Source organism: Rhinoderma darwinii, chromosome 1 (genome assembly GCF_050947455.1).
Source record: "Rhinoderma darwinii isolate aRhiDar2 chromosome 1, aRhiDar2.hap1, whole genome shotgun sequence".
Classification (NCBI taxonomy): Eukaryota; Metazoa; Chordata; class Amphibia; order Anura; family Rhinodermatidae; genus Rhinoderma; species Rhinoderma darwinii.
In genome coordinates this window covers 617,487,462-617,559,550 of record NC_134687.1, presented here as the reverse complement: position 1 = coordinate 617,559,550, position 72,089 = coordinate 617,487,462, and the positions used below count along the sequence as shown (strand labels likewise).

The window sequence follows — 72,089 nt, the reverse complement described above, 5'->3', positions numbered from 1 at the left end:
CTCCCTCTGCGGGATGCAGTACTGTCTGGGTGGTAATGGACCGATTTTCGAAAATCGGGAACAGGCAGCCATATCCTCACCAATTGACTCCCTAGACCTATCCATTTTTACAATACACAACACATCGAATGATTTATCCACCAATACAGTTATTAATATGGAATCTGATAACAACATGGAATCCGATAATAGTACACTTGTCAATGAACGAGCATTTGTTCTGGATCTACCTTTATCCCCAAGTACCATGACCACGATTGATAATACAAAAGTTGGTTCCACTATGTCCGTTCCATTTCTAACCCCTGCTATATGTACCGCAATTCCAGAGGAAACAGCCTCTTCCTCTGATGTAGAAAATATTGCTTCATTAGGAAATGCTTCTTCCTCTTTTTTAGAAATTACCCCAGTCTCCAATCCCCTACAATTGACCATAAACGATTTTTTCCGCCCAAAAAAACGAAAAAACGTTATAGAGGAACCCGGGGAGGCAAAAAGAAAAAGAGAATACCACTAACTTCCCCGATACCATATATGTCCATTTTTAACCTCTCTGACCACATTTTAAATACAACAGAAATATCTCTTCTTAACAAAGGCCTCTCTTTCTGTCCAACCACTGGAACAAATGGTTTTAATTTATTTATTGACCTACACCGTTTCACTAGAAAGCTCACTCTCCAAAGACACTTCCAACTGACAACCCATAAAGCTGATAACACCAAAAATAACGTCGACACAGTTATTGAGGTGGATTCACAGAATGAAACACCGGTAATTTTTAAACATACTAATCTAAAACCCCCATCGAAATTTTATCCCATAGCCAACCAGGGTAATTTCATCAACACCTTTCATCACTTAGTTTGTAGAGATTTGGAAAATCTCGAACAACACAAATTTCCGTATAAAAATAACCTCACCTCGAATGAAAAACGAGCCCTGAAAAACCTCAAAGAAAACAATTTAATTGTAATAAGATCTGCTGACAAAGGTGGAGGGACAGTGATCCAGAACACACTTGACTATTATTCTGAAGCACTAAAAATCCTATCTGACACTAATTATTATAACAACCTTGACTTTAACCCCATTGAAGACATTACTAAACGTCTAAAAGTGTTGATAGACCAAGCATTCACAGATAAAATCCTAAACAAAAATGAAAAGAACTACCTCACACCTAAAAATATCAATCTACCATTCTACTATCACCTACCCAAAATCCACAAAGACCCCAAAAATCCCCCAGGCAGACCAATTATTTCTGGAATGCAATCACCCACCTGTCACTTGTCCCACTACCTAGACCTGTGCTTTCAAAAATATGTAGTAACTTTACCAAGTTATCTAAAAGACTCTACTCAGCTTATTAGTGAACTCCGCCTGATACCCTCTAAAAACAATTTACTCATCACCCTAGATGTAAGTGCTCTGTACAGCAACATTGAACACTCTCTAGGTCTCAAAAACCTTAGAAACACCCTGGAAAGGGACATTGACCTTCAACCACCTCAAATCCATTTTTTCTGTAAAAGTATGGAATTCATCCTTAAAAACAACGTATTCTCCTTTGACGAAACTATATATCACCAGGTGAAGGGCACGGCAATGGGTACTAGGGTAGCACCAAGCTACGCCAACATTTTTATGGGCGCTTTCGAAGATCATTTTATTTGGAAACACCCCTGGGCAATGGATCACATTTTATTATACAAAAGATACATAGACGACCTCTTTATCATATGGAATGGTGACCAAACAAGTGCCAAAAAAAAAAAAAAAAAAAATTTTTGTCACTCCCTTAACGATAATAATTGGGGTATCACATTCACATCCAACATACAAGAAAAAGAGATAGATTTTCTAGATTTATCAATAATTGCATCAGGGAATAATTTCATCACACGTACCCATTTTAAAAAAGTGGATACTAATAGCTACCTGAATTTTAACAGTGGACACCACCCAAAATGGCTCAAGAACATCCCTTATAGCCAATACAAGAGAATAAGAAAAAACTGTACACTTAAAACAGATTTCAAGAAACAGAGTCGAATATTATACAAACGCTTTAAGGAGAAAGGCTATCCAAAGACACTTTTAACTGATGCCTATAAAAAAACTGAAATTCTCAACCAGGAGGACTGTCTTCCACAACCATCTACTAGTGACCAAATAACCACACAAGAACATAGCAAAACAACTATGAACTTTGGTTTTAACTTCATTACACAATACAATACATCATACAAAAGAATAGGAGACATTCTCAACAAACACTGGCATGTACTCCAAACTGATCCCTTTCTTCAGAAAATTCTACCAGCAAAAGCTATAACTACTTTCAGAAGAGCGAGAACTATTAAAAACATCCTAGCCCCAAGTAGAGTGAACCTCTCAGGAATAAAAGACAATTCTAAACGGAAAATACAACAACAGAATCAATCATCTGAAATAGGCAGCTTTAAATGCGGAACAACTAGGTGCCTGTGCTGTCAATCGATTACTGATAAAACACACACTTTCCGGTCTCAACAAACAGGAAAAGTATTTAACATCAATGAAAACTTAAACTGTCAGTCAAAATTCGTGATTTATCTCATAAACTGTAAATGTGGAGTTCAATACGTGGGAAGAACAATCCAACCCTTACATTGTCGATTAAACAAACATAGATCCAACTGCAAAAAGAAATTTTTACTCCACAGTATATCCAGACATTGCACACTAGCACATGATAGTGATTTTAACTGCTTCACCATCACCCCGATCGATCACATTAAGGAAAACCAAAGAGACCGTTATAATATTCTTTGCAGAAGAGAAATCTTCTGGATGTATAAACTCAAGACATTAAAACCAACAGGTCTCAATGAAGTAACAGAGACCATTATGTAACTCCGTTTTCACAACCCTAAGAGCAACATATATAGGAATCATCCTATATATATATATACAAACGAATATACCAACATTTGTGCGCTATAATACAGGCAATTCTCTCACCCGTGGCTGCTGTGTATTCTTGTTCCGATCAATCTTCCTCGAACCGCACGGCTCCCTTCTCTGAGTCGGCAGCAGCGCTCTCTGCATGAATGACTCATACCCAGGAGCGTCAAATCACCATGACAACGATACACACCACTGACAGCTCTGAAAGAACGATACTCTAAAATATAAGCACCAAACATTTGAAGTACATATAAACAAAAAATAAACACCCCCATTGAATAAATACACATTTCAAAGATGCTCCATCTCTAATAGGCTTTTGTATATATTTCTACATATATTTCTACATGTTTCTAAATCACTTTTTCCATGATTATATATGAGATGCTTATTCTATCTTTTTGCACTAATTTTGAATATTAATGTAAAACGGGTCTGCTCTCTGATAGGGAACAACTTACACACTTCATTACCGCACTTTGCTAATATGACTCATACCTAGGAGCGTCATATCACCAGGACGATGATACACACCACTGACAGTTTGGAATAAACGATGTTTTAAATTGAAAATACAAAACAATAATAAAAAACTTCATACTACAACTAACGAATAAACACACTGCGGAGACATTCCACTTGAAATGCATCTATGATCTTTTTATACATACTTTTATACATATTGTCATTAATGTTTTTTAATCATTGTTTTATTTAATATTATTATTTTTATATTATTATCATTCTGTAAAAAAATGCTTATTCATATTTTTGAACCTACGATCCTTGTTTTGTATCTTTGTCTATACCTTTAATATGAATGAAAAACTGTTTTGTTTCTAAATGAATAATTTTTATTTTTATACCTCACTGCCGTACCTTGCTTACACAATTGACCTTTGACCTTTGACCTGTAACTTAACCCGGTACTGATTCCTAGGCCAGCTATAAATGCACAGTCATCATGAATAGACCTAACACTTGTACCTAACCTGACGAAGAGGCCGGTACGGCCTTGAAACACATTGTTGTTGTTGTTGTACAAATAAAAGCCATTTCCAGTACAGCTGCGCCCTCGGATATTCCATTTTTTATCTCCCTATCTCCTGGCCCTGCAAGTTGGGGACATTCCTCCAGGGAGGACCTTTGTGCGCCTGGCTGACAGAAGGAGAATCCTCCGCTGGAGACACTGCTCTAGACTGACAGGTCACGCGTGGTCCTGTTAAACCCGAGAGCTGATTGCCCATCATTTCTAGTGGCCCACACTGCCCAAAGACATTATGGACTGCTCAGTGTGTGCAGCTAACAAGGTCGCTCACTCCAGACCTGCTGCTCTGCTTCAGCCATTGCAGGTGCCCGATGCTCCCTGGCAGCATATAGCTATGGACTTTGTTATGGACATGCCTCCCTCTGCGGGATGCAGTACTGTCTGGGTGGTAATGGACCGATTTTCGAAGATTACCCACTTCGTTCCGCTGACCGGACTTCCGTCTGCTCCTCAACTGGCCAACCTTTTCATCCAACACATCTTCCACCTGCACGGCTTGCTGCGGCATATTGTGTCTGATCGGGGGGTTCAGTTCACCTCGAAGTTCTGGAGAGCCCTCTGCTGAATCCTCGGTGTGAAGTTGGACTTTTCCTCAGCCTACCATCCTCAGTCCAATGGTCAGGTTGAGAGGATTAATGAGATCTTGGAGAACTACCTACGACACTTCATCTCCAAGGAGCATGATGACTGGGTGCAGCTGCTTCCGTAGGCTGAGTTCTCATATAAGAATCACACCAGCGAGTCCACAAGGAATACACCGTTCTTCATTGTCTACGGCCAACACCCACAAATTTCTCTCCCGGTGCCCGATACATCCGAGATAGCAGTGGCTGACTCTGTTTTTAGAGACTTGCTGCAGATCTGGCAGCAGACTCGATCCTCCATCCTACTGGCAGTCGACCGCATGAAACGGAGGGCTGACACAAGGAGAAGAGAACCTCCTCAATTTCTCCCTGGCACGAAGGTCTGGCTGTCCTCTAGGAATATCCGACTATGGATGCCATCATACAAATTTGCTCAGACCCTTCGAGATTCTACAGCAGATCAACCCTGTCGCCTACAAGCTTCAGCTGCCTCCTACCCTCAAGATCCCCAACTCCTTCCATGTCTCCCTCCTGAAGCCGGTGGTTCTAAACTGCTATACCAAGACTCCTAGCCTTGCGGTTGCCTCCAGCGGTCCTTCAGACACCTTTGAGGTTAAGGAGATCTTGGACATTAAAAAAAGTAAGAGGAAGAACCTTTTATTTAGTAGATTGGAAGGGGCTTGGTCCAGAAGAGAGGTCCTGGGAGCCAGAAGAGAATCTCAATGCTCCTACCCTCATTAAGAGGTTTCTCTCTCGTTCTCGTCCCAAGAGGAGGGGGCGTAAGAGGGGGGATACTGTAACGTCCGTGGTCGCTGACCACAAACTTCTTTCATCCAGTCGACGCCCCTTCTCTCCAGAGATGTCTGCACATATGGCCGTCCTGTTCCACAGTGACCACCAGGGTGCGCTCGCGAGCTCAGTCCAGACTTAAGAAGCCAAAGCGCACATAGGTGGGAGATTGAGCTGATTGCTCCCAAAGCACCCTGTGCTATAAGATGGGCCCAGCCCCTTCCTCCCATGCCTGAGCGCTGTTGTCATACCCAAAGTTTGTCTATGAAAATGGTCTCCTAGTGTTCCCCGTACCTGTATCCTATATCCCGTGTTATCCTGGTCAAGTGCCGTGCTGAGCTGTAGTCATGCTGTGCTGTATTCCAAGCCTGTCCTGCTACTCCACACCTGACATCTACCTGCTGCCTAGTCCCAGCTGAGCCTGCATTGCTACTGTCCGAGCTGCCACAGGTACACTATATGAACTTTAGACTGTGACCTGCGCCCTGTTGGCCAGCTGCCATACCGTCAAGCCGGTACGGCCCAGTGGGTCCACAAATCCAAAGTGACAGTACGCTCAGGCCATGGACCCCGCTGGTCGATCCAAGACCAAGATTGCCTGCCTGAGCCTCTCACCTATCTCCAGACGGCCCAATGGCTGAATCCTCATCAGGCCAGGTGGTCGCTGTTCTTTACCAGGTTCCCGTTTGAGCTCCATTATTGCCCAGCAGACTAGAATGTGAGGGCCGATGCCTTGTCCAGGTCTTTCAAGACAGAGGATACCATGGAGATTCCACAGAATATTATTGACCCGTCTTGCATTGTCTCTGTCAACCCCCTGCAAGTTGGGGACATTCCTCCAGGGAGGACCTTTGTGCGCCTGGCTGACAGAAGGAGAATCCTCCGCTGGAGACACTGCTCTAGACTGACAGGTCACGCGTGGTCCTGTTAAACCCGAGAGCTGATTGCCCATCATTTCTAGTGGCCCACACTGCCCAAAGACATTATGGACTGCTCAGTGTGTGCAGCTAACAAGGTCGCTCACTCCAGACCTGCTGCTCTGCTTCAGCCATTGCAGGTGCCCGATGCTCCCTGGCAGCATATAGCTATGGACTTTGTTATGGACATGCCTCCCTCTGCGGGATGCAGTACTGTCTGGGTGGTAATGGACCGATTTTCGAAGATTACCCACTTCGTTCCGCTGACCGGACTTCCGTCTGCTCCTCAACTGGCCAACCTTTTCATCCAACACATCTTCCACCTGCACGGCTTGCTGCGGCATATTGTGTCTGATCGGGGGGTTCAGTTCACCTCGAAGTTCTGGAGAGCCCTCTGCTGAATCCTCGGTGTGAAGTTGGACTTTTCCTCAGCCTACCATCCTCAGTCCAATGGTCAGGTTGAGAGGATTAATGAGATCTTGGAGAACTACCTACGACACTTCATCTCCAAGGAGCATGATGACTGGGTGCAGCTGCTTCCGTAGGCTGAGTTCTCATATAAGAATCACACCAGCGAGTCCACAAGGAATACACCGTTCTTCATTGTCTACGGCCAACACCCACAAATTTCTCTCCCGGTGCCCGATACATCCGAGATAGCAGTGGCTGACTCTGTTTTTAGAGACTTGCTGCAGATCTGGCAGCAGACTCGATCCTCCATCCTACTGGCAGTCGACCGCATGAAACGGAGGGCTGACACAAGGAGAAGAGAACCTCCTCAATTTCTCCCTGGCACGAAGGTCTGGCTGTCCTCTAGGAATATCCGACTATGGATGCCATCATACAAATTTGCTCAGACCCTTCGAGATTCTACAGCAGATCAACCCTGTCGCCTACAAGCTTCAGCTGCCTCCTACCCTCAAGATCCCCAACTCCTTCCATGTCTCCCTCCTGAAGCCGGTGGTTCTAAACTGCTATACCAAGACTCCTAGCCTTGCGGTTGCCTCCAGCGGTCCTTCAGACACCTTTGAGGTTAAGGAGATCTTGGACATTAAAAAAAGTAAGAGGAAGAACCTTTTATTTAGTAGATTGGAAGGGGCTTGGTCCAGAAGAGAGGTCCTGGGAGCCAGAAGAGAATCTCAATGCTCCTACCCTCATTAAGAGGTTTCTCTCTCGTTCTCGTCCCAAGAGGAGGGGGCGTAAGAGGGGGGATACTGTAACGTCCGTGGTCGCTGACCACAAACTTCTTTCATCCAGTCGACGCCCCTTCTCTCCAGAGATGTCTGCACATATGGCCGTCCTGTTCCACAGTGACCACCAGGGTGCGCTCGCGAGCTCAGTCCAGACTTAAGAAGCCAAAGCGCACATAGGTGGGAGATTGAGCTGATTGCTCCCAAAGCACCCTGTGCTATAAGATGGGCCCAGCCCCTTCCTCCCATGCCTGAGCGCTGTTGTCATACCCAAAGTTTGTCTATGAAAATGGTCTCCTAGTGTTCCCCGTACCTGTATCCTATATCCCGTGTTATCCTGGTCAAGTGCCGTGCTGAGCTGTAGTCATGCTGTGCTGTATTCCAAGCCTGTCCTGCTACTCCACACCTGACATCTACCTGCTGCCTAGTCCCAGCTGAGCCTGCATTGCTACTGTCCGAGCTGCCACAGGTACACTATACGAACTATAGACTGTGACCTGCGCCCTGTTGGCCAGCTGCCATACCGTCAAGGTACTACGGCCCAGTGGGTCCACGAACCCAGCGTGACAACTGGTGTTTTCTTATGTGGAAGAGGAGCTTTTGAGCAACTTGATGTACCAGGGCCATGATGAGACTGCTACCTCTGCTCGCCCTATAGTTACGCATGCCATTCAAAAGCGTGCACAATATGCTAGTTATGGCTCCTTTTGCACAAATCACTCATGAAGGGAATGGTAGGTATAATAGCGGTGTGTGTATATAGCAAATACTCATATTGCACTTCCCTGGTATGATAGTAATACAAATAATGTTTTCGTTAAATTAAATAAATGCTCCTTCAAATGAGTGTCCTTCTGGCAGATGATGGGCCAGTATCAATCGGTATACCTTTTTTTTACCGCGCAGGATACTTTTTCTAAACAATGGGAGCCTATTGGCGAATTATGCCACTGCGGCCTTCCATTGCAGATATATGTCAATCCTCCTGACATACACCTCCGATGGAAAGGCAAAAAATTAGATGTAAATAGAGCCCCACCTGTACCTATTACCTATATTCACCCCAAATTTTAACTAACCGCTGCCTGTTTGACCCCTCTGTACCTCAATGGGATTTCTACCTCTACATTTATCAACCATGACAAGTTTCCTCACTACTTAGAAGTTTGTGCCCCCCGTACATCATATGGATTTCTAACTATTCGCGTGCTTGTCCTCCACTAGTCTTGCAACTATGACTCTGTTTTCCCTCTGGCTCTGTATCTGTTTTTACGGTTTTGTCCCTGCTTGATGGTTACGAGACTGTCCGCTGCTATAGGCAACCACTTACTCCATCCCCTCAATGGTTTCTGTATGGAGTAGCCAGAAAATTTACTACTTGACAACCAACACTCGATGAAGACCTGGGGCCTACACCCTAAATAAAGCCACTGGAATGGGTATGCTATAGGTGAAATGTACAGTCCAGCCTTGTATTGCCCGTCTTCCCAAGGCTGGGAGCCCTGTGTGAGTAGTTTACACTTTTGTTTTGGAGCCTTCTCAACAGGCACCAGACAGCCCAAACCCTGGACTGCCCTAAAAGATGGAGAGGAACCTTCTTATCTTTTTCCATACTAGCAACCCAGTACTTTCCAGGTTCTCTTACTAGCTGCACCAGAGGCATAGCTAGAGGTTTAGCATGGGGGGGGGGCATATTTGGGTGGGCCCCAACCCAGTGCCCCCCTAACGCATGTTTACAACTGAAGAGGGTCTATAGGGGGCTATATGTAGAGCGCTATCTACAGGGAGGGCTATATGTAGAACTCTATCTACAGGGGGCTATATGTGGGGCACTATCTACAGGGGGCTCTATAGGGGCACTATCTACACTGTGTGTGTGTGTGTGTGTGTGTGTGTGTGTGTGTGTGTGTGTGTGTGTTTGTGTGTGTGTGTGTGTGTGTGTGTGTGTGTGGGACACAGTGTATGGTGCTATTATAATCGGGACACAGTGTATTGTGCTATCATAATTAGAGGTTCAGTGTATGGCGCTATTATATTTAGGGGCGTAGTGTGTGTCACCATGAGAATTTTATCTTCGTTTATAGGTGCATAAATGTTTGAAAAGTGAGAAGCTGAAGACATCTGAGCGGCAAACTGCAGAAATGCGCTGAGGCCGGGAGAAGTCCTCATCGAGGTCTGGATTGGATGGAGAAGAAAAGAGAAAAAGAACAACTAGAATATAAAAATACATCACTGGTGAGTCACTTAATGTAAATGTTTATTCTGCCTCTAATCAGTACTGTAGTCACTGCATGATCTGCAGCAAGATGATAAGTGGTATGATTTTTTTTTTTTGTGTGAAACAGCAACTCCCAGCATATCTTTACCATTGTTCTGGTCATGCTACCAGCCATCACCCTATATATAACCCCCAACATCTCTGTATATAACACCCATCATCCCTGTATATTCCAGCCATCATCCCTGTATATAACCCCTATCATCTCTGTATATACCAGCGTTGCTAGTAGTTACAGGTAAGATGGGAGTTGATGGGGGTTGTAAACAGGGATGATGGGGTTATATACTGGGATGATGAGGGTTATATAAGGGGATGATGGCTGGCATACACAGGGATGATGGGGGTTAATGCAGGGATGATGGCTGGACTACCCATCATCCCTGTATATAACTACAATAATCCCTATATATAACAACCATAATCCCTGTATATAAACCCCATCATCCCTGTATATACCAGCCAGGCTACCCCTGCCGTATAGGTTTGTACGGAGTAAAACTACTGCTCCCAGCATGACCAGAACAATGGTAAAGATATGCTGGGAGTTGCTGTTTCACACACAAAAAAAAAATCATACCACTTATCATCTTGCTGCAGATCATGCAGTGACTACAGTACTGATTAGAGGCAGAATAAACATTTACATTAAGTGACTCACCAGTGATGTCTTTTTATATTCTAGTTGTTCTTTTTCTCTTTTCTTCTCCATCCAATCCAGACCTCGATGAGGACTTCACCCGGCCTCAGCCCATTTCTGCAGTTTGCCGCTCAGATGTCTTCAGCTTCTCACTTTTCAAACATTTATGCACCTATAAACGAAGATAAAATTCTCATGGTGCCACACACTACGCCCCTAAATATAATAGCGCCATACAATGCACCTCTAATTATGATAGCACAATACACTGTGTCCCCGATTATAATAGCACCATACACTGTGCCCTACACACACACACACACACACACACACACACACACACACACACACACACAGTGCTCACTGTAGATAGTGCCCCTATAGAGCCCCCTGTAGATAGTGCCCCACATATAGCCCCCTGTAGATAGAGCTCTACATATAGCCCTCCCTGTAGATAGCGCTCTACATATAGCCCCCTATAGATAGTGCCCCATATATAGCACCCCCTTTATATAGTGTCCCACATATAGCCCCCCTGTATATCGTGCCCCACATACAGCCCCCCTGTAGATAATGCCACTCACACTTTTAAGTGAAAAAAAAACCTTTACATACTCACATTGATCCCGTCCTGTGTCAATTCAGGTCTGCTCTATTCTGAGCAGGTCTGCTGGGGCTGAACGACGTCATCGAGCAGCTCACGCCGTTGAAGGGCGACTGATTGGCAGGGCAGAATGACTTGCCCTGCCAATCAGCGCCTTTCCACAATGAAAGCGGCATGATTGGCGAGCAGAATGACTTGCTCCATCAATCAGCGTCTTTCAACAACGGAAGCAGCATGATGACTTGCCCCGCCAATCAGTGCCTTTCAACAATGAAAGCGCTAGCGTCGTTGAAAGGCGCTGATTGGTGGGGCAAATTATTCTGCCCTGCCAATCAGCGTCACTGTTAGGCACTGAATGATCGGGCACGGAACGTGCACGGCATTCAGCGCTTATGCGTGTAATTGTATCTGCGTCGTATAGACGGAGGTACAAATAGTGCAGAAGGAGGAGGCGGCGGCTGGTTTCAGTTGCGCCGCTGTCCCCTCAGAAAGGCAGCAGGCCGCAGTGTGTTCTTGTGGCCATGGCAGGGGTTGTCGTGGTGGGCCCCACCATCTCAGTGGGCCCGGGGGCCACCGCCCAACCGCTAGCTACGCTATGCTATGCTATATGCTACTGAGCTGCACTTCTACCTATCCTTCCCCCCTATCAAGGCCGTAGGTCCGATCACTTTGATCCAACCACCAGGGTCAAAGTTCCTGCATTGTGGTACCGTCTCGCTTAAATCATGGAGATGTGCTGCCAACAAAGATAATATTTAACTTTTTTAAAACTAAACGATCAGCTGATGATCGCTGCCCTGTTTAGATTTTATTTCTTTAGGTATATGCCAGTGGCTACAAGTGCAACGTTTCGGTCGTGAGACCTTCGTCGGGCACTGAGCCGTACTGGGGACTGATTCAGTGTTACTTAGGGCGCTGCTATAATCGAATATGACGGCTTACCGCTCTATAGGGCTCTATGTTGAATACTACAAAGGTGTGCCGAATACAATTCTTCTGACCTGTAACTGGGTTGGGACCCTATCTCGAGCACCTGAAGAAACTGGTGCTGTCTGAACAAAACCACACGCTGCCCTGTTTACACAGGACCATTATCTGCAACAAGTGTTCTATGAATGCTTGTCTGCCCGATAATCGCCCAGTGTAAAAACCCCTTAACCCCTTGTGCGCTGATAATTGTTAGCACATATCGTCACTTTACTCACAATAATCTGTATGAGTCCTGGAACCGGTGCATCATTACATATAACCTCATTGGATTTGGTATACATATACGTATTAACAGTTACAAAATTACTTTCAGCAGCTGCACTCTTGGAATTTAAGAAAGTCACGTGTCTCAGCATTTATAGGCTCAGACTGGCCGGCCAAGGAAATTTTATATTACATCAGTGGCTGATGTATACACTATATCAGTATCCACATCAATGACTTCCCTCGCCTCCTTGGAACGAGTGCGTGCTACCTGGGACTCAGTATCTATAAACCTAGAATGACCTACAGGGGGCAACATTTCTACAGGTTCTGCAGTCACCCCTATTGTCCTATACACATTTTTACCCCAATGATTATGTTTGGTAGTTTTTTTTACTTCTCGTTAGCATTGATAACCCCAACGTCTATGGAAAATTTTTCTGATATATCTGGTTCATTGGTGACCAAAGCCACATCTACCAGCGCACACACCTCAATGGCTCTTCCAAAATCCAGGAACTCAGGTGTGTCACCTGGGGCTACATTCCCACTGGGACGATGCTCAAAATCCAATGGCCGACCACTGCTGGCCGATGCAACTGGCTCTGAGGTGACATCAATCAACACATTCGTAGCACACTACAGTAGTGTTGATCACCACTCAACTCACACGTTACATTATGGAGACCACAACCACTATTTTTCATCATTTACATTTTTGTCACCCATAGGTGAAGACGACAGCTAGTTGTTTTTAGCAACCACATTATTTTCACACAAAACTGGCATGGCAACATTTTATACTTGCAGGTTTTGTCGCAAATATACAAATATTGTAATATAAATATTGATGTCTACAAATGAGTGACAGATACTTATTTCCTATTCCCAATGAAAGGAGGTGCGCAGGACTAGAAAAATATAGCAGCTTTCTTGCAAAAACAGCGTCCACACCTGTCCACAGGGTATATGTGGTATTGCAGCTCAGCCCGATTTACTTCAATGGAGGTAAGCTGCAACACCAGACGCACCACACGGAGTGGTGTGGCGCTGTTTTTGGTAAAAAGCAGTTATGAAGTTAAGTGCTGATATCTGGGTGCACTCATAAATGTTTCATTCATGGCTACAGGACCATGGCACCCACTGGGGATGAGCAGATTCACCCCATGACACTTGCTTTATCCACACAGAGGAGCCGATGGTGTGTGCAGCAGCTGACACAGTGTTAACTAACAAAGTTAAATAACTTATAAAGAGTCACGTAGCTTATCCCGGGGCGTATGACTATGTTCAGCAATACATTGCTGCAGCGAGTAATATCTACGAGTGATAAAAACGGAGAAATATTTGCAGAATAGAAAAGCTAGAAATAGAAAAAACATATTTCGGGCTCATGCATACGCCCATATTACAGCTCAGTTTTGTACAGAGACGTAATAATGCTCCCATTATAATGCATGGGTCTTCTACTGAACCTCTGTATCTCTCCGATCTTATGCAACGCCATACAGAGATTCAGTACAAATCCAACAGAAGCAGTAGTATAAGAAAGAATTGCTTCTAGGGGAGAATATCTCCGTACATACTGCACTCTATGGAGCCTGTATGGCAGCACACAAAGGCTGTATGGCTGTAGTGTGAATGGGGCTTAAAGTTGTGTTCACACCTACGTTGTGGCTTCTGTTTTTAAAAGAACCTCAATGCTCTGCCGGATCAGTCCTACAACGGATGTCACTAGCTCCACAGTTTCACACAAGCGTAATACGGGAGCATTTCTGCACCCGTATTATAGACAAAAATCCCGGCAGACATGCGTACATATTATACTCATGGCCCAAAATCAAAGACCTCACCAATTTGATCTTCTCACATGAACTTAAAACTGAACAGAAGATCATAAAGAAAACCATCACTTAGAGTTTGGCTGAATGTCCTCAAACTTTCCACAACATTTCAGAATATCATATTCCTTAAAGGAGTATATGAGATTAGAAAAGAAGTCAATTTTTTTTTTCTAGAAACAGTGCCACTCATGTTCATAGGCTGTGTCTGGTATTGCATCTCATTTGAATGAATGGTGGTGAGCTGCAATACCAGAAACAACTACAAAAGTGAAACTCTTTCTGAATTATATATAATCTTATAAAACTTCTTTAAAGTGTACATATCCTTTCTGGTGACTTTTCAGAATAAGCAGTCATATGTGTCTACATGAGGAATAACACTATTTCTGGCCATTATATGACTTGTATCCTGCATTTTTTAGAAGTTTTCCCCTTTGCAGGCTCTATCTCTAATCCTCAGTTTTCTTGAGCTAGTGGGTGGAGCATAACTGCTATCATGTCTTCTATACACTGCACACATAAAAGAAAATAATTCTGATCTCCTATCGCTATCTATATATAAGTTGCAGCAGCATGGATGACATTATACAGCAGTAATGAGCAGTGTAGCTGTGAATACAGCCCTTGGGTGAGAAATAACACTTCATAGAAGCAGCAGCAGCATAGAGGACATAATACAGCAGTAACGAGCAGTGTAGCTGTGAATCCAGCACTGTGGTGATATATAACGCTTACTAGACGCTGCAGCAGCGTCTCTGCCTCTCTCTCACTTGCTCCCGCTTTCCTTCTCTCTCTCCCCTCTCCATAGACTTCTGATCCCTCAGTGAGCTGATAGTCCGTCTCTTCTTTAGGAGACAGAAAATGCAGTAAATTTAGGGTGAGTAGGGGAGGGGGCCTGATAAGTGAAGAAAGAGGCATTTTTCTCTAAGACATATTATAAAGTTTATTATAGTCGCTTATACAGTTCATTTATGCACAGTTTGTTGAAAAGTTAGTGTCCATTTAAAGTTTCTGACAAGGTTTAGCTGCACATTTGGTAGATGTGTGCCCCTCTGAGGCATTTCCCTGAATATTAAATCTGTTTACAGCGAATCTTCTAAATTACAGAGATTATTAGAAGTATTTTGTTACTTGATTTTCTCCTTCACTTCTGGCATACTGCTGTCTTATTGCTCTCACTTATTTTGCAGTAAGTCTGCTTCCTTTCAGACTCTTGACAGCTCAGACATCGATGTCTTCTGATGTGATTTCCCTGCTGGCTCTTACACAAAGCTGTGAACTAAAGGGAAAGAAATGTAAAAGTGCCAGGCGATCCTTTCTCTCCAGAAAATGCCCACTGCTCGTAGAAAGCCACTCGCCAGGATACATAGGTTTTTATAAAATCTCAAATCAAATTGGATATTTCTGAGAAAAGGAAGGTTGATCAGGTTCTGTTGTCCTTTGCTCGTGTATAAAATGTTACAGCAAATATATAAGCTGTAAGAAAAAAATACCCAGAATGCCAAAATGAGAAAAAAAAGAAAAAAGTGACATTTTTTGCTACACTAGCCAAGTCGGGAATGATAAATGTGGTATCCAGCCCAAATGCCTTTGTCTTCAAAGCAATAGTGTAGGAAACTTGCGTCATTACATAATTAAATATGTCCAAATATATCAGGGGCAGACTGAGATTTGTCCCGGCGCTTGAGAAATATGGACCCATTACCACCCATAATACAAATAATTAAGTGTTATTAATTATAAAAATAAAAACAGTCCCCATATTCTAAATCCCCAAATGCATATATTCTCTGAAAGTAGACATCAGCACTTTAAAGTTCATGATTGTGATTAAAAGACCTGGTTGTTGGAGGGAAAACATAAGGGCATCTTAAAAAACGTACTCTCCTTCCTACCCAGCCCGCCCACAAGATAGTGGCCACACAACAGAAAACCAGCTATAGATCGTCTTCTTTTCTCACCCCACCTCCCTCAGCAATCATAGATACGGTTAGACATTATGGTACCTGTCAGTCCACATGCACATATCTTTAAAAAAACAACTCACCAGAACAGTAACAACAGCAATAGGTTAAACTCCCCAAAAGCTGTAAACACCCCTGAACTCCATATATTTCCTAATAGCAGACAACGCTACAATGGCAGTTGTTTTAATCTGCTGTTCACACTAATGTCCACTAGAGATGAGCGAACCGGTTAGGCAAGAGTCAAATTCAATCCGAATTTCCCAAAAGCTTTGTATTCGCCGAAATGTTTGGGGTCTGCGGCGCATGAATTGTCAAAATGTCGGCTGTCAGCGAGCGCCGGCCACCATTTTGCAGATTAGGGGAAAATAGAGGGGAGAAAAGGAGATTAAAAAAAAAAATATCATACTCACCCCCTACCCTCGTCTTCCGTATCAATGTTTCCCTGCCGGCCTCATGAGATGATGTTGTGTTGTCCCATGTGATCGCTGCAGCCTGCTGGTAGCCGCCATTATGACAATTTATGCACCACAAACCCCAACATTTTTTAATTTTAGCAAATGCGAAACGTTTGGGAAATTTGGACCAAATTTGACTCATGCCAAATCGGTTTATGAAATATATATTCGATAGAATCGGCCGCAAATTGAATTTCCACCTTTATGTGACAGATAGGATTTTTTTTTCCATTAAAAATAAAGCATTAAGGACCTGTTCACATCAGTGTTGCTTTCCGTTGAGGGGTTCCGTCGGAGCTGTCCGTGAGGGGAACCCCTCTACAGAAAGGAAAACGGAAACCATTGAGCTCAATGGTGACGGAAACTTTCCGTTTGTCACCGTTGTGACAGGGTTCCGTTGTTTTTGATCAAATTAATAGCACAGTCGACTAAAGGGGTTTAATATTTATTCCCTAGTGGTCTAGGGTGAAATAGGGGTTACTAAGGGATACCTAGTAATCTAGGGTTTAAGAGAGAAAATGTTGAACATGCTGTCCTATCTGAAGGACCCAAGCCCAGAGTGAGCAAGAATTTATATTAATAAAATACAGGTTATCCAGAGCCTTTTCCCACATACCTATATATCAATCTGCTCAGCTCCTCAAAAATGATGTCCACGGATTGGACTGCATGAAAGACGTGACAGGTTACCTTAAATATTTTATTCCATAATAGTCAGGGTTAGTATAGGGGATTAATACCTAGTTGTCTAGGGTATAAGAGTGGTTAACATTTTACTCCCTAGTAGTGTAGTGTAAAAAAGGGGGTTAATACCTAGAATCTAGGGCAGGGATAATATACTGGCAGACCACAGACCGAATCCGGATCGTGGACACCAGCTGTGCGCACCCCTGCTGACAGCCAGTAGGAAGTGAAAAGGAATGTCCCTCCTCTGCTGCAGAACAGGAGGGGAACTGTGTGGCACAGTCTACAAGGGGCTCTGTGTGGCACTCTACAGAGGTCATAGCGTGTGGCACTAACTTCAGGGGCACGACCCGTGACACTCTTTAGGGGGGTGCAGCATGTGGCACTCCCCGGAGTGGGAACAGGGTGTGGCACTTTGTAGGGGAGCAGTTTGGTGCTTAATTTTCATGGGACACAGTCTATGGCCCTGGGGGGCACAGCTTGTGGCAGTATGTTATGAGGCACTCTGTGTATGTATGGTAATCAATACAAATCTTCCATTATAAAAATCACAGTAACTGCAGAAAGGGATGGCAAACACAGGACAGTGTACGGTTACCCCACCCCCTCTTTTCTCTGGGTCTGAGCAATAAGGTTCTTAGTTCTGCTGTATTACCTTATTGGTTTTATTGTTACTGATTCTGCCTGAACTTTGACCATGTCTTGTCTGCCACCTGCCCTGACCTTCTGCCCCTCTTCCAATCCAAACAAACTCTGTCTGCTTTGACCTCCGTCTCATCTTACAGTGAGTGACCATTCACTGCCTGCCGTGACAAATCCTGAAAACATTATATTCACTACTGCGGGAATAATACTGTAAGGGTATGTTCACACGCAGTAGCAAAATACGTCTGAAATTACGGAGCTGTTTTCAGGCAAAAACAGCTCCTGAATTTAAGAAGTTTTTGCAAGTACTCGCATTTTTCGCGGCGTCTTTTACGGACGTTATTGGAGCTGTTTTTCAATGGAGTGAATGAAAAACGGCTCCATAAACGTCCCAAGAAGTGACATGGCAGCGACGCGTAAAATTACACCTCGTCTGAACAGAACATCATAAAACCCATTGCAAGCAATGGGCAGATGTTTGCCGACGTAATGGAGCCGTAAAACGCCCGAATTACGTTTGAAAATAGGCCGTGTGAATATACCCTAAAGTTGGTTGTCAACCAGCTTTCTAAATAGCAAATATAAAAAAGCTGAGTGAAATGTCTAACAACTTGACAGTTGAGGACAAGACAAAGGGGCAGATCTATGAAGACTGGGGTATCATACGCCAGTCTAAAAAAAACGTTTGTTGGAGTGAATGGCACCAAATTTATTAAAAGTCACATTTTGGACTGACATTTTTAACAATTTTTTTGGCTTTAGTATAAATAAATCTGTTGCAAAGGTGGAGACCTCCCCCACTCCCAATAAACCCTGCCCACATTTCTTAGAACTTTTCAAGGCAGACGAGTGTTGAGATATTACATGAAAAATGAAGCAACTTTGCAGTAAGTCTTAAGCCTCATGCACACGACCGTAGTGGTGTGCATGGCCTTCATTTTTGGCTCGGACGGCCAAGGGTGACGCTCCGCGGCCTTCCGAGCTGAAAATCACGGCCGTGCACACCACTACGGTCATGTGCATGAGGCCATATTAAAAAAAAATCCTATGGCTTTGTTTCTATAGCACCTATGCAGACCTATGTGTCTCTATGGTAACAGACTACAAACAAACCAAGTGAAGTGTGATTCTGCAGTCATGATCAATTCCATTTGTCCCTTACTTTCTGCTACTTTACATTTGTAAGGTTAGAAAGTAGAAGTCAGATGGAAAAGAATTTGATTGGACTCACACAACACTGTTTGTTGTCTTTTACCATGGACACACATAGGTCTGCATAGGACCTGGAAAAAAAATACAATGGTAAAGTTCCTGGTGGCGCAGTTTAATAAAGGTTAACAGTAACATCCCTGGTAGTCTAGGGTAGTAAAGAGGTTAATTAAAAAAACAATGCCATGGTCTATGGTGGTGAAAAGGTTGAATTTTGCATGCTTGTGGCCAGTCATTACTGCTTTATCTAGGGTACAGCACCGTCCAGAAGCTGAACATGGCTGGTCAGTGTCTCGCTTAATCGTCCTGGATTAATCAGAGGTCAGAGCAGCAAACAAGAAATAGAGATCTACTGTAAGTGGTATTGGTGGGGTAATTCCGTGCTCAGCTGACTCCATATAAAGCCATATAAAGAGAAGTTGGTTAAAAGGAATAGCCTTTGTAGGTTTAGGATAGCATATATTTTATGTGATGCAGATATATATAACAGGAGAATATGACATTCATATAAAATGCTGAGTGGCTAGTGGCAGTATAAATTATTGAGGGTCCGGTCTGGGGTGTGTGGTATACATTATGTTACTAATGCTATAACATTGGATTGGGAAATATTGTAAGTTTATTACTTCCAACTCAGCCCTCTCAGGAAACCCCTTTGCCGACCCAAACAGTGGCGGTTTAAGTAGACCATAGGCCTTGGGCTGTTACACAAACTTGGGCCCCCCTTCCCCACCGCCGCTCTGCCGTGTCTATAGTGAACACCACCTTTCTGTGAGAGCATTGACAAATGGGTGTTATGATTCCTCTTGTCAAAGGGCTGTGTGCCTACATGCTGACAGTCTCTAACTATCGCTGACAGTATCACATTGTGTAGGGACACATCCTCTTGACAATGGGAATGGTAACACGCATTTGTCTACTAGTCCTATGTACACATAGACTTTATGTGGAATACAAGGATTTCCTACATTAGACATGTCAGGAGAGGGGACAGATCCTCTATAGATCCAGTGACTCACAAGTGATGTCTTCTCTGATGGGAGTCATTCTCTTTTCTTCTGCATCTGACACAGACAGTTATGGTGACTTCTCCCGATGAGACATCTTTGCTCCTCGCTTCTGCAGCCATTTCCAGTATTTATGGAAACACAAATTCAGACACCAAGGCCCAGGCCCATACATTAAAGGGGTTGTCCGGGACTGTTTTTTTCTTACTGATGACCTATCCATGTGCCCAGAAAACCCCTTTTACTCAGACTAATAAATTCGGACCACAGACCAGATCCTAGAATACATACAGACCCCAGACCTTGTAAACAATTGCAGTCCCCAGACCAGACCCCCCCCTAAACAAATGCAGACTCCAGAACAAGCGCCCCAAATACAGACCCCAGAACAAGCACCTTAAATAAATACAGACCCCAGAACAAGCCCCTTATATACAGACCTCGGACCAGACCCCTAAATACATACCCCAGACCTGAGCCTCTCAACTAATAATGACCCCAGACCTGACTCACTAAACTAATACAGACCCCAGCCCAGACCCCCTAAATTAATACACACCCCAGACCCCTAAATACAGACCCCTAAATAAAGACCCCTAAACTATTACAGACCCAAGATAAGGCCCCCAAAATACAGACCCTAGACCCCATAAACTAATACAGACTCCAGACCAGACCCCTAAATACAGACCCCCAAACCTCCTAAACATACAGTCCTCCTACAGACCCTTTAAACTAATACAAACCCCCAGACCAGACCCGCTAAATATACAGACTCCCAAAACAGATCCCCTAATTAGAGACCCCAGACCCCTTAACTAATATAAACCCCAGACCAGAACCCCTAAATATACAGATGGCAGACCAGACCCCCTAAATACAGACCACAGACTCCTTAAACTAATACAAACCCCAGACCAGACCCCTAAATACAGACCCCAGAATAGATCCCCTAAATAGACGGCAGACCAGACCCCCTAAATACAGACCCCAGACCCCTTAAACTAATACAGACCTCCAGACCCTCTAAATACAGACCCTTAAACTAATACAAACCCCAGACCAGACCCCCTAAATACAGATCCCAGAACAGACCCCAAAAATATACATACCCCAGACCAGACCCCCTAAATCCAGAACCCATAAATACAGACCCCAGAACAGACCCCTAAATACAGACCCCTTAAACAAATCCATCCCCTTATACTTGCATAGCAGCTCACAGTCTTCTTCTATGGAGTCTTGCTGCTGTTCTACAACCTGAGGTCATGTGACCAGCAGGTCTCTAAACAGTCACAAGAACTGCAGACATAAGGTCATGTGTCCTTATGTCTGCAGGTCCTTTTGCAGGACATACACAATGCCGTTGTCATGTCCATGGCCGCGGGCTGTCAGGCTCACTCACCTCCTGATGCCCGCAGCCATGGAACTGTGAGTATTGGCCCCCATCTACTCCTCAGGAGACGCCAGCGCTCACTTCCGCTTCTCCCTGCCGGGTCCCGCAGGGTGCACCTGAAATTAGCCCATGAGCCCTGGACTATAAGAGGAGCCCAGCCCCTTCCTGCCTTGCCTGATGCTTGTTGTCGTACCCTAGTCTGTCTAAGCAAATGGTCTCCTAAGTTTTTTCCAGTTCCCAGTGTTTCCCGTTCCTGCAACCTGTAACCTGTATCCCGTGCTATCCTGGTCAAGTACCGTGTTGAGCTGAAGTCGTGCTGTGCTGTATACCATGCCTGTCCTGCTACACCATGCCTGGCGCCTGCCTGCTGCCTAGTCCTAGCCGAGCCTGTCTTGCTACTGTCTGAGCTACCACAGGTATACTATACGAACTATAGACTGTGACCTGTGTCCTTTTGGACAGCTGCCATACCGTCAAGGCGGTACGGCCCAGTGGGTCCTCGTACCCAACGTGACAGTAGGCTCGGGCCTTGGACCCTGCTGGTCAATCCAAGACTATGATGACATCACAAGAGATGCGGGCGGATATGCTAGACCTCCGGTCTCAACAGGACCAACTCCTCCAGACCTTGAACATTATTGCACGTCGGGTGGAGGTGCAAGCTGCCGATCCTCCTACTACACCTCCTGGCAGTACTGATCCTCTGACTACAGATCCTGTCAGTGCTGATCCCCGATTTTCCTTGCCACTTCCTGACCGCTATGATGGAGACACAAGGACCTGCCTTGGATTTTTGAACCAGTGCCAGATCCACTTTAGCCTGTATGCAAGGGCATTTTCGTCTGATGGCGCAAGCGTCACTTTAATCGTCTCTCTCCTCACTGGCAGGGCCCTTGCATGGGCGAACCCTATCTGGGAGAGACAAGGACCAGAGATCCGTGACTTCCAGGGGTTCCTACAGACATTTCGCATGGTGTTTGAGGAGCCTGGACGAGTCTTGTCTGCAGCCGCCTCCTTGCTGGACCTACGCCAGGGAGACACCTCTGTGGGCGGGTATACCATCCACTTCCGGACCCTGACGGGAGAACTGTTGTGGAACAATGAGGCCCTGGTGGCTACATTCTGGCAGGGACTGTCTTTTGAGATTAAGGATGAGCTTGCCGCCCGGGATCTACCATCTACCCTGGATGACCTCATCCGTCTGGCCGCCCGGATTGATATAAGGATCCGAGAATGGCTCCAAGAAGCTCGTCGGGAGAGAGGACTCCCTAGTCCGTTTCCTACTTTGCAGCAACCCCTGCTGTCCTCTGATGCTGATCCTCCTAAAGAGTCTGTGAGGATGGACCAGTTTAAGCTGGCTACCTAGGAGAGACAATGCAGACGCACCTCGGGACTCTGTCTATATTGCGGCCTCGGAGGCCATCTTGTGCGTCTGTGTCCCCAAAAGCCCCAGAGCCTAGGGTTGGTGGGAGAGACAACCTTGGGTAATGAAGGACTCTCGTCTAAATTATCCATTCCCGTGACCATAGTGTCAGACGAGAACATGCATGGGGTTTCTGCGTATCTGGACTCTGGATCCGCTGCTAATTTTGTTCATAGAGACTTGGTGGATCTTCTCCAATTGTCCACTACCCCGCTGGAGAGGACATTGATGGTTGCATCTGTAAATGGACTACCTCTGCCAGACCCAATTATAGCTGTGACCAAACCACTGAGGCTTAAAGTGGGAGCCCTCCACTCTGAGCTCCTCTCGTTCTTTGTCCTGGCTAAAGCCATCAATCCTGTTCTGCTGGGCCTGCCCTGAATCCGACTACATGCCCCAGTCCTGGACTGGAACTCTGGAGAAGTTCTCCAGTGGGGCCCCGAGTGTCTCGACCGGTGCCTGGTACAGATTTGTTTGGCTCAGCCTCCTCTGCCTCGGTCCTTGGTCGGATTGCCCGGTCATTTTTCTGCATTTTCGGATGTCTTCAGCAAGAAAGAGGCGGAGAAGCTGCCCCCACACCCGGCGTATGTCTGTCCTATCGACCTGGAAGACTGCATTTAACACCCGAGACGGACACTATGAATATCTGATAATGCCCATCGGCCGGTGTAATGCTCCTGCGGTCTTCCAGGGGTTTGTTAATGACATCTTCCGTGACCTCCTCTATGTTTGTGTTTTGGTCTATCTTGATGACATCTTGATTTTTTCTGCAGATCCAATGACTCATCGGAGACATGTCCGTCAAGTTTTGTTGCGGTTAATATAGAATCGTCTGCACACCAAGTTGGAGAAGTGCGTGTTTGAGAAAGATGCTCTACACTTCCTGGGCTATATCATCTTGAATCAAGGCCTCAAGATGGATCCTAAAAAGGTAAAGTCCGTCCTGGAATGGCCACGCCCTCAAGGCTTGAGGGCCATACAGCGCTTCCTGGGATTCGCCAATTTCTACCGACAGTTCATTCCAAACTTCACTTCACTGACATCTCCTATCTCTAACCTCACCAAGAAAGGCATGAACGCCAAGATGTGGACTCCAGAAGCAGAGGCAGCATTTAATAGCCTGAAGAGTGCCTTCACGACAGCCTCTATCCTCCATCATCCAGATGTTTCTCGACAGTTCTCGTTGGAGGTGGACGCCTCCTCTGTCGGTGCTGGTCCACTCCTGTTCCAGAGAGGTTCCAAGGGCAAGTCAATGGTTTGTGGCTATTACTCTAAGCTCTTCTCTTCCCCAGAACGCAACTACTCGATTGGGGATCGGGAGTTACTGGCCATCAAATTGGCTCTGGAGCAGTGGAGACATCTATTAGAGGGCACAGTTCATCCCTTCTTGATATTTACGAACCACAAGAACCTCACTTATCTCCAGACGGCCCAACGACTGAATCTCCGTTAGGCCAGGTGGTCGCTGTTCTTTGCCCGGTTCTAATTTGAGGTCCACTACCGTCCGGCCAACAAGAATGTGAGTGCCGATGCCTTGTCCAGGTCATTAGAGACAGAGGACACTATGGAGTCTCCACAGAGTATCATTAACCCGTTTTGCATCATCCCTGTCAACCCTCTGCAAGTTATAGACATTCCCCCGTGGAGGACTTTTGTGTGTCTGGCTGACAGAAGAAGAATCTTCGGCTGGGGACACAGTTCCAAATTGGCAGGTCACGCGGGTGTCCGTAAGACCTGAGACCTGATTGCTCGACAGTTCTGGTGGCCCACGCTGCCTAAAGACATCATGGACTTTGTCTCCTCCTGCACGGTGTGCGCAGCAAATAAAGTTGCCCACTCCAAATCGGCGGGCCTGCTCCAGCCGCTGCCTGTGCCCGATGCCCCCTGGCAACATATTGCTATGGTCTTTGTCACGGACCTGTCTCTTTCTGCTAGTTGCAGTACGGTCTGGGTGGTGGTGGACCGATTCTCCAAGATGGCTCATTTCGTTCCACTGACCGCCCTACCGTCCGCTTCCCGACTGGCCAATCTCTTCGTCCAACACATCTTCCATCTGCAGGGCTTACCTCTACATATTGTGTCGGATCAGGGTGATCAGTTCACCTTAACGTTCTGGAGAGCCCTCTGCGTACTCCTCTGTGTGTAGTCGGACTTTTCCTCTGCCTACCATCCCCAGTCCAATGGTCAAGTCGAGAGAATAATCCAGATTATGGAGAACTATCTACGACACTTTATCTCCAGGCAGCATGATGACTGGCTGCAGCTGTTTCCTTGGGCTGAGTTCTCCTATAACAACCACACTAGTGAGTCCACCGCTAAGAGCCCATTCTTCATTGTCTATGGCCGACACCCTCGAATACCTCTTCCTGTTTCCACTCCGTCCTAGGTGCCTGCAGCTGTCTCTGCATTCAGGGACTTTCTACAGATCTGGCAGCAGACTCGTTCTTCTATTCTGCTGCCGGCCGACCGCATAAAGAGAAAGCCAGACACAAGAAGACGAGACTATAGATTGTGACCTGTGTCCTGTTGGCCAGCTGCCATACCGTCAAGGCGGTACGGCCCAGTTGGTCCACGTACCCAATGTGACAGCCATTTTGTCGGAAAACGCAACAAAACTGAATTGTACTTTAAGCGACCATAGGCCCCCCGGGAGCCTCGGGCCCCGGGAGGCTTCCCAAACAGCCCTAATGATGATCCGCCATAGGTCCCAAACCATATAATATTAAACTATATATTTATTATATAATACTAAGTTTTATCCAATAAATTACCCTAGAACTACACGGATATTATATAATAACCAATAACCAATCCTAGACTAACATGGATAATAGAGCTGTCCCTCTAGACCTCCAGGGACATTATAGGACAGCCATTACTAAGGCTAAAAAACACCCTATGTAAAAATAGTTAATGTAGAAAATAGGCAAAGTGAGTTTTTTCGGGGGTGGATGGGAATTTTGCTCGGACACATGCACTGATGCACTTAAAACCCCCTTGAACCCCTTAACGACATGCCACATTCATGTACATGACAGCAGTTAAGGAGAAGTATGGAGTGGGCTCACGGGCTGAGCTCGCTCCATACTTAGCGGGTGTTGGCTGTGTAATACAGCCGACACCTCAATGCAAGGGGCAGAATCAAAGATCCCTTTAATTCTGGCCCTTCAACCCCGTAGATACCATAGTCAATCGCGATAGAACAAGGGGGAAGGCCCCCACCGATGTGATCGCGGGTTGCCGATGGTCGTCATTCCAGCCCAGAGGCCTAGTGAAGTCCCTCAGGTCTGCCATCTTTGTACACCTATTAAGCCCTGCCTTCAATACGGATTCATAGGAGAGTGTAAGAATCACAATATACTGCAATACATTAGGATTGCAATATACAGTGCAAGCGATTTAACAATTAAAAAGTTTAAAAAAACTGTTAAATAAAGTTTTTTTTAATGTTCCAAAAAAAAAAAAAAATTTAAAAAGCCCACCTTTTCACATTTTTCCCCTAAAAAAATCTTAAAAAAAATACATAACTGGTATCAACGTGCCCAGGGATAGGGATTCCTCAGTGTGCGGAGGAACTCCCTCTCCTCCCTTCCTAACTTATTCTGAAGCAGGCAGCTGATGGTTCCCTGCTTCAGAATTAGTGGCTACTCCATGCGCGGAATATCCGTTGCCGATGAACTGGCCGGGGATTCCGCTACTAAAGGAAACTCCTGAGGTCACGGTCCATATATGGACAATGACCTCAGGGGTTTCCTCAGCAGAATTCCCGGCCAGATCATCTGGTTGGGGATTCCGCTCCTAGAGAGAGTCCCAATGGTGCTATCTACAGGGGGAGGGGCTCTGTGGCACTACCTGGGAGGGGGGCTGTGTAGCACCACCTGGGAGGGTGGCTGTGTAGCACTACCTGGGAGGGGGGCTGTGTAGCACCACCTGGGAGGGTGACTGTGTAGCACTACCTGGGAGGGGGGCTGTGTTGCACTACCTGGGAGGGGAGCTGTGTCGCACTATCTACAGAGGGCGCTATCTTCAAGGGGTGTGTGTCACTATCTAGATGCACTGGCGTAGCTATAGGGGTCGCAGCAGTCGCAATTGCGACCGGGGCCCGAAGCCAGGGGGGCCCACGGCCCCCCGCACCACATCAATAAAAAGTTACTATAGTAACTCGGGCCGCGGGCCCCTGTTACTATAGTAACATACTTTACTTACCTTCCTGGTTCCGGATCGGAGCGGAGGTCCTGACGTCAAGCGCTGTGCGCAGCGCATGACGTCACAGCGCTATGCGCCGCGCACAGCATCGAGACGACAGAACTCCCGCCGCGGCCGAAGAGGAAGATAAGGTTAGCCCTGACTGGCGGGGTCTGACTCCCGGGACCCGCCAATCAGCTGTTTTGAAGGGGCCGCAGCACTCGTACGAGAGCTGCTCCCCTTCATTCCTGTCGCTTCATTCCGGTCACACTGTGAATCCGTGTCGGCGATTCACAGTGTGAGCGAGTAGTGAAATGAAGGGGAAGCAGCTCTCGTACGAGTGCTGCGGCCCCTTCAAAACAGCTGATTGGCGGGTCCCGGGAGACACATCAGCTATTGATGGCCTATCCTGAGGATAGGCCATCAATGTTTAGGGACTGTACAACCCCTAAGCCTACGATGTAGCAGGCTTAGGGGGCCCATGAGACAGGATCACAGATTGTGTGATCCTGTCTGCTGGGCCCTGTATCTAAGCCAATCACATGGTAGGCTTAGATACATGGCCCATGTGTGATCCTGTCTGATGGGCCCTGTATATAAGCCTACCACACTGTAGGTTTAGATACAGGGCCCCAGCACACAGTAATCTTATACTGTATAAGATTACTGTCTGCTGGACCCTGTATCTAAGCCTACATTGTGGTAGGCTTAGATACAGGGTCCCACAGACAGTATCACACATGGGCCCTGTATCTAAGCCTAACACATGTGTTACTAATCGTTTTTCTTGTGTGTTTTCTTACAGGTTCGGTCGTTGGACTACGTCGGATTCCAGGACGACTTCGATGACGGCTTTTTTTTTAATTATCAATAAAATGGTTAATGAGGGTTGTGTGGGGTTTTTTTTTATTTCAATAAAATATTTTTTCTATGTCTTTGTGTTTTTTTTTAAACTATATTACTACCGCCTTAGTAATGGCCGCCGGCTGATTGACAGCATCCATTGCTAAGGCGGGGCTTAGTGTTAGCCGATGCATAGGCTAACACTAACCCCCTTTATTACCCCAATACCCACCGCCACCAGGGGTGCTGGGAAGAGCCGGGTACCATCCAGTACCTGACCATCTGTAGTGATGGTCGGCCACTGGGGTGGCCGCAGGCTGGTATTATCAGGAGGGGAAAGGCCAAAAACAGTGGTCCTTCCTACCCTGGTGATGCTAGGCTGCTGCTGCTTTATTGTATCTGGCTGGTTATGAAAAATGGGGGGGACCCCACGTCATTTAGAAAAAAAAAAAATAAGAACGATGTGGGGTCCCCCCCAATTTTCATAACCAGCCAGATACAACACAGCAGCAGCAGGCAGCATTACAAGGGTGGGAAGGGCCACTGTTTTTGGCCTTCCCCAGCCTAATACTACCAGCCTGCGGCCGCCCCGGTGCCTGACCGTCACTACAGATGGTCGGGTACAGGTTCGTACCCGGCACTTTCCAGTACTCCTGGTGGCGGTGGGTACCGGGGTAATAATGGGGGTTAGTGTAATGGAGGTTGTCAATCAGCCAGCGGCCATTACTAAGGCGGTGATAATAAAGTTTAAAAAGATACAAGCACATAGAAAAAATATTTTATTGAAATAAAAAAACACAACCCCCATTAACCATTTTATTGAGAATAAAAAAAATGCCGTCATTGAAGTCCTCGTATCCGAAGTCCAACAACCGAACCTGTAAAAAAACACAAACACACAAAAATAATCAGTAACACATAAAGAAGCAAAATTATTATTCTTACCTATCCTGGGTCCAGCGCTGGAGCCGCAATGTCAGCGAGCTGAGCCCTGTATCTGATCCTATTATGTGTGATACTGTCTGCTGAGCTGTGTATCTAATCCAATCATGTGTGATACTGTCTGCTGGGCCCTGTATCTAATCCTATCATGTGTGATACTGTCTGCTGAGCCACTGTATCTAATCCGATCATGTGTGATACTGTCTGCTGAGCCACTGTATCTAATCCTATCATGTGTGATACTGTCTGCTGAGCTGCTGTATCTAATCCTATCATGTGTGATACTGCCTTCTGAGCCACTGTATCTAATCCTATCATGTGTGATACTGTTTGCTGAGCCACTGTATCTAATCCTATCATGTGTGATACTGCCTTCTGAGCCACTGTATCTAATCCTATCATATGTGATACTGTCTGCTGAGCCACTGTATCTAATCCTATCCATAGTTTATAGGGTCGTAGTGCTATAGATATGCTATGCTGTCTCCTATGCACACAATTTTTTTTGGGCGGACACATATGTATTGGGGCTATTTCCCTGACATTTTAAGCCCTGAGGGTATGTTCACACGGCAGCGTCCGTTACGGCTGAGATTACGGAGCTGTTTTCAGGAGAAAACCGCACCGTAATTTCAGCCGTAATGGCATGTGCAGGCGTCTTTCGCTGCGTCCATTACGGACGTAATTGGAGCTGTTTTTCCATGGAGTCCATGGAAAACTGCTCCAATTACGTCCCAAGAAGTGACAGGCACTTCTTTGACGCGGGCGTCTTTTTTACGCGCTGCCTTTTGACAGCGGCGCGTAAAAAAAAATGACCGTCGGCACAGAACATCGTAAGACCCATTCAAATGAATGGGCAGATGTTTGCCGACGCTTTTGAGCCGCATTTTCGGACGTAATTCAATGCTAAAACGCCCGAATTACGTTCGTAAATAGGGTGTGTGAACCCAGCCTTAGTGACGCCCCGGCTGCTAGTGCTGCATTGTTGGGTCACTTAGGAGACCCAGCGATGCAGCTGAAAGCTGCGGACCGTCGGCCATGAGAAGTTTGCGGGGGGGGGGGGGGGGCCCAGTAAGAATTTTTGCATCGGGGCCCATGAGCCTTTAGCTACGCCCCTGTCTACATGGATACTGTGGCACTATATAGGGGCACTATCTACAGGGGACACTGTAGCGCTATGTACATGGGCAGTATCTACATTGGCACTGTGTCACTATCTACAAGGGCACTGGCACTAGGGGCAGCTAAGGGGGCATTATACTGGACGGGGGCATTATGCTGTATGGGGGAATTTGTTTGGGCATTATACTGCATGGGGGCATCTGTGTTGCCTTTAAACTGTATGGGTGCATCTATAGGGCAGTATACTGTATGGTGGCAGCTATTTGGTATTATACTGCGTTGGGGCAGCTATTTGGCATTATACTGTGTGGGAGGCACTATGGGAGCATGATACTGTGTGGGCTGAACTGGGTGTGTTTGGCCGTGGATTGGGTGGGATAAGAGGCCTGGCTTAAAAGAAAAAAAATTGCTATGACGCGCCACGCGTGCTGCATCGGTTGTCCCTCTTTGTAATACTTGAAAGTTCGGAGGTATGTATATAGACTTCTATGTAATATATAGTATATTGAATCAGTGCTGCAGTATAGTATACTATATATAACTTTATATATGGTGTACTATGCTAAGACTTCTTCCATGTAATATATGTATTAAGTGTGAACCATGTTAATGTTTATCCATTTTCTGCATTGTAGCCGGCTCTTTATCGTGTGTCAGTGCTGGTCCCATTATCTCACACATACAGGGGTGACAACAGCTTCCCTGCACTATGACCCTATACAGGAGCGCTCAGCCTGTCCTGACTGTGCAGAGGGAGTGCTTCCTGGGGGAGGGGAGATACAGCAGGAAGTGTCTGCACTGAGAAGTCTGCAAGAAGAAGAGCAGTGTACAGAGTGCAGGTACCTGCTGTATACTGGGGTGTATATACTGCTGATATATAGGACACATGCATATGTGGGAGGTTAACGTATAGATACAGCTAATCCTGCTGTACACAGGGTCCTGTGTGCTGATATATAGTATACATGTGTATATATAGGAGCTCTGCAGTGTATATATAGTACTGGTCCTGTGTACTGATATATAGTATACATGTATATTGAGGAGCTCTGCAGTGTGTATATCTAGTACAGATACTGCTCAGGTCCTGTGTACTGATATATAGTATACATGTATATTGAGGAGCTCTGCAGTGTGTATATATAGTACAGATACTGTACAGGTGCTGTGTACTGATATGTAGTATACATGTATATAGAGGAGCTCTGCAGTGTATATATAGTACAGGTCCTGTGTACTGATATGTAGCATACATGTGTGTGTGTATATATATATATATATATAGGAGCTCTGCAGTGTGTGTGTGTGTGTGTGTGTGTGTGTACGTGTGTACAGGTGCTGTGTACTGATCTTATACATGTGTGTGTATATAGAGGAGCTCTGCTGTGTGTGTATATCTAGTACAGATACTGCTCAGGTCCTGTGTACTGATATATAGTATACATGTATATAGAGGAGCTCTGCAGTGTATATATAGTACAGATACTGTACAGGTGCTGTGTACTGATATGTAGTATACATGTATATAGAGGAGCTCTGCAGTGTGTATATATAGTACAGGTCCTGTGTACTGATATGTAGTATACATGTGTGTGTATATATAGGAGCTCTGCAGTGTGTGTGTGTACAGGTGCTGTGTACTGATATTATACGTGTGTGTGTGTGTGTATATATATATATATATATATAGGAGCTCTGCAGTGTGTGTATATCTAGTACAGATGCTGTGTACTGATATATAGTATACCTGTATATAGAGGAGCTCTGCAGTGTATATCTAGTACAGATACTGCTCAGGTCCTGTGTACTGATATATAGTATACATGTATATAGAGGAGCTCTGCAGTGTATATATAGTACAGGTCCTGTGTACTGATGTATAGTATACATGTATATTGAGGAGCTCTGCAGTGTGTATATATAGTACAGATACTGTACTGGTCCTGTGTACTGATATATAGTATACATGTATATAGAGGAGCCCCCAGACGAAGGCATTTGCAGAAATGCGCGTGGGGTGTTGGCGTCCTCTCTGTGCAGGACCACGACCTCAGGTATGTACTCTATTTTTCAATAGATATTTGCAGCACATGCTCTTTGATCTGATGGTACGTTGCCCTTCAGTTGAGGGGCTACACAGGTCTCGGCTGTTATACTTTGCACACACGGCTTGTTAGTATGAGGCTATAGGCGGCGCTCCTGCATCTCTCAGCATTTTATACTTGATTATTATTGCCATTAATAGTAACTACCTTGCTGTACTTGTTTATGCAGTTTGGTTGTCCCTCCTGGACTCCAATTTACACGTGTCTGTATTGATGCATGTGCGTGCCTGACATCCGTGCTTCCATTGGTTTTGCATAGTTTGACGCCTTCTCATTGTGTGACTCCTCTTTTTATTCTGTTGTGTCTATCTGTAATAAAGTTTATATTTTTTTACTCTACCATTCTGTGCTCAAGTTGATAATTTTTTTTTAGTCTGTAGGTTTCTCTAAGGGTCTGTTCACATCACCGTTCATTTCCGTTCCTTGGGTTCCGTCGGAGGTTTCCGTCGGGTGAACCCCGCAACGGAAAGTGACAGCACAGCTTCCGTTTCAGTCACCATTGATCTCAATGGTGACGGAAACATCGCTAATGGTTTCTGTTCGTCACCATTCCGGCTGGTTTCCAGTTTTCCGACGGAATCAATAGCGCAGTCGACTACGTAACCATTGATGGCGTGCCCTTGAATATCCTACAAATCTGTGCAAAGGTCTTAATTTATTGTTTTGGAACCTGTCTGCCAGATACGGAGCAGAAAGGTACCGGACGATAATAAAGTAATCACATGGGGCCTTATCTGTAGAGCCCTTCTAATAGAGCATATGGACATGGGGTCTCTCTCAGGACCCCATCTGTGAGCAAGAGTGAAAAAAACCGCTTATAAGAAGCAACTTTTGCTTTGGCAGACCCGGTCTGTTCATCTATTTCATGGATGGCCATTCGATTGAAATACATAGTTACATAGTTAGTACGGCTGAAAAAAGACACATGTCCATCAAGTTCAACCAAGGGACGGGAAAAGGGAAGTAAATATTGATAATGTGCCTAATCTACCCAATGTAAGTATCGTACAGATGGAAGGGAGTGTGACTGCAGGTTCAGACTACACAGGGTTAGTAGACTGTTGCCATGGAGACATATTGGTCTGCATAGGTATCTACACGCAGAAATTTCCTACCATTTTGTATCTGGAAACTGTCTGCTATACTACAGACTGCCTATCCCTGTCACACCGACTTGTTTTAGCAGGAGAGTAATATGTATGTAGCTTTAGGATGTAAACAAGCAAGACAAGGGGGAAACAGTGGAGCAGCATTAAACATTGTAAGGGTATGTGCACACACACTATTTACGTCCGTAATTGACGGACGTATTTCGGCCGCAAGTCCCGGACCGAACAGGGAGCCGGGCTCCTAGCATCATACTTATATACGATGCTAGGAGTCCCTGCCTCTCTGCAGGACAACTGTCCCGTACTGTAATCATGTTTTCAGTACGGGACAGTAGTTCCACGGAGAGGCAGGGACTCCTAGCATCGTACATATGTATGATGCTAGGAGCCCGGCTCCCTGCACTAAGTTCGGTCCACTACTTGCGGCCGAAATACGTCCGTCAATTACGGACGTAATTAGTGTGTGTGCACATACCCTTAGTTGTATGCTAGTTATGTGCGCATTTTAGGGGTGTCAGGAGGGGAGACTGTTCAGCATTATGTCCACCCTGCAAATCAATGTTGTATTTTTATTGCTGCAATGCCTCTGAAATGAAGCAAATTTGAGAATTCAGAACCTTATTCAAAACCGCACCCAATTTTGTGTTTACAGCTCCTTTGCAGACCTTTACATTTGGTAGGTTAATAAAAAAATAGGGGACGGATGGAAGGGACTATGACTGCAGGATCAGACTACACAGTTTGTGTTTGTTGTCTGTAACCATGGAGACGCATAGGTCTGCAGAGGAGCTGTATACACCAAATAAGAGGAGAGTTTGCCAAGTTGCTTTATTTTTTTTATGTTGGATGCATTGAACCAAAAAAAATAAAAAATAGAAAAGTCTCACAAACCAAGTAAGAATAAGTGACTATTAAATAGTGGGTATTGTGTGGTTCAGGTAGATGGTGGCGCCAATTTCTCGATATAACGGCAAGAATTCACTGCGCTGGATGATGAGTTCAGTGTTTGATTCATTCGGCTTTTGTAATAACATTGCTGTAAACGTTATCTCTGCTATTAACCTTTCTCATGGTAATTTCATAGTGGTGGGGCACAATCTTTCCAGTTTTAATTATAACTGGTGTCGCATAGGATTGTGTCTGATATAGCCGGGTAGACATTCATTGCTCGATTGGTTCCATAGAAAGCGCAGGGCTAATTGTTTTATTATTTATGTTGGCAGAGAAGTAATGGCTTTGACTGGAGTCCGAGTACTGGAACTGGCGGGACTGGCCCCTGCCCCCTTCTGTGGAATGATACTTGCTGACTTTGGCGCCAAAGTTATCCGGGTGGATAAAGCCAATACTAACTATACAAGTGACTCTATGGCACGGGGTAAAAAATCTATAGCTGTAAATCTGAAAACCACGGAGGGGATTGGAGTCCTGAAGACGTTATGTCAACAGTCCGATGTCCTCATTGAACCTTTCCGACACGGTAAGTTTCTGGCAATGGCAGATACAAGTATCTTAATTAAAGGGGGTGTCTGGTTTAGAAAACCGATTTTTATATTCCTCTGTTCAGGGCGCCCATCTATTAGCCAGAGCAGAGAGCAGCTACAAAAAAAGAGTGCCTTGCTCTGGAAGACCTGACATATGCATGTGTTACAAATACACTCCTTTGATTTAAATGTTCACGGTGTAATGCTTCATTATTACTGTGGCGGCGCTGTAGGAAAAGTGAACTCTTGCTAGATTCCGCACAGATTACGATGGGGGTCTCAGCGGCAGAACACCCTGTGATCCGATTATGGCTCTAACAAAAAGTGGACCATCCATTAAAGGGGTTGTCTCATGTAGACAACTGCTTTCCCTGTGCCCTATTGGGGCACATGGACGTCATAGATGGGTGTCTCCCACTTGAGTCCCCTCTCTATGGTCCAGAAGGGAGTGCCAGTCCTTCTAGAGTGGCTCCTTCTCTGGCGGACCCAGGGTGTTCATGCATGCATTAATACTTCAGGGGAAATGTGCGAAGACTGGGCTTACCTGGTGATTACAGGTGATCTCTGGTGTTAAGAGTCTGTGGTAAAAGGGGTTGTCCTCATGAAGACTCTATAGACTTGCAAAATTATGTGACTCCTACTGATGGATTATTACCATTGGTCAATTGATGATTGTATTGATCATTGACACTTATTGTGGTGTTTCGAGACTACTCTTCCTGCAGCCCTCTCAATTTTCTTCGTTCTGCAGGGTACATGAGGTAAGTTTTCCTTGTAACCACTGTTCCATCCACTGCTAGGGCAGAAATCACTATATATGGCTACATGTACTGAACTTTATATGGAAACTGTCTGCTATACAACAGACTGACTCTCTATTGTTACACAGACTTGTTTAAGATCCCTCTAGCTTAGATAATACTAAACAGGCGAGTATAGTGCAATAAATTTTCTAACTTCAGGATATAAACAAGCAAAACAAGAGGGAAAAATGTAAAGGCTATGTATACCAATTTTATTTTTTATTGCTCCAATGCCTCTAAAATGGAAAAATTAAGCAACTTTGCAAAAATCTACCATTTTGGATTTACAGCTCCTATGAAACTCTTTGCACTCGATAGGTAAGTAAGAAGTAGGAGACAGGTTGAAGGTAGTTTGGCTGCAGGGTATGACTACACAGGGTTTGTTTGTAGTCTGTAACCATGGAGACACATAGGTCGGCATAGGAACTGTTGACACAAAATGGTAGGATGGTTTTTAATCAAGACTATTTACAAAGTTGCTTCATTTTTTTTATTTTGGATGCCTTGGAGCAATAAAAATAAAGTATCAGTATCAATATGGGATAGGTCACACAGTGTAGATAGGGGTTAATATCATATGACGTAGATTATAGTAAAGGTGCCGGAACTAGATAATAATCGGAATGAATATATGGCTGTGCTCTTATTCACAGGTGTGATGGAGGGTCTGGGCCTCGGTCCTGAGATTATACTAAAGGAAAATCCAAAACTCATATATGCGAGGCTGACTGGATTTGGGCAGTCCGGGAAATATGCAAAGTCAGCAGGCCATGACATTAATTATGTCTCCATCTCAGGTATGTCTGTAATATTTAGGATCGAGGTTTTAGTCAGGGAGTTCATTTCCTGGTTCTGTGTCTGTGTAGGGGAGGGAGAGGGGAGCAGCAAGTGAGAGCAGGAAGAAAAATCACAGCCTATTACTGTCATCTCTCTCCCTATACAGGGTCCAGGGGAGGGGATAAAGGAACCTTTCTTCATATTATCAATATCGTAACGTTAAAATGTATAAATCCTTAGGGCTGGTTTTCACGCCGCGACGTGTGAACTTATCCTCCTTTTATACTTTGATTGGGTTTCATCTTTTTCAGCTGCCACTTTTAAGATCTTTGCTACCCTGGGTGGAGCTTAGTTGTCACATGACAATGTACCGCCTGACAGCGGACTCCTGTTTAGCCATTAGCTGCTAAAATGTCGAAACCATACTCTAACGGTAAGTTGAAAGCTTTTGTACAACCTACAATGGACTTTCTTGCTATTATTTCAGGTTTGCTGTCAAAACTTGGAAAAAAACATGAGAGTCCAACTTTTCCTCTAAACCTCCTTGCTGACTTTGCCGGGGGAAGTTACATCTGTGCACTGGGTATTGCCATGTCTCTGTTTGAACGTACAAGATCGGGGCAAGGGCAGGTGATTGATTCAAGTATGGTAAGTATGCCCTCCCCCCGGGGCGTAACTTGAAATCATAGGGCCCATAGCGTAGTCAGGAAACTGTAGTAAGGGGAACAGCAGCATAACTACTTTATCTTTAGCAGCAACCAATGGAAAGAGGGGTTTACAAATTTAGGAATGTTCATAGGGGACACAGCTAAATTTAGCAAATTTTTTTGTTATTTTGTATTTTTCTAATCTTGGACATCCCCTTGTACAACCCTTGGAGGTCTGGGGGGAGTTAGAGGTTAAAAACGAATATCCCACAGGGTTAAGGATGGTACCAGGAGTAATGGTATTTATTATATGTGGTGGTTTAGGGCAGTAAAGGGTTAAACTGTTTGTCATAACATTTTACTTCATCTAAATATTTCCAAAATTCTGTTATGATTAATTTCTTAATTGATCTTTATAGGGTTTGAAACCCTATTTTACGGATACAAAGCTCCAAATCCCCTGCTTTCCTTCACACAGCCAAATAGTTAATGATGCAATTCTGGCTGCCACCAGCCACCACAAGGGGGAGCTCACGGCAAAGGGTTTTATACAGTTCCCATAGAACTCAATACTACGGTAGCTGTATGAATCTATATGTAAGGAGTTCCGCCTTGTGCCAAGTGTAGGCAAAAATAAATATATTTTTTAAAATTTTATCGGTATGTGGTTGCTTCAAATGAGTGGCGTCATTCCTACACATAAGTGGGTCCCCTGGGCTCTGTAGCGACTGTAGTTACAGCCACCTCCCCCCCCAGCGCATTGTACTAATTGTTTAATGTTGCAGCAAAGACATTATTTCTAGAATGGTAGTAGTACGCCTTATGAGCTTAGCGGAGAGAATATCTAAAAATATAACGTTGTAAATCACAACATATACAGTTATTTACTTACAGATGTACAATGTAGATGTAGCAGAGCTGAGTTTGTTGTATTGCTCAACTCCTTTTGATATCACAGTTGGTTGTACATAAGACTACATGTAAATCTACATTATCCCAATCAGAAGCTTTATCTTGATGCACAAACAATGCAACTCCAAAGGGGTCAATGACAAATTCAGCTCTGCTATATATGTATGATCCATGCAAAACAGTAAATCAATGTTCAATATTATTCGCCCAGGAGGGTGCAGAGTTGTAGACCGGCACAGTGTGTATGCAAGTAATAGAACTTGCATTTGCTGATCATTACTATATACATAGCTACTGCAGGAGTTGTGAAGTTACAGGTGTAGCAGAGCTGGTTTTGTCATTCTACTTCGCTCATTATAATATTCTGATTAGTTATTTGTGGTTCTACATATAATTGCAGGAACACGTCTTGCATCATCCTAATATGAAACATTCTCAAAATTCATAAAGCTCCAAAAGGTAAAACACAGATTCAGCTCTGCTACATCTGTATGCACTATACAATACAATTCGCTATTGTGCCACATTATTTACTAAAAGAGCACCCAAAATTCACCTATCAAGATTCCCTGCATTATCGCAAAACATACATTAAGTATACCGTTACAGATGTAGCAGTGCTGAGTTTGTCAGCTTGAATTATTCATTCTGTATATCACAAGGTGTTATGTGTGGTTTTTCAAAGGACTCTAGATAGGAGAGGGAAATAGGAAATAGTAGCTCTGCTACATCTGTATGTCCAGCAACATCTAAATTGACTTGACCGGCCGTATACAGTAATCTTGACTATTTTCCATTCAGCTGCTCTGAGAGACGAGATGTTGGGATATTGGTTCTTGCACGGGGATTATAACGTAGTTGCGTGCAGTGCCGCTCTTAAAGGAGACCGCTGCGTTTTTAGAATACTTCTTGTACAACCAGACCGCACTAATCGTCACACACCGGACTGAGATTTGCAAAAGAAAAATTCCTTAAAATCAGTAACAGAGTGGCTAATCCTGCCACGAGACGTCTCCAGGGACTACCGCTCCTATCGTGGTCAATAACATATTCCATAGTCTCTCATGCTTGTTGTCAGGACATTAAACGGTTAATTCATTAGATCCCTCAGTAGCGGTGTTTGTCGCTGGATCTCTCCGTAGACTGCTCGCATTTTCATCCTGTTACGGAGACGTTCGCTGTTGGTGATGAGGATTAAGGTAAAGTTCAGATTCTGCGAATGAGTAATATTTACGTGAAGCAGACGCAATGGTTTGTTATGTGGTTTTGGAGTTGATTATTCATTACAGAAACTCTAGACTTGTCACCTTTACGCTGAAAAATAAAATCGGGCAGGTGTAGCAGATCTGTGGTTGTCATGTAGTGGAGCTCTGTGCACTTGTTTTTTTCATGATGTATCATGTTGTTCTACATAGGACTGCGGGTAAAGCTACAGCAATAACTGAAGTGGTATCACAATGCGTGAAGCATGCCGTTTCTAAGAGTATTTAGCTCTGCTACATCTGTACACAAATGTCGGATCATGAAAATACAAACGTTCTTTAAAGATCATTAGCAAGTGACATTACTGCTACTTGCTAATTATCCACTTTAAAGTGATAGATTTATATAAACATGTCACCACTAGAGGGAGCCTAGGATCTTAAAGAGGCTCTGTCACCAGATTTTGCAACCCCTATCTGCTATTGCAGCAGATCGGCGCTGCAATGTAGATTACAGTAACGTTTTTATTTTAAAAAAACGAGCATTTTTGGCCACGTTATGACCATTTTTGTAGTTATGCAAATGAGGCTTGCAAAAGTCCAAGTGGGCGTGTTTAAAGTAAAAGTCCAACTGGGCGTGTATTATGTGCGTACATCGGGGCGTTTTTAATACTTTTACTAGCTGGCCGTCCTGATGAGAAGTATCATCCACTTCTCTTCAGAACGCCCAGCTTCTGGCAGTGCAGACACAGCCGTGTTCTCGAGAGATCACGCTGTGTCGTCACTCACAGGTCCTGCATCGTGTCAGACGAGCGAGGACACATCGGCACCAGAGGCTACAGATGATTCTGCAGCAGCATCGGCGTTTGCAGGTAAGTAGCTACATCGACTTACCTGCTAACGCCGATGCTGCTGCAGAATCAACTGTAGCCTCTGGTGCCGATATGTCCGACACGATGCAGGACCTGTGAGTGACGTCACAGATCTGCACTGCCAGAAGCTGGGCGTTCTGAAGAGAAGTGGATGATACTTCTCGTCAGAACGCCCAGCTAGTAAAAGTATTAAAAACGCCCCGATGTACGCACATAATACACGCCCACTTGGACTTTTACTTTAAGCACACCCACTTGGACTTTTGCAAGCCTCATTTGCATAACTAAAAAAATGGTCATAACTTGGCCAAAAATGCTCGTTTTTTAAAAATAAAAACGTTACTGTAATCTAGATTGCAGCGCCGATCTGCTGCAATAGCAGATAGGGGTTGCAAAATCTGGTGACAGAGCCTCTTTAATGTATTCTGTTACATTATTCAGTGCAATGATTAATAGTATACGTTAATCTCCCCCTAGTGGTGGCTACAGGAAGCCAGAATTTTATCATTCAACTCTAGGTCTATGCAGGGCATTTGGAGTTCTGTATCTCAAATTTGGAGCCCTGACCGATATAAAGATATATTATGAAATAAATCAGCTCAGACTTATGGACTTATTTAGCTTAAAAACTATAGCGTGTTTTAGGGTGTACATTCATATTCAGGGTTGTACAGGACTGCAGATTTTAAAAAAAAACAACATTCGGGCACTTTTTGTCTCCGGTCAAAACATTTAAGTAAATAAATTATATTTTTTGGTTGATAAATTATAAATCAACATTATTACATGTGAAATAAAGAATAGACTGTGGACTGACCCACGGCAGCGTTTACACCAAATTTAACTGATAGGCGCTGCATTTACACAAGACGGTGGAATGTTCGGCGGCAGCGTTTACACTAGATTGTGGACTCACTGGCAGCGTTTACACTAGACTGTGGACTGACCGGCGGCAGTATTCGCACTAGACTGTGGACGGACCGGCGGCAGTATTCGCACTAGACTGTGGACTGACCGGCGGCAGTATTCACAGCAGCAGCGTTTGCACTAGACTGTGGACTGACTGTCGCCAGCGTTTACACTAGACTGTGGACTGACAGTCGCCAGCGTTTGCACTAGACTGTGGACTGACAGTCGCCAGCGTTTGCACTAGACTGTGGACTGACTGTCGCCAGCGTTTACACTAGACTGTGGACTGACAGTCGCCAGCGTTTACACTAGACTGTGGACTGACAGTCGCCAGCGTTTACACTAGAAAGTCTATTGGTTCTCTATTTAGAACTATTATCGATCAGCAATTGTTTAGAACAAATCGAATTCTTGTCGTCCCCGGCAAGCAGACAACGCTGGAATCTGAGATCGATCTGCCAGTAAGAGGTGTGTTAATTTATTCTGTTTCTCAGATTACAGAGGAAGCGTGCTCATTAATACATCCCACATTGTTACTGCTCATTAGGAAGTTGACACGATTTACTCAATCTTCCAATTAGTTACATAATGGGCCATGTATGACCGTAGACCTTCTTCACTTAGTATTTTATTTGTTTCTCTGACTATCCACATCTCGTCAGGCTAAAAAAAAAAAAGCCCATTCAGAAAAGCCCCTTGTCCCATTCCAGTTAACAGGGCTGAGTGATGCTGAGCTGCAGTACCAGACACAACCACACTAATGTGGGCAGCGCTGTGTTAGAAACTGCAGTGACTGGTCCATGGCTCTCCTTCGTTCTGCTGATTGGTTGGACCCCCATTGATCATACCTTGGTGGCCCATCCGTATAAAATCCTAGAAAATTACTCTTTGTTATGATCAACATGTGGATATTTCTTTTTCAAGAGATCGCTGTGAAAAAAAAAAAATTACCTCTTCTTTTTTTTTTCACCTGGAAACCGCATCACTCTTGATCATGGGCTCTGTGAGGTATTGCAGTTCAACCCAATTCACTTGAACTACAATACCAGATACAACCCATACACAAGAGTGGCGCTGTTTCTTGAAAAAAATAGACACTTATTGAATCGCAGACAACCCCTTCTCAAAAAGATAACCATATTAGGACATATGGACTTCATAGTGGGGTCCCCCTCTTGGGACCACCCTCTATGAGCTTGAATGGAGAGCCGCTTTGTAAGAGCAGCTCCCACTCTGTCAGACCGGTCCGGTTCATGCGTTACTTGGAGAGTCATTCTTTGAATGGCTGCCATGTAAAGCTATGCTTCAGCTCTTCAGGGGAAATGTATAGCCAGGTGTCTACTCCCCCATGAATGATAACAGCTGATCACTGAAAGATCCCCTGGATCATTATTATTTTTTTTAAAAAAAAGTTGTGTTCATGAGACATTTATTGCAGATTTGCCGCTGCGGCCCTCAACAAAAGCTGAAGTGGCACAATTATTTTCTAGCTGTCACACTAGTAGAACCCACACTATTCGGACAATCATGACTTATCCTAGCGACATGCCATCAATGTCTTTAGTAAGTTACCGCAAAGACATGGGGAGGTAGAGGAAAATCTAATGGTGAGAAAATCTTTGGATCTTTAGGTCTCAACTATATGGGCAAATTCTGGTAGTGATCAGTCCTAAAACTGAGCTTTCTGTGACCACTTCCTGAAATAGTAGTCACCCAGACAGGAAGTCCAGTAGTTACTAGGCAACCTGAAGTACCACATTCTGCAGAATACAATAACCAGGGCCCACAGCTAGTCTTCCCGATTTCAGATGCCTTCTGGGATGGATGAGGCTTCTGTCCTCTGCTTTTATGTGGGGTAAGGGAACGGACAACCCTTCCTGGCACCACAAAAGTTTGCCCACTGGGCTGTGCCATTTTGTCACCCACCTGTCCTTATTTCTTCAGTCCTGCGTATGTGAGTTGTTGTTGTTTTCATTCTTGGGTTTATCATGAGACAGACGATTAACATGACCTTTGTATTAACATAAAGAGCGAGGGAGGACACACGTGTGGACAGATGATTGTACAGAGCTCTCATCAGTTCAGATATAGACCGTATTATTCTACACATATAATCAGATTGTCTGGGTCACATGGATGTAGGGCTGGTACTGTGTATCAGAGGAGTGTTCAGGTCTTAACCTGCATATTTGTAAACATGGAGGAACTAGGTGCGCCCTTCTTGCCAACACTGATTACAGGATATTGGGGGATGTAGCCTCAGGATGCCTCTCCACATGCCGCCCTTCCAAGTCAGTGTCCTGCTTTATGGCTAATTTGCTACTAGCTCAGGGTATGTTCACAATGGCAAAGCTCACGACGTATACGCCGAATGTGCCCGACCTATGCCAAGGCGTGACCTTGTAGAGTACGTTCAGGCGGTACAGATGGGGATACCTTGTTTTTCCACTGCAAAAGTGTAGGGTTTTGTCGAATGTGTTCTTGTCAGCTAATATCATTGAACCATTAAAATGTAAGAGGGCGAGTCGATTGACGGAGATAGGTGGCTACTAGACACATATGGCAACACTTATCTTTGGGACAAAAAGCGATCAGATGGGTACAAATTGAACCTCCCTCCCCTATCTATGAGTAATGGCTCTTGTGAGCTAGAAACGCGTCAGAGAGGACGGACGTTTTATGTATTGTGTCCACTTTAAGCTGTTCAGCCTTCTGCTGGCTATCTAAATAAATAAAGAAGATTTATTTTCCAAATTCCACAAGGAGTGCTGATCTTTTCCTCTTGAATACAAATGGAACCTGACTGATTCTTGTTCTTCCTATAAGATTTCAGGAGACAGTTTGGCTGTTCCTGTAGATGAAAAATAGTTAGCGGATCCCCTAAAAATGCTATGGTCCACAGTTCTACGTATGTAGATATCAGGGGAGATCCTTTGTCTAAAATAAGGATATGATCTGTTCTGCACTGCCATTAACTTTAGCATATCCCTTCTGTAGGTAGAAGGTGCTGCATATCTGGGCTCATTTTTATGGAAATCGCAGAAATTGGGATTGTGGAGCAGACCTCGTGGTGAGAATTTACTGGATGGTGGAGCGCCGTTCTATGACACATACGTGACCGCAGATGGAAAGTACATGGCTGTGGGTGCAATTGAGCCTCAATTCTATAAGGAACTTTTGACGGGTAAGTTATTAATTTTCGACAATGAGAGATATCATTTTCAGCATATGCCTGGAGAAAAGCTTTATGGTGCTTATTTGTTTTTATGAACAGCACCCCTTGTGGTCAAGCATGGTAAAGCAAATACCACTTATCAGTAGTGTGACTCCAATTGTTTGATGTCAATGTAGCTAGAATAAAAAAATGAAGCAGGTTTTCAAATAGTGTTGATTCAAAATATCTTACCGTTTTTTGTATGCAGTTCCTTTGCAGACCTATGTGCACCAGGATTCAGTCCATACATTGCTCATGTCCAGCGGCTTCTGTGAGAGAAAAGAAATCTGGCTCCTCCTGAGTGGGAGCTGCTCATACTTAGCGGTTCTATGCTCTTACCCATAGAGTGGGCCCTGAGCGAGGAGCTCCCCTCTCTGATCTTTATATACCCCAAAAGGACATCTGGACAGGCTTTGTTTTTGTACAATAGTACTTATGCTCTAGTCCAGCGGGAGACAGCCTTAGGGCTCATTCAGATGAGCGTGTAACTCGTCCGCGTGATGGCCGTTAAAACAAAAGCCGTTACACGGATTCAAGTATTTCAATGGAGCCGTTCACATGGCCGTTGTTTCAACGGAGCGTGTGAAGGGCCCGTGGAAGATAGGACATGTCCTATTTTCCTGCATTTTCACGCATCCCTCCAAAGACTCTAGTCTATGGGGGATCCATGATAACTCGTCCCGCACGGGTGCACCTCGGACGTGAAAAACAATAGTTTTTCACGTTCGAGTTTGCCCACGCTCGTCTGAATGTAGCCTTAGAGAGATGGAAATCTACTGTTGTAACTTGAGGGGGTCTTGAGATCTACTTGGTCAGGACCATAGGGGGAATGGTGCGAAAGCTATTAGGGCTATTTCTATCCGCGACCCGCCTTCGCAGACTTTTATTTTCAGGCATCTCAGGTACCTCACTTTTCCATCATCCGCAACACCTTCTCAGCACGAACTCCCCATACTGGTGTCATAATGCTGCTACCCCTAATACTGTGCATTCTGTGCTTCCCCGTGCCCCAAAATACTGTACTGCAGAAATATTAGTGCCACACAGACTCCCCCTAAAAATACTAGTACCACACGGATAGTACCCCCTAGTAATAGTGCCCCTCATATTGACACTAATAGTAATAATGCTCCCCTATAGTGCCCCAAAATGTAAGTGTACCACAGAGGGAATAAAATAAAATATTACTCATTTAATTCCTGTTCCACGTCGCCTTCAGCAGTGCAGTGCAGACTACAGGCCTCTTCCAGGCAGCCACCTGAACTGCGTGCGGGCCAGCGTGATGACGTCATCACACCTTCTGCCCGTTGATATGCCCTCTCATAGGCTACAGGCCTAAAGTGTTCAGTGGCTTATGGGGGTAAAGGACGGGACACGGAGCCATAGATTCTCCTGCCCTGCTGCAGCATTCAACCGTATCCACGTTCTAAGATACAGTTCACTGTGATACCCACCGCCCGTAGATTTGGGGCACCAGGCAAAAAATCTGGGGCTAGTGACACCACTGGCCCTATCTACTCGCACATTTTATGTCTCTCCTTCTAGGCATTGCTGTACTTCATTCATTCATTTAATGGTTTTCGTCCTCTCACCCGACTTCACTCCCCTTCCTAATCTAATCTATAATGATTTCCAGGTCTTGTAGTAATGAGGTCTAATAGGCCTGGAACCCCTACATGTAAATTTAGATAAATGCCTCTGTAAGTATTAGTTACATAGTTACATAGTTACATAGTTAGTACGGCTGAAAAAAGACACATGTCCATCAAGTTCAACCAAGGGAAGGGAAAAGGGAAGGAAAAATTTCTACACATAGGAGCTAATATTTTTTTGTTCTAGGAAATTATCTAACCCTTTTTTAAAGCCATCTACTGTCCCTGCTGTGACCAGCTCCTGCGGTAGGCTATTCCATAAATTCACAGTTCTCACTGTAAAGAAGCCTTGTCGCCTCTGCAGCTTGAACCTTTTTTTCTCCAGACGGAGGGAGTGCCCCCTTGTTTTTTGAGGGGGTTTTACAAGGAACAGGATTTCACCATATTTTTTGTATGTGCCATTAATATATTTATATAAGTTAATCATGTCCCCCCTTAGTCTTCTTTTTTCAAGGCTAAATAGGTTTAATTCTTTCAATCTTTCCTCATAACTTAAATTCTCCATGCCCCTTATTAGCTTCGTTGCTCTTCTTTGTATTTTTTCCAACTCCAGGGCATCCTTTCTATGAACTGGAGCCCAGAACTGAACTGCATATTCTAGATGAGGCCTCACTAATGCTTTGTAAAGTGGCAATATTACATCCCTGTCCCGCGAGTCCATGCCTCTTTTAATACACGACAATATCCTGCTGGCCTTTGAAGCAGCTGATTGACACTGCATGCTGTTATTGAGTTTATGATTTACAAGTACACCCAGATCCTTCTCAACAAGTGAATCCGCCAGTGTAGCGCCCCCTAGGACATATGATGCATGCAGGTTGTTGGTACCAAGATGCATAACTTTACATTTATCTACATTAAACTTCATTTGCCAAGTGGACGCCCAAACACTTAGTTTGTTTAAATCTGCCTGTAATTCATGAACATCTTCCATAGTCTGAACTATATTACATAGCTTGGTGTCATCTGCAAAAATAGAAATAGTGCTATTAATCCCTTCCTCTATATCATTAATAAATAAGTTGAATAATAGTGGTCCCAGCACTGAACCCTGGGGTACACCACTTATAACCGGGGACCATTCAGAGAAGGAATCATTGACCACAACCCTCTGGATACGGTCCTTGAGCCAATTCTCAATCCAATTACAAACTATATTTTCTAAACCTATAGTCCTTAATTTACCCATTAGGCGTCTATGGGGGACAGTGTCAAATGCCTTTGCAAAGTCTAAAAACACTAAATCCACAGCGGCCCCTCTGTCTAGACTTCTGCTCACCTCTTCATAAAAACAGATTAGGTTAGTTTGACAACTTCTGTCCTTAGTAAAACCGTGCTGGCTGTCACTTATAATGCTATTTATTGTCACATAATCCTGTATATAGTCCCTCAATAGCCCCTCAAACATTTTCCCCACGATGGATGTTAAGCTTACTGGTCTATAATTACCCGGGGAAGACCTAGAGCCCTTTTTGAAAATAGGCACCACATTTGCCCTGCGCCAGTCCCTTGGCACTATACCAGTCACTAGAGATTCTCTGAATATTATGAAAAGGGGGACAGAAATAACTGAACTAAGCTCTTTAAGAATTCTAGGGTGTAACCCATCTGGTCCCGGAGCCTTGTGCACATTTATTTTATTTAATTTAGTTTGGACCATCTCTACATTCATCCAATTCAGTATATCAACTGATATATTAACAGCACTGGCACCGGCTACATCAGCTGCTCTTTCTTCTGTTGTATATACAGAGCTAAAGAACCCATTTAGTAACTCTGCCTTCTCTTGATCCCCTGTGATCAACTCCCCATTACCATTATCTAGGGGTCCTACATGTTCAGACCTTGGCTTTTTTGCATTTATATGCTTGAAGAATTTTTTAGGATTTGTTTTACTATCCTTGGCCACCTGCCTTTCATTTTGTATTTTTGCTAATTTTATTACATTTTTACAGATTTTATTAAGCTCTTTATATTTTACAAAGGCTACAGCTGTACCCTCAGATTTGTATTTTTTAAATGCCCTTTTTTTGTCATGTATTGCCCCTTTCACAGAAGGTGTAAGCCATGTGGGGTTTAATTTGAGTCGTTTATACTTATTACCTGTAGGAATAAATTTTGCACTATAATAACTCAAAGTAGATTTGAAAATCTCCCATTTATCATTTGTTCCATTATTTGACATTAGTTCTTCCCAGTCTATATCCTGAATTGCAGCCCTCATCCTGGGGAAATTGGCTTTCTTAAAATTAAATGTTTTTGCCCTCCCAGCCTGCGTTTGTTTTTTACAGTATAGGTAAAATGTAACTATATTATGATCACTGTTACCGAGGTTTTCACGAACATTGACATTCCCAACAAGATCTGCATTATTAGAAATGACCAGATCCAACAGAGCTTCACCTCTAGTCGGGTCTTCCACAAACTGGCCCATAAAATTTTCCTGCAACAGGTTGAGGAAATGTCTCCCCTTTGCAGTTGAAGCCGAACCATGACACCAATTAATATCCCGGAAATTAAAATCTCCCATTATCACTACAGTACCCGCCTGTGCAGCCCGCTCCATCTGTTTATATATCTGACCTTCCATCTCTTCAGTTATATTGGGGGGTCTATAGATTACACCAAAAGTAATTTTTTCAGTGTTTACCTCCCTTTCTAGTTCCACCCACAAGGTTTCAACCTCCTCACAGTCTTCACCCACTATTGTCTCTTTCACACTCGCCTTCATATCACTTCTCACATACAGACATACACCACCACCTTTCCTATTTGTCCTGTCTTTACGAAAAAGTGTAAAACCCTGTAGATTTACAGCCCAGTCATGTGAAGAGTCCAGCCATGTTTCAGCAACACCAACTATATCTATATTTTCTTCCAGTATCAAGGCCTCCAGCTCCCCCATTTTGCTTGCTAGACTTCTGGCATTTGTGAACATACACTTTAACTTGCCTGTCAGTTTTTCACTTTTATTATCAGAAATGTGATTTGACATTAATCGGTCCTTTTTATTTACACTGATGTTTTGCAACGAAAGGATCTCCTTATCTTGTTGTCTAGTCCTCTCCCCACATTCTGTTTCTCCCCCCACCAATATAGTCTGACCCCTCTCTAACCTGGCTACCCCTTTTTTTTCTACATTGACCTCCCTCCTCAGCCCTAGTTTAAATACTCCGCCACCCCAGCTAGAATTCTCTCCCCCAGCACAGCGGACCCCCTTCCATTTAGGTGCAAATCATCTGCAGAATACAGTTTGTACCCCAATGAAAAGTCAGCCCAGTGCTCTAGGAACCCAAATCCTTCTCCTCTACACCAAGACTTCAGCCATGCATTTAACTCCCTAAGCTCCCGCTGTCTTTCCTGTGATGCGCATGGCACAGGCAGTATTCCTGAGAATACAACCTTGGAGGTCCTTCCCTTCAGCTTGTAGCCTAGTTCTTTAAAATTATTCTTAAGGCTCCTCCACCTACCATTTATTCTGTCGTTGGTACCGACATGGACCACGACAGCTGGATCATCACCAGCCCCTCCCAGCAATTTGTCCACCCGTTCCACCACATGCCGAACCCTGGCACCAGGGAGACAGCAAACCATTCGGTTGAGGCGGTCTTGGCGACAAATTATTCTATCCGTCTTCCTGATTATAGAATCCCCTACAACTATCAATTGTCTTGGCTTGCCTGCATTACCATCCCGCCGACTACTAGCTGGGCTGTTCTCCCGGCTGTTAGGGAGATCAGTATCCACTAGGGCTGCCTTTTCTGAGACTGACACCCTCGCATCATCACCCAACCTGGCAATTTTGCTTGGAATGCCAGAAACCGGATCGGCCTTCCTTGTCTTTGACCCCTTTCTACTGCCCCTAACTACATTAACCCAGCTACTTACCTGATCCTGCTCACCCATGTCTTCACCCTCCAGTTCTAACCCACTAACTGCATGCTCTGTGAGCAGCAAGCTCCGCTCAAAATTGTCTATCCTCCTCAGTGTTGCATTCTGCTCCTCCAGATCTCTAATACGAGCTTCCAGGTGAACAACATGCTCACATCTGCCACAGAGATATTCACCCTGGAACTCCGGCTCCAGTCGTGTATACATATGACAAACTGTGCACTGAAGAAAACCTCCAATCTTGCTATCCATTATCCAAGTTACACCAAAACAGCGAACAATTGTCAAAGAAAAAGAAGAGTACTTACTGGGGCTTCAACTCCTCTTTTCAACTCCGGTTTTAGAACTCCACTTAGTTCACAAGCCACTTAAACCACCAAGCTCAGAAAGAGCAAGCTCAAAATGAGGTCTGCTGACTAATTTATACCACCTGTGTCCAGTTAACCCCTTCCCCCTCGTCAGCTGTTCAGCTGGAACGAATCTGCAAGGGAAAAAAAAAAAATTTACAAATTTTTTTTTTAAAATTGTGTGAGTTTTTGCTATCTTCTATTTGCTAGCAATCAAAACAGATTCACAAACACAGAAATACAGCAACACAATACAGAAGTACAGCAACACAATCCGGTTTTAGAACTCCACTTAGTTCACAAGCCACTTAAACCACCAAGCTCAGAAAGAGCAACCCTAGTATAAGGCCCTATCTATGCTATAAACCAGCAATTTTGGATACATAGTTGACCTCAGGTGTGAAATGAAGTAATTTGCATATCTCCACCCACTAATCTAAAACTGGTAGTGATGGCATCCAAATACCTTCGGCCAGAATGACGGCAATATTGCACTTTAGACCTTCAATGGAGGCCGTTTTGGTCCTTCTCCCCAATCAATGGGGTCCATCAGCATTGTTTGGGAAAACTTATTCTGCAATGCTGTCATGGCTCCGGGAAGCCATGAGATTACTTATGAAGAGATCATTAAAGGGTTTTTCTCATAATCCTTATTAAAATAAATAAGGGGCGATATATAAATATCTGATCGGTGGAGGTCCGCCCACTGGGACCCCCACCGGTCACGGGCACAGACTTACCTTCCCGTTAGGAGCCTCATAGGAACAAAGCACTAGTGCGCATGCTCGAGTGCCGCTCTATTCATTTCTATGGGGCCGCCGAGCGCTTTCTTCAGCAGCCCCTTAGAAATGAATGGAGCGGTGGCCGAGCATGCGCACTACGGCTTCATTCCAATGGGGCTCCCGGGAATGGCACGGTAAGCCCGTTCTCGTGATTGGTGGGGGTTCCAGTGGTCGGACACCCACCGATCAGATATTTATCACTTATCCTGTGGATAGGTGATAAATAATGATTATTGGAAAACCCCTTTGAGCCTACATTTACTAACAATGGCGTACTTTACGTCAGTTAAAGTGGAGTTGGTAGATGGAGAAATTGGTGCAAAATATCTTAAAGGGCACGTGCCTCCTTTGGCTTATTTTCCATAATATCATTTTACGCTTGCTATGAACAGATGTAGATTTGCGCCATTTCTCCTAACTCCAGTTAAAAGTTGCAGCAAGCTTTACAAAGAAAACCAAGTACATGAAATGACAATGTCTTATCTTTCCTGAGCACAAAAGATAAGGAGCTCTGTGTAAAATGTCAGCTAGGTTACAGTAAATGACTTTAGCTGGCTTTTAGCTAGAGCTCCAGTTCGATAAGGAACGACCAAAGTGGGGGAGGGGAAATATCAGCCGCCAGCTCTTTTCAGGAATTTAGAATTGCGCTGCATGATTGTCATCAGGTAGGTAAACACTTGAGCGTTCCGTGTCTTTTCACATCGGTAATCAACGCTAATGTAGATGTACCGGTTGACACAGGTGTCTCCAGCTTTAACCTCTTCATGTTGTGTTCGGTGCCAAGATTTGTGTCTATTTGTGGTTAATTCCGTTCAGACGTGGCAGATTTTCGATGCGGATTCTGCACTAACCTACAGCACAATGCCAGTGATTTGGATTTTTACAAAATTTTATTCTCACATGTCTTCATAAATCTGCATATATTTAAAAGTAAAGGGGAAATCTGAAGCTAACTCCACAACAAAATCCACATTGACATACTGGAGTCTGACTCTTTACGATATTTGCAAGGCGGTCTGAACCCCATATGGAAACATTAAGTTTGGGCAACCAAATTTCACTTTGTAACCCCAGCCAGGAGGCCGTGATGAGCTATGGGACTCTGTTTGCCGGCAAAATAGGCTCCATGCACCGCGCTCTACCATGTGCATGATTCCGGAGTGTTGAGAATCCAGCGTAGTTTGTCAGGATATGGACTACTGTCAATCACATTCCATTAGATCTAGTTCCAGATCCTGGGATAAAGGGCTGGCACCCACCTGGAGGGCAATTCAAGTGGGTAAATGGACTGCTTACCCTTCTGAGGGTGGCCCTTATTTAATCTCCTCTGGTGGGCCCATGGTGCCCCCAATCTGATGCTTACTTGATATTTTCATATTATGAACTATTGGGGCATAGGGTCCATGTCATTGGAAGCCAAATGACCGTTTGTTATTGTGAAAAGCTTCTGAAAAACTCGACACCTAAAGCATAAACGTGTTTTGGAAAAACCCCAATGGGGAGAAAAAAAGGCCACAAATGAAAATTCATTATGCAAAACACCGACCCCCGTTAGCTCATCAGAACCATCAGTACGGCCATATGGTTTCACCACAAATCGGCGCAACTTTGAACTTTGCAGTAAATTCACATCCTGGCGTGGTTTTTGGTCACACCAGTGGGCGACTACATGTTGAACCTAATTTCCTTAATGGGTGATTTCATCATGAAAATTGTATCAGAAATTAACTCTTCCTGTATTGGTTCTATATAGATGGAGGGTGGTCCTCAAAATAATTTCCTCTGGTGGGCCTAAGGAACCCCAGTCTGATGCCTACATGATATCCACATATCATCAGCTGTTGGGGGCACCGGGTCAATTTCATTGGAATCCAAATAATCCAATGGTCCACAATGTTGTTCCTTGTTATAATCAAACACATGACCCCAATGGTGCAAAACAATGGGGCTAACCACTGAGCCGCCAGGACTAATATTACTGCACCATACAGCCTTCTCCTAAAGTGACCCGCATGGAGAACAGGATTCATTTTGGGTAGAGCAGGGTTATTTTCCTCTTATCTTCAATTAACTTAATTGTCAGTAATTTTCCTATATTTCACAGTAACCGCGGTACATCACAAATTTTCGGATTGGATCTCCCCACCCGCATTTATAGTCTGAGTCATTTTCTGCCCGGTATCCAATTGTGTTAATAATTATTTTTCGATTTGCAGCAATAAATCCATTTTATGTATCCGTGGAATAATTGGGTGCTAGTGGGAAGTTAATACATAGATTTATTGTTATCTTACGGGAACATTGCATATTCGATTACTTTGTGTCAGCTTACCCGCTGAGACGGAAGAATTACCATGTACCTTTTTGTTGTTCTTCTTAAGCGTTGCATTAAGGAGTCTTTAGACTTTTCTTCTTGTAACTGAATGCTTAGCGCCCTCCTTCTGAACTGCATTAAACATAGACTTTGTCGAGCAGAATGTTCTTGAAATAAAAGGAAGGAGGGGGGATGGGGTCTGGTCCGCTGATAAGAGTTTTACTGTCTCCCAGCAGTCACATGAAACACATCCATAAGCAGTAGTGTTATATCCTGACAAGGTCGGATCACAGTATCTTATAGTACGGATATAACTTGGGACGAAGGCTTCATTCACATCTGCGCCAGGGATCCGTTCATGGGTTCCGTCAGAGCTTTCCGTCAGGTAAACCCATGAACTGATCCTTGACTGAAACGGTTTCCGTTTACATCACCATTGATTTCAATGGTGATGGATCCGGTCCAAATGGTTTCCGTTTATTCCAGTATTGATTCCATCAAAACTACGGAACCCTTAAACAACGGTGACAAACGGAAACCATTTGCACCGGATCCATCACCATTGAAATGAATGGTGATGCAAACGGAAACCTATGGTTTCTGTTTGTTTCAATTAGTGTACCGTTCATGGGTTCCCCCGACGGAAAGCTCAGACGGAACCCATGAACGGAACCCTGATGAAGATGTGAACGAAGCCTTACAGAGACTTTTTTGTTACTTTTGAGTTTTCAGCATTTTCTGTGTTGCACAGTATGTTCCAATTGTTATTAAAGGGGAATTACACATCGTAAAACTTATAGACAGGGCCGCCATCAAAAATGTCAGGGCTCCAAAAATGTTTAAAGCCTCCTGCCATCCCTCACAATCTGGACAGTACAGGCCTACCAAAAGTACCGAACCAGAGCCCAAAAGGAGATGTTGGGAGCCTTGAATGAGAGTGAAATCGTATCCTTAAGATCTGTCCAATGGGGCACACAGTTTAAAAGTCCATATGGAAAAAGAACAAGGAGATTGGCACCCAAGGCAGAAATAGCACCATTTGGACCCGTCAGTGGCAGAGGGAGTGAGTCAGGGTACAGAACTGTCAGAAGTCTAGTGGGGAGCTCTGTAATCCTCAGTGGGGGGAGAGGAAGCTGCAGCGTGAAGGTGACGGACAGGGAAGTAAAAAGCAACATTACCGTCTTCGACCATTGGCAAGTGCCAGTAGTTACTTACCAGTTCTATGGGACCGGTTATGTTGATCTCTTGCTAGTGCAGCCAGGAGTCACTTCTCATCTTCTCTTCCTTCTGGTAGTTTTGTGTCATGGAGGCTGATCACATAGGTGGGCAGGTCCTGTGAGTTTCATTGGACTGGGACCCATGCAGTTTCAGTTATCTGCCTCATTATGGGGGTAACCGTGCAGCTTGTACCTTTTTGCCCAGGCCCCTGACTGCAGTACCAACTATACTGCCATGATGGCGGCCCTACTTACATAAATTATAATATATCTATCCAATTAGGTACCCAAAAGGAAATCTCATGGACCAACCATGGTTAAGCATGTTTGCTTACATACAGTGGCCATGTACGTATATGTGCATATGCCAACATGGCATCAAGGAGCAATCCCTATTATATCCTTTCAAGGGGCAAACAAATAAGAGTAACAGTGAGAAGGTGTTAAAATGGTTGTGTAGGATTAGAAAAGCATGGCTACTTACTTCCAAAAACAGCACCACACCTGTTCATGGGTTGTTTCTGGTATTGCAGCTTGGCTCCATTCACTTCAATGGAGCTAAGCTGCAGTACCAGGCACACCCTGTGTACAGGTATGGCACTGTTTCTGAAAGAAAGCAGACATGTTATTCTAATCCTGGATAATCCCTTTAAAGAGGTTTTTCTGATGCTTAAGATAGGCCATCAATGTATAATCGGGGAGGGTACTGCTAAGTAGGGCCGACCTGCAGTACCAGGCACAGCCACACTTGTGTGTATGTCGCTGTCCTAGGATAAACCATGAAGGGGCCATGGCACTCCATCGTTATACTGATCGTGGAGGTCCCACGGGTCAGACTCTTCCCCCAATGTGTTTTGTTTGGGGCCTTTTTGGAGCATGGTGTCTTTTTTTTTTTTTTTTTTTTTTTTTAGGATGTTTTCCATAGATTTCAATTGTAACAAAAACTGCACCAAAAACATGAAACTGTCTGTATGAACTTTGCTGCAGGTTTTAGAGCAGATTTTTATATATTTTTTTTTTTTTTTTTTTTCATTTTTTGTAGTTGTATAGTGTTTTTATAGTTTGTATCAATTGCATTAGTTCTCATTCAAAAACATTGCCATGTTCTGTCTTTTACCTTCTATATAAGCAAATATAATACCCATAACTGATATAAATAACATATAATCTTCCACTCCTTAGGTCTTGATCTCAATTCCTCTGAACTTCCCGATCAGATGAGTTTTTCAGATTGGCCTGAATTGAAAAAGCGATTTACTGAAAAGTTTTTGGAGAAGACGCAGGAACAATGGTGTCAGATTTTTGATGGCACGGATGCATGTGTGACTCCGGTCTTATCTTTTGACAATGTCACCTTGCATGAACACAATAAAGAGCGAGGATCTTTCTTCTCTAATGATGAAGGGGAAGTGAGTCCACGGCCTGCGCCGCTTCTCTCCAGAACACCTGCGGAGCCTTCTTCCAGCAGGGATCCTTTAATCGGTGAACATACATATGAAGTGCTCACAGAATACGGCTTTAGTGCTAAAAAAATTTCTGATCTTCAGTCTTCTGGAGTGATTAAATGTAATAACCCGAAATCACAGCTGTAACCTCGTGTCACGAAACAGACGAGCAGCCATTTAATAGTAATGTGTAAAATATTACATCTGATTTTGTTAATTTATTTTTGTAACAATGTTATACAGGAACTATAATATTTCTAAAATAAGGATTGAGATTTTAATAAAATCAGTATTTATAGACTCATAATATCTTTCATGCATTATTAAAGGGTAACTAAACTTTTGAAAAACTGACATGTCATAGTGAGCCAATCACAGACATACAATACATTTCAAATGTAATATTATAATTTTTTATCAGATGCTTGAGTTAGACTTAACACCTGCAAATTCTCTGGAAAGAATACAATAGCGTGTTCTCTAAATGGAGGAGTGTGGGAATGTGATAACTTTATGTCTGGGCATTCAGCCGGACTGCTAACTTATCAAGGTTACAGAAAGAACATTCAAAGATTATACATTTCTGAAAAAGGGGGGGAGAAGGTCATTGCAGATGGAATAGAAATGACCTCTCTGCATGATCCGGCATCCTGCTCAATAATTCATAATCCAATTTAATACAGAGAATATAAATAAACGGACCATCCATCACAGGTGCAATGCAAGAAAAGGTGCTTCAGAATTATTTTAAGGGGAATACAAGTATTAACTATAACCGACATGTCAGGAGGCATGACAGGTCCTCTTTAGCTTAATGTTTTCTCCCAAACTGCTTAGAGGGGGGTTACCGGCTACTAGGAAACCACCCCTAATTTTGCTGATCATATCCTGTTTTGTGATTATTAGGGCATGACCACACGTGGCGGATTTCCTCCGCAACTGTCCGCATCAATGCCGCACAGAATCTGCGTTGCAGATTCTGCTGCGGATCTGCACAAAATGTGCAGAAAATTGATGCGGACTGCGGGAAAAGTACTTCCCTTCTCTCTATCAGTGCAGGATAGAGAGAAGGGACAGCACTTTCCCTAGTGAAAGTAAACGAATTTCATACTTACCGGCCGTTGTCTTGGTGACGCGTCCCTCTTTCGGCATCCAGCCCGACTTCCCTGGATGACGCGCCAGTCCATGTGACCGCTGCAGCCTGTGCTTGGCCTGTGATTGGCTGCAGCCGTCACTTAGACTGAAACGTCATCCTGGGAGGCCGGACTGGAGACAGAAGCAGGGAGTTCTCGGTAAGTATGAACTTCTATTTTTTTGACAGGTAGCTGTATATTGGGATCGGTAGTCACTGTCCAGGGTGCTGAAACAGTTACTGCCGATCGCTTAACTCTTTCAGCACCCTGGACAGTGACTACTGACGTCTCCTAGCAACGCTCCCGTCATTACGGGAGCCCCATTGACTTCCTCAGTCTGGCTGTAGACCTAGAAATACATAGGTCCAGCCAGAATGAAGAAATGTCAAGTTAAAAAAGCAAGACGCACCCGCAGCACACATAACATGTGCATGACAGCTGCGGACTTCATTGCGGAAATTAGAATCTCCATTGAAGTCAATGGAGAAATTCCGCCACTGCTCCGCAACAGACAGAGCATGCTGCGGACACCAAATTCCGCTCCGCAGCCTATGCTCCGCAGCGGAATTTTACGCCTCGTCTAAACGAACACTGCTAAATTAAAGTGTAAGTCAATGAACAAACTGCTCCGCTGCGGATTAACGCTGCGGAGTGTCCGCAGCGGAATTTAAGTGAAATTCCGCCACGTGTGAACCCAGCCTTATATTATCACCCTGGATATTGCTGCTGGAACTCCTGCAATTCTCCATGGTGCCCTGGATTTCTACTTACGATTACATTACCCTGAACAAAACCACCAGGTCAAGCCCTTTTAAGACACTAAATAAATTTGTGAAAGCAGCCCTGGATGAGAATGGGTTAAGATCAAGTTATGACTAATGCTCTCTTCACTTTTCGGCATATGTGGTTTCTCAATGCGTACACCGAACAAAAACATAGTGCCCCATTAACCCAACATGGGCCAAATGAGTGTCCTTTTGGCATACATTGTGGAAGTACACGTGAGCATATCTTCTTCTTTTTTTTTTTTTTTTTTTTTAACTGTATGGAATAGGGTAGTCAAAATGTACAGATGTAGCAGAGTTGAGTTTGCCCTTTGGTACGCCTCATTGTAATATGATCTGTTTTCATATGTAAAAGACTGCAGAATGATCATTACTCAAGGTATCACGATGCACAAATACCGCAGCTCCAAAGTGGTTAACCCCTTTCCAACATTTGACATAGTGTTACGTTATAGCCGACATAGGGAAGTATGGAGCTAACTAAGTGGGTATCGACTGCATGTTATAGCCGACACTTGTTTCAACGAGCGGACTTACGCTCGTTTAACCTTTTTAGATGCAGCAGTTTATAGCGACCGCAGCATCTAAACCATTATAAAGAGAGGGGCAGCCACCTCGACGTCCTATCACCCCCCCCCCCCCCGATTGTGGCGTGCCGATGGTTGTCATGGCAGCATGCCATCTTTCTGCATCTATTAAGCCCTGTCAGAGGCTGGGCTTAATAGGAGTCTGTAAAAATCACAATATACTGTAATTCATTAGTATTGCAGTATATCATGCAAGCGGGACTAAGTAGGGGGACTAATAAAAAAAAAAGTAAAAAAAAACATTTTTTTTTATTTACAAAAAAATATTAAAAGTAAAAAAAAACTTTTCCCATTTTCTCCATAAAGCAATGTAAAAAAATAATAAACATAATTGGTATCACCGCATACGTAAAAGTCAGAACTATTACAATACAACCTTATTTAATCTGTACCATAAACTGCGTAAACAAAAATGTCAAAATTGCTGCTTTTTTGGTTACCTCGTCTGGAATAAGCCCTCACCGCTTACTCCACGCAAAAATAAAGTTATGGCTCTCAGAATATGTTGACATAGAGCTATTTTTTTTTTTTTACTATTCTCTTTTTTCTTTGTAAAAGTAGTAAAACATAAAAAAAATCTTTAAATTTGATATTGCCATAGTCGTATTAACCTGCTGAATAAATGTAATTTATTTTTTTTATTACATGGTGAACACCGTAAAAACAAAACTCTAAAAACAATGAAGGAATCACAGGTTTTTTTTTCCCATTCCACCCCACAAATATATTTTTTCCAGTTTCCCAGCACATTATATGGAACAATAAATAGTGTTATAAAAAACAACAGCTATTTAACAGTTATGAGAGCCTATGTCATCTCGCACCACTCATCTCTGAATATGTAAAACTAAGGCCCCATGCACACAACCGTAAAAAACCTCAGTTTTTGCGGACCGCAAAAATGTACCTATTCACTTTCATTAAACGCGGACACCTTTCCGTAGTACTACGGAATGGTGTCCGTGCTGTGGAAATGTTCCGGAAATTATGGAACATGTCCATTCTTTTGCATTTTGCGGGCCATGCTCCCATACTTTGGGAGCACGGCACGAAAATGCGGCTGTCAGTCGGCGGCCGGCCATGCCCGCAATCACGGGCTGTGATTGCGGGCACGGTCGTGTGCATGGGGCCTAAGAGAAAATTTAAGGGAGGACACATCTGTAGAGAATATTAAAGGGGTTATCCCATCATATGCATGATTAGGGACCCCATTCTATAAGCCAGAGCGGAGAGCTACTAACAAGCTGTGGATGGCAGACCCTAGCCATCCATGTGTTACATGGACAAACAGCCATCGGAATGGCTGCCATGTAATACTACATTGTACTTTATGTAATAAGAAATGATCAACCAACAGGAACCTCCCTTTAAGAACCTAAGATTAACGAAATTTTTACATAGCAGTAATTTGGTCAGTATTTTGCATGGAAGCCAAAACTGGGAGAGGTAAATATTTCCATTATAGTTTTTCTTGGTAAAGACTCTTCTTCTGGTTTTGGTTTACAAATACTGATGAAAAATTCAGACCTAAATACAACTGTGCGAATGAGGCCTGAAGGGATTGTTTGAAGGATTAGAAAAAAGGGTTTTCGTTCTCTCCAGCAACAGCGCCACTCTTATCCATTGGCTGTGTCTGGTATTGTAGGATATTCTCATTCGCGTGAGCGTCTGTGTGGCTGTATTATGGATGACAAACTTGCCTAACAGACGAAGAAGGTGGAGAGAGCTTGAAGGTGTCTGCATACTGGTATGCAACTCCTGTGACTGAGTGACAAAACACAGTTCTCCATAATTTCCAAAATGGCAGACTATAGTTCCAACTTAGGTAGGAAAGAAGTCCTGGAAGACAAACTGCTTCTGTTTTCAAGTGAAATACTACACAGATTAACCAGGACAAAACTTCCTGCATTTCGGAAGTGGAGTGACCACATCAACATATGTCGGTATATTGGAAATGCAAAGTAAAACTCCCGTAGAATGGTTGTGCCATCAAAGAACTCCCATTTCCCTTACATCCTGCAGCAGCACAATAATGGGGGGTATCTCGGCCCCTGTGAACTAGTAGGACAGATGGGATTTTTAATTTCATAAAATAAATCAACTAGAATCTCCTCCCTACATAAGGACGTCCAGCCCCTCTTACCAGGTCTTTTTTTCTGTCCTTTGGACTTGGACAAGATGGGTTTGCTCTGCTTGTTTGCATTGTGTTACTGTTTTCATTTGTTATGCTGAAATTCTGACATTCCTGGGAAATGTACTAGGGGTATTTTAACCCTATTCAGTCTGGAGACTGCTGCTGCTGCAACCTGATATTAGGGCTTAGCTGTTGTTACAAAAAACATTATATGGTACAATAAATAGTGCTATAAAAAAAACAACAGCTCGCCCTGCAAAAAACAAGCCCTCATACATCTTTATCAACGGAAAAATAAAAAAGTTGTAGCTTTTGGAAGGTGTGGAGGAAAAAATTAAAATTGAAAACCAAAAATTGCTGCATCGGGAAAGGGTTAACCACAAACTCTACTTCAACTTTAAATGTGCTGTATGGGGGAAGCTTTGACAGATTTTCTAGTTCTGAGACATTGTCTTGAATATAGACACAAGATTAGACAATTAGTGGCTCGACTGTCTTTGCCGGAGAATAACTTTTTGCCTCCTGACATTGTGGGGGCAGCTCTAGTCCTCAGGCAACATTATATAGATGATAGTTTTTGCATATGGAAAGTTGATGGATCCCTTCAAGACTTTATGTAGTGTCAATTAATGGTGACATATTTAATGTTTACTCCTAAATAGTGTTACGTTTTTTCAGATTCCTAAATTAATAATGTAACTATAATGTTATGATAACTCAATGTTGTTGTTGTTTTTTTGTTTTTTTTAACTGCTGTCATTAAAAAAAATGATTTTTGAAGAAGCAGGTTAAAGGAGTTCTCAGATTTAAACAATCCCTACTTGTTAGAAGGGTCCCTTGACAATAAGCAGATTACAAAGTGTCCCCCTGCTGGGATCCCCAGCAATCCGCAAATTGGGTGGGAAAACCTGCAGTAAGTGTTCAATTTCCTTGCAGCGCCACCACAGGGGAAATTAAGCATTACACAGTACTCATTCATCTCAAAGACTTGTCTGTGTAATACAGGACAGGTCGTCCTGAGCACGAGACGCTCTTTGTAACCGCTCTCCACTCTGGCCAAGAGATGAGGATCCTGAAACCAAAGACCTCCTATATTAACTCAGAATTCCCTAATACAAATGTGAGCTCTGCGTCCCCTTCATTGTTTACACAGGCGCAGCGGCTTGTGTAAACAATTATTGGGACTCAGAGCCTAGCCAGGGCTCCATGGTCACTTTATTGTACTGATCGTCAAACATCCCTGAGATTGGAAGATCATGGCAAAAATGTGAGGAGACAGGATATGGGCGGCCTTGTATGTCACTGTCAGTATTTTGAATTTACTAGGCAATGGTTACCAGGGAATGGACTGACAAAAAAAATAGCGAATCCAAAACTGTTGGGATTCATCCCACACAAATCACTCAAAATGGTGGCCACCAATTTACAGATTAGAAAAAGACAAGAAGACAAAGAAGAAGGATAACATGACCTCAGGCGGCAGCCCAGCAGGATTCCCCATAATGCCTTGCTTGCAGCCCTCCCTCTAGCACAGCCAGTCATAAGGGGTATAGGATATGAGTCACTTATGACTCAGTGGATGACAGTCATATGAGTCATAGCCACTATAAACAGCCCAGCCAGGAAATGCTGCTGCTTTGTGGGGATACAGAGAGGAGAGAGAGGACGTTAGGTAGAGAGTGAGAAACGGTAAAACACAGAATACAGATAGATGGTGGATTAGTTTCAGTGGGTGTGTTTCACAGAGAGAAGAGAATAAATAGTTAGATTTACAATAATTTGATAGATTTTAGAGCGAGATAGGCCTCAGTCAATGTTAGTGTGTTAGTTAGGCAGGACAGGCAGCCATTGCTGTGAGCGCTGCTGCAGCTATACAAATCATACAGTAATTTGAGTATCACCAATCCTCATCACATCTATCACAAATCTTCAATAATATTAATCCTGGTGCTAATAACGTGACACTGTCTTCTTAAAAATATGTCACAGACGTGACATCACTGATTGTTTTGCATATATCTAATTGCTAATAATAGTGCCACCAAAAATGGGCATATTATTCTGCGTCAAGGGATCATTTTTGGACTGCTTGATAAAAAGCCATTGCTTCTTCCAATACGTGTGTGTGTGTGTGTGTGTGTGTGTGTGTGTGTGTGTTAACACCGGCAGGTATCTACTACCAAAATGGGATAATTTTTTAACCATTTTTAGTTTTAAAAAAAAAGCCTAAAAAAATCTGACAGTGCAGCGTGTTTTTAAACAGGCTCTTTACCACCATCTTCCATCCGTTTGCCTAGAGATGAGCGAACCGGGACAACCGAACCGGGTTTCGGTCCGACCATCAGGAAAAGTTCGGTTCGCAGCGAATCCAACCTTCACCGGGTTCGGCCGAACCCGGTCAAAAATATTATACAAATCGGCAGCCACTTGTCTCTATCAATCACTGATAGAGAAAAGAGGCTTCTGATTAAAAATAAAATAAAAAGCATTTCATACGTACCCGGTCGTTGTCTTGGTGACGAGTCCCTCTTCTTCCTCCAGTCCGACCTTCTTTTCTGATGCGGCAGCCTGTGATTGGCTGCAGAGGCCTCTGCAGCCTGTGATTGGCTGCAGCGGTCACATGGGCTGTAACGTCACCCAGGAATGTCGGGCCGGATGTCGAGAGGGACGCGTCACCAAGGCAACGGCCAGGAGACCGGACTGGAGGAAGCAGAAAGTTCTCGGTAAGTATGAACGTCTTTTTTTTTTACAGGTTACTCTATATTCTGATCGGAATTCACTGTCCAGGGTGCTGAAACAGTTACTGCCGATCAGTTAACTCTTTCAGCACCCTGGACAGTGACTATTTACTGACGTCGCCTAGCAACGCTGCCGTAATGACGGGTGCACACACGTAGTCACCCGTCATTACGGGGCCTCATGCACACGAACGTAAAAACACCCGTTATTACGGGTCGTAATTACGACCCCAAATAGCGGGCCCATAGACTTCTGTTAGCCACGGGTACCTTCCCGTTTTCTCACGGGAAGGTGCCCGTGCCGTTAAAAAGATAGAACATAGTTCTATTTTTTTATTTTACGGGCCGTGCTCCTATACTTTATAATGGGAGCACGGCTCGGAAAAACGACCGGCTGCCCGTGGCCGGCCGTGCTCATCTCCTGAAATACTCTGTGCTGCCTTAAACTCTGTGGACAGGTCAGGATCCTGTTTCTTTTAAATGCTGCTGGGGAACCCGCTCGATCCACTAAGGCTGCGCTACAGTGCAGCATTTAAAAGAAACAGGATCCTGACCTGTCCACAGAGTTTAAGGCAGCACAGGGTATTTCAGGAGATGAGCGTGCAGATTCTGTGCTGGTGTGAACCCTGCTCTTACCATTATGTAGCTCTCAGTCTGTTACCTCTCCTCCACTCCTGTCCTCAATAACACCTTCACATGATTGGCAAGTCACCACGTAATGGAAAGAGCAGAGTTCACAGCAGCACAGAGTATTTCAGAAGATGAGCGTGCGGCAGCGCAGCACAGAGTATTTCAGGAGTGGAGCGTGTGATTGGCTGCAGAGGCCAGTGCAGCCTGTGATTGGCTGCAGAGGCCGCTGCAGCCTGTGATTGGCTGCAGAGGCGGTCATGTGGGATGAAGCGTCATCCCTGGAGGCCGGCCTTCTGACGTCATCCTGACGTGCGTGACCGCCACTACAGCCTGTGATTGGCTGCAGCGGCGACATGGATGAAACATCATTGCTGGAGGCCGGACAGGAGGAATGTAAGTATGAACGTATTTTTTATTTTTTTTTATTACATTAAAATTGTATTTTCCGTGCGCCGAGCATGTACTGTCAAGGTTGCTGAAAGAGTTAGTGCAGCCCATTAACTCTTTCAGCACCCTGGACAGTACCATGCTCGGTGCACGGAAATTACAGGTTCGGTCAGAACTAGTTCGGTCCGAACCGAACTTTTTCGTGAAATTCGGCGAACTAGCCGAACCGAACTTTTCATAAGTTCGCTCATCTCTACGTTTACCCATATATGCAATGGCGGATCATCATATGGGCGGTTCGGCATGTGGTGCTATCTACAGGGGCTGTGTGTGTGCCGCTATCTACAGGGGCTGTGTGTGTGAGACCCCATCTACAGGAGCTGTGTGTGTGACGCTATCTACAGGGGGATGTGTGTGGCGCTATCTACATGGGGATGTGTGTGACACTATCTACAGGGGCAGTGTGTGACGCTATCTACAGGGGGATGTGTGTGGCGCTATCTTCAGGGGCTGTGTGTGACGATATCTACAAGGGCTGTGTGTGACGCTATCTACAGGGGCTTGTGTGTGACGCTATCTACAGGGGGATGTGTGTGTGTGTGACGCTATCTACAGGGGGATGTGTGTGTGACGCTATCTACAGGGGGCTGTGTGTGACCCTATCTACAGGGGCTGTGTGTGTGACGCTATCTACAGGGGCTGTGTGTGTGACACTACAGGGGGATGTGTGTGACGCTATCTACAGGGGCTGTGTGTGACGCTATCTACAGGGGGATGCATGTGAAGCTATCTACAGGGGCTGTGTGTGTGACACTATCTACAGGGGCTGTGTGTGTGACGCTATCTACAGGGGGATGTGTGTGACACTATCTACAGGGGCTGTGTGTGTGTCGCTATCTACAAGGGGATGTGTGTGATGCAATCTACGGGGGCTCTGTGTGTGACGCTCTCAACAGGGGAAGGTGTGTGACACTATCTACAGGGGCTGTGTTTGTAACACTATCTACAGGGGCTGTGTGTGTGCTGCTATCTACAGGGGCTGTGTGTGTGTGACGCTATCTACAGGAGCTGTGTGTGTGACGCTATCTACAGGGGGATGTGTGTGGCGCTATCTACATGGGGATGTGTGTGACACTATCTACAGGGGCAGTGTGTGACGCTATCTACAGGGGGATGTGTGTGGCGCTATCTTCAGGGGCTGTGTGTGACGATATCTACAAGGGCTGTGTGTGACGCTATCTACAGGGGCTTGTGTGTGACGCTATCTACAGGGGGATGTGTGTGTGTGTGACGCTATCTACAGGGGGATGTGTGTGTGACGCTATCTACAGGGGGCTGTGTGTGACCCTATCTACAGGGGCTGTGTGTGTGACGCTATCTACAGGGGCTGTGTGTGTGACACTACAGGGGGATGTGTGTGACGCTATCTACAGGGGCTGTGTGTGACGCTATCTACAGGGGGATGCATGTGAAGCTATCTACAGGGGCTGTGTGTGTGACACTATCTACAGGGGCTGTGTGTGTGACGCTATCTACAGGGGGATGTGTGTGGCGCTATCTTCAGGGGCTGTGTGTGACGATATCTACAAGGGCTGTGTGTGACGCTATCTACAGGGGCTTGTGTGTGACGCTATCTACATGGGGATGTGTGTGACACTATCTACAGGGGCAGTGTGTGACGCTATCTACAGGGGGATGTGTGTGGCGCTATCTTCAGGGGCTGTGTGTGACGATATCTACAAGGGCTGTGTGTGACGCTATCTACAGGGGCTTGTGTGTGACGCTATCTACAGGGGGATGTGTGTGTGTGTGACGCTATCTACAGGGGGATGTGTGTGTGACGCTATCTACAGGGGGCTGTGTGTGACCCTATCTACAGGGGCTGTGTGTGTGACGCTATCTACAGGGGCTGTGTGTGTGACACTACAGGGGGATGTGTGTGACGCTATCTACAGGGGCTGTGTGTGACGCTATCTACAGGGGGATGCATGTGAAGCTATCTACAGGGGCTGTGTGTGTGACACTATCTACAGGGGCTGTGTGTGTGACGCTATCTACAGGGGGATGTGTGTGACACTATCTACAGGGGCTGTGTGTGTGTCGCTATCTACAAGGGGATGTGTGTGATGCAATCTACGGGGGCTCTGTGTGTGACGCTCTCAACAGGGGAAGGTGTGTGACACTATCTACAGGGGCTGTGTTTGTAACACTATCTACAGGGGCTGTGTGTGTGCTGCTATCTACAGGGGCTGTGTGTGTGTGACGCTATCTACAGGAGCTGTGTGTGTGACGCTATCTACAGGGGGATGTGTGTGGCGCTATCTACATGGGGATGTGTGTGACACTATCTACAGGGGCAGTGTGTGACGCTATCTACAGGGGGATGTGTGTGGCGCTATCTTCAGGGGCTGTGTGTGACGATATCTACAAGGGCTGTGTGTGACGCTATCTACAGGGGCTTGTGTGTGACGCTATCTACAGGGGGATGTGTGTGTGTGTGACGCTATCTACAGGGGGATGTGTGTGTGACGCTATCTACAGGGGGCTGTGTGTGACCCTATCTACAGGGGCTGTGTGTGTGACGCTATCTACAGGGGCTGTGTGTGTGACACTACAGGGGGATGTGTGTGACGCTATCTACAGGGGCTGTGTGTGACGCTATCTACAGGGGGATGCATGTGAAGCTATCTACAGGGGCTGTGTGTGTGACACTATCTACAGGGGCTGTGTGTGTGACGCTATCTACAGGGGGATGTGTGTGACACTATCTACAGGGGCTGTGTGTGTGTCGCTATCTACAAGGGGATGTGTGTGATGCAATCTACGGGGGCTCTGTGTGTGACGCTCTCAACAGGGGAAGGTGTGTGACACCATCTACAGGGGCTGTGTTTGTAACACTATCTACAGGGGCTGTGTGTGTGCTGCTATCTACAAGGGCTGTGTGTGTGTGACGCTATCTACAGGAGCTGTGTGTGTGACGCTATCTACAGGGGGATGTGTGTGGCGCTATCTACATGGGGATGTGTGTGACGCTATCTACAGGGGCAGTGTGTGACGCTATCTACAGGGGGATGTGTGTGGCGCTATCTACAGGGGCTGTGTGTGACGATATCTACAAGGGCTGTGTGTGACGCTATCTACAGGGGCTTGTGTGTGACGCTATCTACAGGGGGATGTGTGTGTGTGACGCTATCTACAGGGGGATGTGTGTGTGACGCTATCTACAGGGGGCTGTGTGTGACCCTATCTACAGGGGCTGTGTGTGTGACGCTATCTACAGGGGCTGTGTGTGTGACACTACAGGGGGATGTGTGTGACGCTATCTACAGGGGCTGTGTGTGACGCTATCTACAGGGGGATGCATGTGAAGCTATCTACAGGGGCTGTGTGTGTGACACTATCTAGAGGGGCTGTGTGTGTGACGCTATCTACAGGGGGATGTGTGTGACACTATCTACAGGGGCTGTGTGTGTGTCGCTATCTACAAGGGGATGTGTGTGATGCAATCTACGGGGGCTCTGTGTGTGACGCTCTCAACAGGGGAAGGTGTGTGACACCATCTACAGGGGCTGTGTTTGTAACACTATCTACAGGGGCTGTGTGTCTGATGCTATCTACAGGGCTATGTGTGTGGCGCTATCTACAGGGGCTGTGTGTGTGACGCTATGTACAGGGGCTGTGTGTGTGACGCTATCTATAGGGGGATGTGTGTGGCACTATCTACAGGGGCTGTGTGTGTGACGCTATCTACAGGGGCTGTGTGTGTGTGACGCTATCTACAGGGGGATGTGTGTGACGCTATCTACAGGTGGATGTGTGTGGCGCTATCTACAGGGGGATGTGTGTGACACTATCTACAGGGGATGTGTGTGACGCTATCTACAGGGGCTGTGTGTGTGACGCTATCTACAGGGACTGTGTGTGTGACGCTTTCTTCAGGGGCTGTGTGTGTGACGCTATCTACATGGGCTGTGTGTGTGACGCTATCTACAGGGGGATGTGTGTGACGCTATCTACAAGGGGGAGTGTGACGCTATCTACAGGGGCTGTGTGTTTGGCGCTATCTACAGGGGGATGTGTGTGACACTATCTACAGGGGGATGTGTGTGACACTATCTACAGTGGGCTGTGTGAAACGCTATCTACAGGGGCTGTGTGTGTGACGCTATCTACAGGGGCTGTGTGTGTGACGCTATCTACAGGGGCTGCGTGTGTGACGCTATCTACAGGGGGATGTGTGTGACGCTATCTACATTGGCTGTTTGTGTGACGCTATCTACAAGGGGATGTGTGTGGCGCTATCTACAGGGGGATGTGTGTGACGCTATCTACAGGGGCTGTGTGTGTGACGCGATGTACAGGGGCAGTGTGTGTGATGCTAACTACAGGGGGATGTGTGTGGCGCTATCTACAGGGGCTGTGTGTGTGACCAGGGCCGGCCTTAGGTTGGATGGTGCCCTGTGCGGGACTCTCTATTGCAGCTCCCTACACAAGCGAAAAATTAACCACATGTATAGACACGCACATACTTGAACATATATACAGTACATACATAAAGACAGATATTTAGACATACAGGCACATATACATACACACATCTGGAATATATACATACAGGTAAATATATAGACGTACAGACACATATACACATACACACACCTGCAGATAAATACACAGACAGGGACATATACAAAAACACAAAGACACATTCACAAATAGACCCATATATACCCAGTACAGATAATGTCGTAGATGTCACGTGCAGCCCTATGTAACACCACAGATAACACACAGTGATAACTGAGTAGAGATAATGTAGTAGATGTTACCTGCAGTCCTATGTAACACCACAGATAACACAGTGATAACTCTCTAAGTACAGATAATGTAGTAGACATTACCTGCAGTCCTATGTAACACCGCAGATAACACACAGTAATAACTGAGTACAGATAATGTAGTAGATGTTGCCTTCTGTCCTATGTAACTCCACAGATAACACAGTGATAACTCTCTGAGTACTGATCATGTCTTAGATGTTACCTGCAGTCCTATGTAACACCACTGATAACACAGTGATAACTCTGAGTACAGCTAATGCAGTAAATGTTACCTGCAGTCCTATGTAACACCGCTGATAACACAGTGATAACTCTCTGAGTACAGATAATGTCGTAGATGATAACTATACCCACAGACACATATAAACACACACACGTACACAGAGCGGCATATATATATATATATATATATATATATAAGGGCAGCAGAGTATATAAGGGACAGCAGGGTTTATAAGGGACAGCAGAGTATATAAGGGGCAGCAGGGTGTATAAGGGGCAAGAGGGTATATATGGGCAGCAGGGTATATAAGGGGCAGCAGGGTATATAGGGGGCAGCAGGATATATAGGGGAAGCAGGATATATAGGGGTAGCGGGGTACATAGGGGGCAGCAGCATATATAGGAGGCAGCAGGATATATAGGGGCAGCAGGGTATAAAGGGGCAGCAGGGTATAAAGGGGGCAGCAGGGTATATAGGAGGCAGCACAGATATCTTTGTTTTATGAACACACACTTTTACAAAGAGACATAAACACATGCAGATACACACACACACACACACACACTGACATATACACATACAAACACAGAGACACACTGTATACAAACAGAGAGACACACACACTGTAACATATACACATACAAACACAGATGCATACTGTATACACACAGACACACACTGTATACACACAGACACACATACTGTATACACACAGACACACATACTGTATACACACACATATACACACAAAGAGACACACAGACACTTACCATCTCTCCATGCTGACAGGATCACAGGCTTCGTGCAGGACAGGCTGTGGGTAGAGCTTCCTCCTCTTCTCTTGTTCCTCAGGTCTTAGTCCGTGTGTGTAACTAAGAATAGAGCACAGTGTAGAGGCAGAGATCAGTGGCGCCCCCTACATACTTGGATGGGGCAGCGCCCTGTGCGCTCGCACACCCCTAAAGCCGGCCCTGTGTGTGACACTATCTTCAAGGGCTATGTGTGACACTATCTACAGAGGGTTGTGTGTGACGCTATCTACAGGGGGGGTGTGTGTGACTCTATCTTCAGGGGCTGTGTGTGTGTTGCTATCTACAGGGGGCTGTGTGTGGCACTATCTACAGGGGCCTTTGTGCATGTGGTGCTATACTTTACCGTGTTTGACACAATTATATTCAGGGGAGCAGTGTATGGTGCTATTACATTTAGAGGCACAGTGTGTGGCACCATAATAATGTTATCTTCGTTTATAGATGTAGAAATGTTGGAAAAGTGAGGAACAGAAGACATCTAAGTGGCAAATTCTGCAGAAATGGGTCATGGCCGGGAGAAGTCGTCATGAAGTCTGGACCGGATGGAGAAGAAAAGAGGAAAAAAGTTACCAGAATCTGAGAAGTCATCACCTGTGAGTCACTGGATTTATAGAGAACCTGTCACCGCTCCTTACATGTTTATTATAGGAAATCCTTGTGTTTCACAAAAAGTCTTTGTGCAGTCCAGGACTGATAGACAAATGCGTGTTACCATTCCCCTTGTCAGGAGGATGTGTCCCTGCACAGTGTGATACTGTCAGCGATGGTTGGAGACTGTCAGTTTGTAGGGACACAGCCCTTTGACAAGAGGAATCATAACACCCATTTGTTAATGCTTTCACAAAAAGGTAGTGTTAACAATAGTTACAGCGCGGCGGGGGAGAAGGGGGCCCAAGTTTGAGTATCAGCCCAGGGCCTATAGTCTACTTAATCCGCCACTGCATGTATGCTGCAGTTACTTTGACATTACAAATACTTTCTTGCTGTTAAAGAGCTTGGTAGGGGTTGGATTAAGTCCTACGAGACCTGAGAGTGTCATACACAACTTTTCAGGGCAATCGGGGCACTTTCTATTTGTGATGAATTTATTCGGACTAAATTAAATCTGACAAACATGTAAACCTTTGAAAACGTTGTTTTTTTTTAAAAAAAAAACTAAAAATGTGTATCAGTGTGTTTGGTGCAACTTTCTAATTATTTTTATTGAAAATAATTTTTCCTTTTTGAGATACAGCTGCTTTGTATCCTGTATACAGAGCAGCTGTATCTAGCACTGAAACCTGTATCTGTCAGGTCAGCAGCACTGACATGTTCAGTGACAACGGGTCCTGCATGTCTCTGACACGCATGATCGAGCTGTTACCGATTACATCTAAGTTGATAACTTAGAGGTGATCGATAACAGGTGGATCACATTGATACGCATTTTTATTTTTTTAAAAGTTTTTAAAGGTGTACTGTACATACCCTTTATTTTAATACATCTAATTAAAAAATGTCTAATTTATCTTTACTACAAAAATGTATTTAACAAATAAATTACAGACATGTTATATACCCTAGTGGCGTATGATGTGTTCTATTTATTGTACACATATTGTCACGTAGGGTTTGTGGACCCACTGGGTCGTACCGCCTTGGCGGTGAGGCAGCTGGCCAACAGGGCGCAGGTCAATGTCTATAGTTCGTATAGGGTACCTGTGGCAGCTCGGACCGTAGCAAGGCAGGCTCGGCTGGGACTAGGCAGTAGGTAGACGTTAGCCGAGGTGAAGCAGGTCAGTTGTGGTATACAGCACGGCACGACTTAGGCTCAGCACAGTACTCGACCAGGATAGTACAAAACGCAGGGAACAGGAAATATACGCGTAAAAAAACGGCCGCAAAAAAGAAGTGCAGGACACTTCTTGGGACGTTTTTGTAGCCGTTTTCCATAGACTCTATTGAAAATAGCTCCAAAAACGTCCGTAAAAAGCGCAGCGAAAAACGCGAGTGGCACAAAAAATGTCTGAGACGTTGAGACGTTTTTGACTCTGTGTGTGAACATACCCTAAGAACGGATAATCAGACACTGTTCCTGTCTGTGAGTCGTGACCTGTGTATACATTCAGCCCCTCGCATACTGCTGACATTTAGCGGTTTTGTGGGATTTACTGATTTATGAAATATCTAAATAGCACAAAAGGAAGGCAACATTTCAAGAAGCATCAGAAACAATGTAC

The 72,089-nt window shown here is 44.6% G+C and overlaps 1 protein-coding gene across 2 annotated transcripts; it reads left to right on the top strand.

The window, feature by feature from the left end:
• Window positions 1–30,368: 30,368 nt before the first annotated feature.
• On the top strand, window positions 30,369–55,907 carry AMACR (alpha-methylacyl-CoA racemase). Of its 2 annotated transcripts, none has more exons than XM_075841735.1 (6): window positions 30,369–30,391; window positions 34,359–34,612; window positions 36,073–36,216; window positions 36,684–36,844; window positions 43,736–43,922; window positions 55,338–55,907. In XM_075841735.1, exons 2-6 carry the CDS (start codon window positions 34,366–34,368, stop codon window positions 55,745–55,747), a joined length of 1,149 nt encoding a protein of 382 aa, XP_075697850.1. In that variant the 5' UTR covers window positions 30,369–30,391; window positions 34,359–34,365; the 3' UTR covers window positions 55,748–55,907. The 2 variants fall into 2 exon arrangements, with proteins under 2 accessions (XP_075697850.1, XP_075697842.1); XM_075841727.1 differs by lacking the exon at window positions 30,369–30,391 and adding an exon at window positions 30,681–30,760.
• Window positions 55,908–72,089: the final 16,182 nt, after the last annotated feature.

What these genes read in the sequence shown, in the direction of transcription:
- AMACR (XM_075841735.1), top strand. Translation starts at nt 34,366, where the DNA reads ATGGCTTTGACTGGAGTCCGAGTACTGGAACTGGCGGGACTGGCCCCT. An exon ending in TAATTATGTCTCCATCTCAG is followed by an intron (nt 36,217 to 36,683) that starts GTATGTCTGTAA and finishes CTATTATTTCAG; the next exon opens with GTTTGCTGTCAAAACTTGGA. An exon ending in AGGTGATTGATTCAAGTATG is followed by an intron (nt 36,845 to 43,735) that starts GTAAGTATGCCC and finishes TCCCTTCTGTAG; the next exon opens with GTAGAAGGTGCTGCATATCT.